The 72,089-nt window shown below is 32.0% G+C and overlaps 5 protein-coding genes across 14 annotated transcripts; 1 reads left to right on the top strand and 4 right to left on the bottom strand.

The window, feature by feature from the left end:
- Positions 1-27,603: 27,603 nt before the first annotated feature.
- LOC130797595 (protein NLP2-like) lies at positions 27,604-34,543 on the top strand. Of its 6 annotated transcripts, none has more exons than XR_009038895.1 (7): positions 27,604-27,907; positions 28,971-30,136; positions 30,699-30,746; positions 30,826-31,741; positions 32,236-33,194; positions 33,475-33,768; positions 33,875-34,542. XR_009038895.1 is itself a non-coding variant. In XM_057660240.1 (4 exons), exons 1-4 carry the CDS (start codon positions 29,219-29,221, stop codon positions 33,138-33,140), a joined length of 2,787 nt encoding a protein of 928 aa, XP_057516223.1. In that variant the 5' UTR covers positions 27,971-29,218; the 3' UTR covers positions 33,141-33,433. The 6 variants fall into 6 exon arrangements, 1 of the variants encoding a protein (XP_057516223.1); XR_009038896.1 differs by having other exon boundaries at positions 27,606-27,907; positions 33,475-33,663; positions 33,875-34,541; XR_009038897.1 differs by having other exon boundaries at positions 27,612-27,907; positions 33,880-34,543.
- An 822-nt stretch (positions 34,544-35,365) lies between these two features.
- Positions 35,366-39,912, bottom strand: LOC130797584 (pentatricopeptide repeat-containing protein At2g17140). 2 transcript variants are annotated; one of them, XR_009038894.1, is made up of 3 exons: positions 37,215-39,911; positions 36,342-36,531; positions 35,366-35,549 (listed from the first exon to the last, which is right to left on the bottom strand). XR_009038894.1 is itself a non-coding variant. In XM_057660228.1 (2 exons), exons 1-2 carry the CDS (start codon positions 39,680-39,682, stop codon positions 36,405-36,407), a joined length of 2,595 nt encoding a protein of 864 aa, XP_057516211.1. In that variant the 5' UTR covers positions 39,683-39,912; the 3' UTR covers positions 35,621-36,404. The 2 variants fall into 2 exon arrangements, 1 of the variants encoding a protein (XP_057516211.1); XM_057660228.1 differs by lacking the exon at positions 35,366-35,549 and having other exon boundaries at positions 35,621-36,531; positions 37,215-39,912.
- A 1,191-nt stretch (positions 39,913-41,103) lies between these two features.
- On the bottom strand, positions 41,104-58,748 carry LOC130797570 (uncharacterized). Of its 3 annotated transcripts, none has more exons than XM_057660194.1 (39): positions 58,430-58,748; positions 58,213-58,289; positions 56,456-56,555; positions 56,266-56,373; positions 55,991-56,107; positions 55,090-55,240; positions 53,841-54,088; positions 53,556-53,705; positions 53,070-53,131; positions 52,858-52,975; positions 52,319-52,402; positions 52,010-52,105; positions 51,810-51,911; positions 51,525-51,593; positions 50,790-50,885; positions 50,609-50,716; positions 50,248-50,361; positions 50,025-50,108; positions 49,208-49,336; positions 48,566-48,764; positions 48,344-48,487; positions 48,160-48,203; positions 47,728-47,811; positions 47,535-47,603; positions 47,375-47,451; positions 46,080-46,149; positions 45,342-45,491; positions 44,882-44,947; positions 44,629-44,773; positions 44,463-44,527; positions 44,281-44,346; positions 44,074-44,167; positions 43,208-43,244; positions 43,048-43,105; positions 42,424-42,534; positions 42,146-42,213; positions 41,891-41,957; positions 41,736-41,804; positions 41,104-41,631 (listed from the first exon to the last, which is right to left on the bottom strand). In XM_057660194.1, exons 1-39 carry the CDS (start codon positions 58,472-58,474, stop codon positions 41,566-41,568), a joined length of 3,807 nt encoding a protein of 1,268 aa, XP_057516177.1. In that variant the 5' UTR covers positions 58,475-58,748; the 3' UTR covers positions 41,104-41,565. The 3 variants fall into 3 exon arrangements, with proteins under 3 accessions (XP_057516177.1, XP_057516186.1, XP_057516195.1); XM_057660203.1 differs by having other exon boundaries at positions 56,456-56,549; positions 58,430-58,708; XM_057660212.1 differs by lacking the exons at positions 55,991-56,107; positions 56,266-56,373; positions 56,456-56,555; positions 58,213-58,289; positions 58,430-58,748 and adding an exon at positions 55,384-55,404.
- A 1,259-nt stretch (positions 58,749-60,007) lies between these two features.
- LOC130826962 (uncharacterized) lies at positions 60,008-60,628 on the bottom strand. Its single transcript, XM_057692606.1, has 2 exons — positions 60,268-60,628; positions 60,008-60,102 (listed from the first exon to the last, which is right to left on the bottom strand). Exons 1-2 carry the CDS (start codon positions 60,626-60,628, stop codon positions 60,008-60,010), a joined length of 456 nt encoding a protein of 151 aa, XP_057548589.1.
- Positions 60,629-64,024: 3,396 nt separating this feature from the next.
- LOC130797557 (probable galacturonosyltransferase 3) lies at positions 64,025-69,879 on the bottom strand. 2 transcript variants are annotated; one of them, XM_057660183.1, is made up of 10 exons: positions 69,583-69,878; positions 69,343-69,396; positions 67,923-67,960; positions 67,764-67,824; positions 66,965-67,021; positions 66,737-66,874; positions 66,382-66,516; positions 65,975-66,309; positions 64,947-65,895; positions 64,025-64,528 (listed from the first exon to the last, which is right to left on the bottom strand). In XM_057660183.1, exons 6-10 carry the CDS (start codon positions 66,860-66,862, stop codon positions 64,253-64,255), a joined length of 1,821 nt encoding a protein of 606 aa, XP_057516166.1. In that variant the 5' UTR covers positions 66,863-66,874; positions 66,965-67,021; positions 67,764-67,824; positions 67,923-67,960; positions 69,343-69,396; positions 69,583-69,878; the 3' UTR covers positions 64,025-64,252. The 2 variants fall into 2 exon arrangements, with proteins under 2 accessions (XP_057516166.1, XP_057516157.1); XM_057660174.1 differs by lacking the exon at positions 69,343-69,396 and having other exon boundaries at positions 69,583-69,879.
- Positions 69,880-72,089: the final 2,210 nt, after the last annotated feature.

Raw genomic sequence — 72,089 nt, 5'->3', positions numbered from 1 at the left:
TGGATGTTAAATGTGCATTCTTAAATGGATACTTGCAAGAAGAAGTATATGTTAAACAACCACCCGGCTTTGAAAATTCTGATCTACCTAATCATGTGTTCAAACTAAATAAAGCATTATATGGCTTGAAACAAGCTCCAAGAGCTTGGTATGACAGATTTAGCTCACATCTACTTGAAAATGAATTTCAACGAGGTAAAATTGATAAAACTCTTTTCATTAAAACTAAAGGAAAAGATATTCTAGTTGTTCAAGTATATGTTGATGATATATTGTTTGGAGCTACTAATGATTCTTTGTGCAAGGAATTTTCTGAGATTATGTGCAAAGAGTTTGAAATGAGCATGATGGGAGACTTAACATTCTTTCTTGGACTACAAATAAAGCAAAAGAAAGATGGCATATTTATTTGTCAAAGTAAATATGTTAGAGATTTATTGAAAAAGTACAATATGGATCAATGTAAAGAAGTTAATACGCCTATGAGTACAACACTAAGTTTGGACCAAGATATAAATGGTAAGAGTGTTGATCAAAAGACTTATAGAGGTATGATTGGTTCTTTATTGTATTTAACTGCTAGTCGTCCTGATATCATGTTTAGTGTTTGCTTATGTGCTCGTTTTCAAGCTAACCCAAAAGAATCTCACTTAACAGCAGTTAAGAGAATCTTTAGATATTTATATGGGACTAAAGACTTTGGTCTATGGTACCCTAGCTGTGGAAATTTTAGTTTGATTGGTTTTTCAGATGCTGATTATGCTGGATATAAAGTTGATAGAAAAAGCACCTCAGGATCGTGTCAGTTCTTGGGAAATTCATTGATCTCTTGGTATTCTAAAAAGCAAAATTCAGTTGCTTTATCTACAGCTGAAGCTGAATACATAGCTGCCGGTGCATGTTGCTCTCAAATTTTATGGATTGCTCAACAACTTAGAGACCTTGGAATTGATTTCAAAGGCATACCAATAAGATGTGATAATACAAGTGCAATTTGTATTACAAAGAATCCTGTGCAACATTCTCGTACAAAACACATTGAGGTACGTCACCATTTTATAAGGGATCATGTTGAAAAAGGTAATATTTCTTTATCTTTTATATCTACTGAAAATCAATTAGCGGATATATTTACAAAACCTTTAAGTGCTGATCGTTTTGCTTATATACGTATGGAACTTGGCATGCTAAATGACGTTGCATGAATTAAGGGGGAGTATTATCAAAGAATAATGGCATATGAGTAAAAGGATTGAAACGATAATTACTTAAATACCAAGTATGCATTAAGGGGGAGCATTACGTATTGTTGTGATCATATATGTGTTTATGCATATTTTTGAGAATTGAAAATTTGATTTCAATTTCTTAAAAAATTATTATTATTTGTTTTATAAATATGGGATTTATAATTGAATACCTTTAATTAATAAAGGATATTTAATTATTTTAAAACAAAATTGTCTGTTTCGATTAGTTGTGAACATCATCAATGCGTTAAAATTGTGTTCATTATTTTGGTTAATAAATTCAATTAATCTCATAATTGTATTTCCACTGATTCACGGTTGAAAACCAAAATTAAATGCTTGTTCACCATGATGCACAAACCGGTCAAGCTTCACACACACACACACCCTTTGCATTCTCTTGTGTTGTCAAATCAATCAATTTAATGAAAGTACAAATGCATGTACTATACTCCTTAAAAGAGAGTAAAACGCTTTACTCATTCATTTACTCACAAAATCTTTTTCTGATTTTCTCTCAAAACCGTCTCTTTCACTTTCCCTTTCAAGCTTTTCATACTCTACTTCAATGGCACCTAAAAGAAGGATGAGTAGATCCTCTTCAAAATCCGAAAAAGGAGAATCATCTAAATCACAAATGGCTGAACCTATAACCCCTGTTGTTTCACCATTACACACTTTTGATGTTCCTAAACAATGGTTCGAAAATCATACTGCTTATGGGAGATGGGTTGATATTTTTCGACAAAGATTACTTTCCTTTGTTGATATACTTGATTATAATTTCTTTCTGTTTGAAGACTTTGAAATAATCTCTGTTTTTATTCAATCTACTCCTGGTATGTTATTAAGTCCTGGTTCTACTACCTATCCAACTCTTGTGAAAGTTTTCTATTCAAACTTATCTTTTGTTATGATTGAAGGAGAACATGCTTTAAGAAGTTTTGTTAAGGGTCAAGAGATTGTGATTTCAAAAACCCTAATGAATGACATTTTCAAATTTTCTCATAAATCTGATGATCAAACTCCTAATATTTTGGCGTTACAAAATGCTAGGGATATGTTCATACTTGAATCTTATTCTGATTTCTCTTCTACTAAACAGTTAACACATAATGCTTTGAATTTAAATGGTAAATTGTTACACTACATTCTTGTAAGAACCGTTTTCTCTCGCAACACTTCTTGTGAATTGGTTACTGATGCTCATCTTATACTGATGTGGAAGATTGCTTCTCTGAAAAATGTTGATTTTTCTTCTATTATTTTCTCCACAATGCGATTTTGTTGCTCACATTCTCGCAATTGCTCTCTTCCTTATGCCAATCTTTTAACATTGATCTTTGATCATTTTAATCTACTCTCTGATTTAGAGGAAGTGGATTGTTCTGGTCCAATTTCATTATCTACTGAAATTCTTCCGCCTCTTGGTATTTTCAAAGTGGATGGCAAATATGAGTTGTACTCAAATTTGTCTTCAACTGATAAAGAGGATCTTCAAAAAATTCATGGTAAGCGGCTTACACGTCTTGAACCTCATATCAAGGAACACACCACTCTTTCCCGACTTCAGTCTCTAGATTTGGAGGTTGGTGAAATGAAATCTTCCCTACTGGCATTACATGATAAAGTGTCTACTCTTACTTTTATGTTAGACTCTTTTATGAAAGAAATGAAGGGAATGATAGTAGAAGATGTGGTAGTGGAAGAAGAGGTCAATGATGGTGATGCTGCTGAACCTCAAGAGGCTAAGGCTAAGGAGAAGGATAAAGAAGGTGAAAAGAATGGAGATGATGAAGTTACTGGTGAGGGTCAAACTATTGATGTGAATATTGCTGAGACCACTCCAATCCAAACAATTAATCCAACTGTTGATGAAACAATTACCCCTGGACAATCCAAACCTTCCAAGAAAAGGAAGAGAAGGTCTAGGAAGTAATTTTTGTTGATTATGCATGTTATGGCTTTGATGAACAATATTTTCTTTTCGGCAAACAATACTTTCTTTTGATAATCCCAACATTTTATAACTCCTTGTTTACTTTTTGATGAAAGTCAAAAAGGGGGAGAAATATATATGTATATTATGTATGTATGCATGCTATACTCACTTGTGTATGTATGCATGCTATACTCACTTGCTCTACTTGCTTTATATTTTGATAATGTTTTGCATGATTGCTTGCTTATACATGTTCTGAAATATTATGTTCTGAAAAATTGTTAAATGTTTTGTTTAAATGTTTTGCTCTGATAAATTGTTCTGTATGCTTAACATTCATGCTTAAGGGAGACATAATGTATATGTTTAAGGGAGATATGAAAATTTAGTTGCATAACTTGATATTTGATTGATGATTATAGATTATTATTCATAATCATAACTTGATAATCATGTCTTTAATAATAAAGTTTTTGAAATGATATTGATGACTATCATATTTGCATATATTATGATTGGATATTTGTTTACATAAACAATGATTGTAATGATGTGATATAACATAGTTCTGTTTTGAAACTGATCTTAAAATCTTGAAGAATGTTTCTGAAAAATGATAAAGTCTCGAAAATGTTTTTATATATTATTATTATTCGTGCTTTCATTTCATTATAACTTAGAAATATGATTTAGGTAAATATGGTTTTGACTTTCATCAAGGGGGAGATTGAAGACTCAACTCTCTTAAATAATAAGGAAAGATTAAAGACTTAATTCTCTTGGATGATGATAATTCAAAACACATATTGTTTAAACAAATAAATTAAGTAATTACATTTAATTGTTTAAGTAAGTTTAAAATCATATTTGATACACATTTGATTTATATTTTTAAGAAAGAAGTCGATGGAATGTGCTTAAAGAACTTAAGTTTATTTTAAAGTGATTTTATAAGTTCTGAAATGTGTTTCAAAGTCTTGAAGATAATTACGTTCTTAATCAGGTTAGTTTCGTAATTATATTTGAAATATTTTAATAGGTCAATGTTCCTTGAAATTATATTTGAAATATTTTAATAGGTCAAGGTTCATTAAAATTAACATTGGATATTATTTGAATAAAGTTTAAATATTTTGTTATACATTGTTGCTTAACGTTTAAATATTTCATATTTAAACTTAGATTTAAAATATGTGATTAAAATTATTTGGTGATTAAATATAGTACAAGGTACACATGTTTTATTATTAATTGTACACGGCTATATTTAAGCAAGATCTAGATTTACTATTATTTGGATGAAATTTGAATTTATGCTAAAAATAGTAAATAGCGATCCTAAAAAATAGGAATTAATTTAAATGGTTATTTAAATGTTGATAAATCTGGTTTATGCTTATTATTCAATATCTTGTTTAAGTACTAACATGGCAGCATAGCATTGGACAAATACAAACACAATGACGAAATTATTATTAAGCTGTCAGTACACGTCAGTTTGAAGATAACCTCAAGATCTTGAAGTCAGGCGCTGAAAGACCAGGTCAACAGAAAATAACGGATAGGAGCCTTCTTGTTTTTGAAGATGTGTTGAGGCGTACACTATATATATGAGGCTTCCGTCCAGAACTAAGACAACATCTTGATACACCTTTTCTTACAACTTTCTATCTTGATTTAAGATTTCTCTAAGTGTTTAAAGAGTTGTAATTCTTAGTTCATCTAGCTCTTACATTTGTAATAGGCTTAAGAGTTCAAAAAGAGTTAGATTAAGTTTAATACGCCTAATCAAGAATACTTTTTAAAGTGTTCAACTTGTGAATCTCTATTGTGAGATTTGGGATTTTGCTTTTATTAAAGGGACTTGTAATACGGTTCTTCAAGGGGAAGAACGTGGTGAGAGGAGATAGTGAGATCTTCTTGATTGTATTAAAGTCGGATTAATAAAAGGCGTTGAAATCCTACGGGTTGAAAGAGAACCCATAGGCGGGGAGTAGGTTGGTTAGAACCGAACCTCGTTAACATATCGTGTGTTATACTTTAAAGTTTATTTTTCCGCACATACGTTATAGTTTACGAATTGGCTCAAAACTGTTCCAGCAGACAAGTTTTGACAGACTCCTCAAACTCTTGAGACAAACTGCCAGAAAATTTTAAAAGTCCAAACTCTCTATTCACCCCCCCCTCTAGAGAGTATTCTACCTCCTATTAACTTTCAATATATATATGTATATATATATATATATATGTATATATATATATGTATATATGTATATATATATATATATATATATATATATATATATATATATATATATATATATATATATGTATATATATATATATATATGTATATATATATATATATATGTATATATATATATATATATGTATATATATATATATATATATATATATATATATATATATATATATATATATATATATATATATATATATATACATATATATATATATATATATACATATATATATATATATATATATATATATATATATATATAATCAATTAATAAATATTACTTAATAGTAAGTATTAATATCAAAATTTTAAACGAAAACCGTGTATAATACGGGCATAATCTAGTACTCCCTCCGTTACTTTTTGTTTTTCCACATTACTAAAACGGGTAGTTCCATAAGTTTTTCCACTTTAGAATACTTTTCATTTTTGGAAAGTTTTTTTTTTCATTTATACCCCTCAAATACCCTCTTTTACCCTAAATAATTTTATTTTAATTATTGTATTCTATTACTCCCCTTGGGAGCTGCGTGATTCATTTAACCTCATCAATCTATTCTGCTTCCTCTCCCCAAAAGAATTCGTTGCTTTCTCTCTCTTCCTTGAGTTTCTTCCATGGCTTTCTTAGCTTTTATCCCCTGTTCATTCCTCATTTTTACCCCATTTTTACTGCATTAAAATGTAGATCGGAATTTGGTCTTCATTTTGATGTTCGTTTTGTGAATTTTGGTTGAGTTTGATTTTTTCAAGCCCTCTGTTTTGCTTTCTTCTTCGACTTCCATTGTTACTGTTTGAAGCTTTTGTTTGTCCATGACAACTGTCGAATCTAAGAGTGATTCCACCATACCATCATACCTTTATGACGGTTTGTGTGACCGTGGAGAATTTTGTTCTTGTTCCATTAATGGGAGGTCACACTCTTATTCAAATGAAATTCTTAAATGGACTAAAAAAGATCTTGAGGCATATCAAAAGGCGATGGAGGATGATGTTACATCTATGTTTCGTGATTCTACCCCTTCTCCTAATGTTGAAGAAGAATTACCACAAAGTGTTCTTGAGTATTATTTGCAGTCTCCATCTCATGTTCTTTGGCATTTTCTTATGCATAAGTGATTGTATGCTCCTAAAAAAACCCAAATCTAGAAAATTACAATCGGGACTATTTGGTGGTTGTTGAGTTAGAATGAATGTAAAGCCCCCTTGCCTGTTGTTTTGTTGCCAAATTGGATCATCATTTGTTATGTGAACCCTTGCATTATCTTGTTGGATGAAAATTATGGATGGACCATCACTTGGCCATTTTCTAAGAATTGCTGGAATTAATTGTTCTATGAGCATGCTCCTATAAACTTCCTGAGTAACCGAATCAGTTGGTTTAATTTCTATAGACCCCCTTGGACGGTTAATTGAATTTCTTTGTGCTGCAACCCTACTTACGAAAGGGAAAATTCTGATTTTCCCATCAAATGTGCTTTGGCCATATTGATTCCATCTAGGCCTTGCAACCGCCCCTAAAAACATGGCTTTTGGAATGAATTTTGATGACTTTCCCGCCCTATATGGAATTTTTTCTTTGTGTGCTAGATAAACTCTTTGTGTCTTCTTAGTTAAGTAAAATCATTTTTCATCAATATGTATAAAGTCATACGTACCTTTATACATTGGATGATGATGAATTGTATCTTCTTGAATGAGACTTAAAATCCACTCAACCCTTCTTGCCTTGTTTGCATCCGTTAAATAAGGGTTTAATGGATTTGAATGTGCCTTAATCTGCCCCCTTCGTATCAATCGCCAAACCGTTGTTGGTGCCAAGTCTAAGCATGTTGCAACATCTCTTATGCATGTACGTTCACCCATTGGTTTTGATTCAAGTACGTTTGGTGGCACTTGAACTCTTTTTCTTCCACAATTCTTGTATTTTGAATTGACAACATAAGGCTTGTTTTCTTCTTTGTTTTCAATTGCACGTTTCCATAAGTTTCGAAGTGCTCTTGGTGTGTAACCGTATTTGTTTGCTATTCGTACGAATGTACCATGTGGGAGTGAGTCACTTACTTTAAGTGACAACATTTCATGTAAAATAAGATGCCTCAACTCGTTCGTAAGCCTTGTTTTACGTTGACCTTGCTGTTCTATTTGTTGTGCATCCATTTCTTGTGGTTCCTCGTCAGAACTGGAGCTTGACTGTGAATCGTATGCATTTGATCCAAAATACCAAGCCCCCTGTAGCTCATCGTCATTATCTGAAGCCATTACAAGGCTAATGATGCAAATGAGGTTGCTGGACAGTTGTTTTTGGTAATGTGAGGCTGCTGTTTGGGTTAGTTGCTGGACAGTTGCTGGACAATTGAGGCTGCTGTTTTGATTTTTATGCTTCATGCCTTAAATCAGCAGCTTAAATAAGCTGATTAGGAATTTGTAAGGTCATTTTTTTGGATATTGTACTTGTAATTATTCATTTTACTAATCCATGTATTTCTAATTTGGCCAATGCAAGGTCATGTATTTCTAATACTTCTGTTACTGCTGAACATGTAATTCTAATTCCCTCCTTTTTTTTTAGAAACAAAATTGTAAACTTTCCCAATTTGAAAAGTGGTTAGTTTCCCTCCATGTACTTTCTCTCTCTACAATAAAATCAGATTTTTTTTTTATTATTTAATTATATCTACAATTAATTTCTCTCTCATTATTCCAATACAATCATTACTTCCCACTATTACATATTAAAATAATACTCACTACCACCAAAGATTCTAATTTTCTTAATTCCCGTGAAGTACCCAAAGTGGAAAAACATTTAGGAACGGAGGGAGTATATATATATGGGAAATATCAAAATGTTAAACATTTTTTCCTAAAAAAGTTGGTTAAAACACTTATATCATATATTCACAGTGATTTATATTTCATTTATTACAATATTCTCCGATCAACTAAAGCATTTATTTCCCATTAATTTCAAAATTACATTCAAACATACCTTAACTATATTAAATTGTTACTTTATAATTTATATATTTCTATTCTTAACTATTTTAAAAAGAAAGAAAATGTTTCAAGAAGATACTACTTTGTTAGATGCTTACATTCCGGCATGTTCTTCCATACAAATTTGACTATACCAAATTATAGGATTCCAAAAGATTCCTATAAAATTATTGAAGTCATAAAATGTGTTGTTCGTCTCCCTTAGTCATAAACCAAATCTAAGATTAAATAATTTCTCAAGTGAACAATTAAATTTTATCTCAATTAAAGAACAAGTATTATTTTTCAAGAAAAATAATAAATTTTATTCTCATATCATGGGCCTACACTACAACAATAATGATAAAAATTTTGCCTAAAGAGGAAACTTATTATTATCCAATGCTACTTGAAACAAGTGACATAATTTGGTTATTTAGTAAGAAAATTTACCATGAATAATACAATTTTTTGCTTATTTCTTTACAATAATATTAATTTTTTATTAATCATGAATAATACCAATATAGGAGATTGTTTCTTTAGAATATCTCTAATAAAAATAAAACTAGGAGATTATATGACAAAAAAATTAATAAATTAGTTAATAAAGTAAAATTGGTATTATTCTAAGAAAACCCCTTATATTTAGGGGTGTTCAAAACCGGATACCGGGTACCCGGTTCCGAAAAACCGGGTACCCGGTTTTCTGGATACTTAAAATTTTGTTCCGGATCCGACCTGATTTAAACCGGGTACCCAGTTTAAACCGGATACCTAATTTTTTTTCCTTATTTCTTTTAACATTTTTAATAGATGAAAATTGCTTGTTATTGTAATAAATACCATCGGTGCATTTATCAGTAAAAACTAAAGCCCCAACAAGCCAATAATACAATAAACAAGAACCCATTGATAAATCCTAAATGTATGAAACAAAATACTCAAATTAGAAGTATAAACTACTGAATCTAAACTCAATTGGAACTCAAAATATAACTATCATGTATATTAACCAATAATTCAACAATTACAATATAGAGATTAAAAATTTACAATCTCTTTTTGAAAAACAAATCTAACCACCGAATCCATAAAGAGTTCGACCTTGCCTCTTAAGAGCGTAAACAACATCCATAGCAGTAACAGTCTTTAATCTAGCATGTTCAGTGTAAGTAACAGCATCACAAATCACATTCTCTAAGAAAATCTTCAAAACACCTCGAGTTTCTTCAAATCACTGACATTTTCTAGATCTGGATTTCAAAAAATTGATTTTGAGTTGAATTTTTAGGGTTTTCAATTTTGGTTGGATTGTGATTTGGGGGAAATTGAGTTTATATAGGAAGAATAGTGATGAAGTAAGAATGGTGATGAATTGAAACAAACTTATCCAATTAAAGAACTGAAGAACTGAAGAAGAAGAAGAAGATGACGTCTCAACATGAATGGTGAAGAAGAAGCAAGATGACGGCGCAAAGAACTGAAGATTGAAGAAGCAAGATGACGTCTCACTGTCTCAGTGACTCACCGTGACTGGAATGAAGGAAGAAGGAGGAAGGAGGAAGAAGGCAAGAAGCAGCCAGCAGCCCAGCAAGTATGAAGTTTCAATGAAGACGGGATTAGGTTTAGTTATTTAGGGTTTTTGAAATAAAATTTTTTTTTTAAAAAATTACAAACCGCATACCGGGTACCCGGTTTTCCAAAAATCGCGATCCGTATCCGACCCGAATACCCGATTTTAAAACCAGGTACTCGACCCGAATTATCCAAATTTGGTAAACCGGGTAATTTACCCGGTTTTAAAAATCGGATAGCGGGTATTCCGGATCGGGTTTTTCAAACCAGATATTTTTGAACACCCCTACTTATATTGGTGTTATTTATAATTATTTAAAATTTTTATTAATGTAGAAAAACTAACAAAAATTATATTATTCATGATAATTTTTCCTATAGTCTAAGTCATTTGCATAGCAAAGGTGAAGTATAATTGCCGGTATATTTAGGGGCTGTGTTAGTTCCACGGTTTACATTGAAAAGTTAACAAGTATTTATTTTTAAGTTAATAAGTATTGAAAAGTTAATAGCTGGCAAAATAAAATGACAAATGATAATATTATTCATTACGTGATTAAACACTAAATAAACATAACATATCATTATATTTGTCGATACTGAATATCGAATGTGTTGCACAATATTTATCTTCTAAACCTTCTTTTTTTATGTCAATTTTATAATTTCACATGACAATTTAATAGAATAATATATTATTCTAGAATAATAATAGTATGAAATTGATTACCATTTATATAACCATACCAAAAAATATTCATTTCTTTAGAAAAGGATATAAATATTTTTTAATCTTTTAGGATTCTTATCTAAGTTTTAAAAATTGATATTAAAAACACTTCTAACCATTTAACCTTATAATTAAGCCCTTTTTTGTATTGAAATTCTTTAACTTTGCTTTTGTTCCAAAAATAATTACAAACTTCTTGCATTAATCTAACTTATTATTACTATATGGAGTATAAAATAATTACTAGTATATATATTGTACTTCTATAGACTGCACTCTTCTATATGGTATGAGTTGTCATCTTTTTTCCTTCAAAAACTCTGACCATAATTTTCTATGAGTGGGATACACTAAATATGATGATCATATATTGTACTTCTACAATATAAATTATTTAAGGTGAGGATAATACAACACCCAGCTAGTCTCTAATAAATAGTTATTTTAAGGTCATTGTCAACATAAGTGGTGCTCCAATATCCAAAAACCATGTGGCCACAACTCCCAAATTGCATTTGAAAATTATAAAAATCACCACCTGAAACTATGATCGATGTTCTTTGTATGACTGGAATGTGAATCTTCCCGGGATTCTATTTTCTCATTTCTAAATTAGCTTGTTCTGTTTCATCCAATGACATATTAACAACTTTATATCTCATTTATTTTTTATAGAATTATATCTTGATTTTTATTTAAAAAGGGTTTTAGGCCTTCAATGCGCTATATAAATTGGGGTGCTCGGCAAATCGTGGATAGCTGATAATTGATGGTTAATTGGAATAACTATTTTGACCGGCAAATTTTGAACACACTAATTAACGAAATACTAGCATTATATGGTTTGACAACTAAATCATCTATTTATATTTAAATAAATTAAAATGGTACAACACGTTATTTTGCCAAACTCCTCATTACATGAGTCGATGGAAAAATGTTAAATTAAAAGAAAATAAAGAGTGTAAGTTCTTATTAGTTTGATGAGATCTAAGCTTAGGGATAATCTATGACATGTGTATAAGTATTTTTAAAGATTTAATAAAAACATTAAGATAGTTGAATTTTTGAGGGATAATGTTGGTATTTGAATATTTATTGAAACAATAATTTGTGAGTTTTAATTATTTAATCATCCAGTAAATAGCTATGTATAGATTCAATCTCAAATACATCACTCATGATGTTAAGGTGAATGGTTGTGTTTCTCATTATATTGTTTATAAAGTTTCAAGCTTGCCAATTTTTAGGAAAAGTGCATGTATATATCATTAGTTGAAACAATCTATAAAATCCAAATATAATTAATGCTAGTAGTAGATTGTATTAGCATTAAATAGAAGTATAATCTTTATTACTTAAAGCCAAATTAAAGTACAAGTAGATCTATTGTCTCTATATTCCACCACCAACTAGTAATTGACTTAATCAAGGGATTCATTATTGATATGATAATAATGACATAATAGATTAAGGAATTGCCCATATATAATATAAAAAACTATGCATAAAATTGAATTCAACTACTACTTTTCAATTAGGACTTTAGAATTTAAAGAAACTTAAGTTTTTTTTTAGTAGTTTGAAAAAATAAACAACAATGCAAATATTACGATTTTGCATATAGCTTTTGAACAAGATGATATACTCGTAAAAAATAATATATCAAAATAAATTATGTTGACAGAATTTGAGACAAAATGGTGTATATATTGAAATACAATTTAAACTTCATAATTAATTAAAATTATTATAGTTACAGAACGTTGAGATCATAAATAATATCATAATACAAATTTCAAATCTGTACGTATACTAATCAGTTAAAACAGATAAAAGAAAAAAATGTCATAAATCATGTGATAATAATCAGTCAGCAAAATAAAATAATTACTAAAGTTGTTGTAGATACTGACTTAAACTTTTTTTACTATATCATGATCACTACCACCCCATTACCTTATTCTATAGTACTATATGTCTTTCTAATATTCACTTTGCACTGTATTTTTTTCCTTTGGAATTTGCTTTTTAAGAGTTATGTAGGAATACTAGCTAGATGGGAGATATCGAAGCAAATGGTATCTTTAACAGGATAAAAAATTAATGGAATCTTTTTTTTTTCTTTTATTTATTTTTGACATCATAAGGAATCTTTCAAGGTAAATAGAAAAGTCCAAATGGTATCTTCTTTCTTTTCTATGATTGGTTGATGTACTCATGATTTTTGAACTTTACATATGCTAAATAATTGAGCTTGACTTAATATTTAAATTATTTTAATGCAAACTTAGGTAAGTTACGGTTGGCTGGTTGCTTTGTTCAACGTTCATTATTATCGTAATATGGCATTCCATTTGAATACTGCCAAGTGTACTGACGCATGCGTACTTGTTGTGTATTTTAGATAGAAAACCATTATTTAAAAAACTAGTTTATTATGCTTATGTGTTCCTATTTTATTGAAGAGTTTTTGAGACTTTTATTTTATTTTTTCCTTATTTTTTTATTTTAATATTATGTATTTTGTTATTTAATGGTTATTTGCAAATAACCGTTATTGTTGAGGATTTTTTATTTGGAAAATACTTAAATCACACTACTTTGATATCTATTACTCTAGTAAAGAGTAGTTTACACAGTTGATAAATACAGATAATCTTGTATTTTAAGGGTTTAATTTGTTTGAAGGACATAAGAGTTTAGTAATTCTATTGATAGTAATTCTATTGATATTTATTTAGTTTTAGATCTCTTAAGTTAGTTGGTTGTTAGTATTAAGTAGTGTAATAATAATAATAATAATAATAATAATAATAATAATAATAATAATAATAATAATAATAATAATAATAATAATAATAATGACTTCTAGTATAATATTTAAGATTTTCATTCTATTTATACTTTTTATCTTCTACAAAAAATTAGTCTCATAATCCTTTTTAATCTGTCTTATTAATTTGTCTATTTTTTTGGTCATAAACTATATATTTTTTTAATTCTTATTCATTCATTTTACTTACATATCTATTTTATTCAAATGTTTTTTTTCCACTTTTCCATAAAATATAGAGTACATTTTATACCACTTTACTTTCTTTATTTTTGCCTCTTTTGTATTTGATGTTATTTCTTTGGGATAAAGGAAGTACTTACTAAAATTACACTATTTTTTCCATTATTATTCTCCATATTTAATAATAATAGCCAAATGGGCCATTAGGATGTCAATATTCAAATGTCAATAATGTTTTATTACAAGATTGACAAAAATAAAGCGAAAAAAAATAAAAAAAAATCGTGCATGCAGTCTAGATAATTAGAACTCATTGTGAGACTCTTAAAATGGAACAAGTATCTAAATTTTTCATGTGACTCCTCCAAATAAAGATGAATTTAAAATAAGCATACTTACAAAAGTGTTAAACAGAATAAAGAGTCTTGTATGTATCTAGACAAATATAAAATTGATAAATATTAGTGAATAACTAATGGACATAGTCTCAAAATTAAAGATTGAATTTATAGATATATATTCACTCCTTTATTTGTTTAGAAGGAGGTGAATATGTAATTAAAATAAGGAAAAATTATTGTAAATAATATAATTTTTTGTTAATTTTCCTACAATAATACTAATTATTTAAGTTATGAATAACACTAACTTAGGGGTTATTTTCCTAGAATAATACCAACTTTAGTTTATTAACTAATCTACCAATTTTTTTTCTTATAATCACCTATAGTTTGATTTTTAACATGTTAGGGATTTTCTAGGAAAACACCTCTTTAAGTTAGTATTATTCATGATTAATCAATAGTTGGTATTATTGTAGGAAAATTAACAAAATGTTGTATTATTCACGGTAATTTTTCCTTAAAATAATCAAATCTGAAACTCAAATAGTCTAAAATAAATCAAACCTGAAATAGGGTCGTTCCGTTTATTTATGCGCGCCTAGTGCGAAAAGTTAAAAAAATGACTCCTAAAACCTTAAAGCCTAATATATAATATAATACACATTGTTTTTGATTGTTGACATTTGAATTACTCGATCAAAAAACATTAAAATCCATTAAAAAAAAAAGTAACTCATATTACTTAGCATAAAATATAAATTATATCTAAATTTTATGAAATTATTAAAATTTTAGAGCCCTAAAAAATTTGAGGCCCTAAATAATAGCCCGGTTTGTCCTTACTAATTAACGGTCATGCTGAAACTTCAACAATAACCTAGCTCCCATTATAGTTAAATGAAGTTAAATGCATAAAACAACTAAACAAGGGAGCTTATCAGTTGATTTTAGACTAACAAGGGAGCTAAGTTGATTTTATTGAGTTAAATAAGCTATATTTATTTTTTTGTTTGAGTTTTAAATAATAATTTTTTAAGAAGATATGAATTTACAACCTTCTTTCAACAACTCATTTTATAAGTTAATCTAAAACAAACTTTACTTCGTTGTTTAAATGTCTCTTTAATTAGCCTAAAATAAATCAAATTTGAAACTTTTGGGACCACTTCTACAAGACTTCTATTAAAATTTGTAAGTACAAATAAATCAGATCAATCATCACGAAATTAGGACCACTTCTACTATTAACCAAGAGTTATTTTCAATGAATATTTTTGCTTCTATTGTCTTTTAAAGCAAATTATAGCTTTAATTATTATGTAAAGTAAAGTTATATTTTTAGTTAAATATATAAAAATTAATGCCTGGTCAATTTAAAGTTACTTTCGAAAATGAATTAAAGCCTAATTTGATTTGGTGAAAAGTCTTGCATGGGTTGGCCATTACCAATCGGCAAACTCTATATTCTCCACTTTAAAATAAACAGCAAATCTACTGTAACACGGCCGCATACGTGCAATTATGCATAGATCAAGTCCATAATTTTAAAGTTGTCATTTTAAAGTTTGAATTGAATATTTTAAACCTTAAAGTAAACATTTTAAATCTTGAATTTGACTAATTTTAAACTATTGAAATAGACATTTTAAGTCTTAAAATGTATATTTCCTTAAAATGTCTATTTCACAGTTGAAATACGTAAGTAAAATATAAAATTAAGGTTGGAGTAGGGATTTTAAGAGTTAGAAGTGGCATTTTAAGTGGTTAAATGGGTGTTTTAAGGGTTGACATCGATAGCTAAAAAATTAAATTAAGCCTCTAAAGAATGAAGAATGAGGCTTGGAGTAGGGGTTTTTAGTGTTAAATTTGGCGTTTTAAGTCTTAATGGATATTTTAAAGCTTGAATTCGGCAAATATAAAATTTTTTTGGTCGCACACGTAAGGCGGCCGCATACAAATTTTTGTGTAAAATAAATTACTGGTAAATTAATTTCAATTCTAGTAATATTGATTATTTTTTTAATTAAATTAAATTTTAATTATTATCGAATAATTAAATTTCTTTTAGCTGAAATGAACATGGATTGCTTTTTTCTAAGAAAACTTAATTATTTTTCTTCACCGAATACGTTACTTTGCGGTGTGTTTGGATGGAAGAAAAGAAAAGAAAGGTATTTGAAGGGAGGAAGAATTCCTTATTTGAATAGAAAAATAGGAGAGAATAAATTTGGAGGAGACGAAATTAAAAGGATTTAATGGATACTTTTTGTTAAGGTTCTAATATGTACAAAGTTGGAAAGATTTGAAGCGATAACTCCAATCTTCCTCCCTTTACCTTCCATTCTTTCCTACACAAACAAAAGCTATTTTCATTCCATTTCTCTTCCCCTTCCCTCCCCTTTCTTATTTCTTCAAAATTGTTATCGAAACATAGTGTTAAGGAGAAGAAAACATAGATTAAATTGAAGTTTGAAATTCATAAATATATAAATGGAAATTAATAGAGATTGTATGTGTCGAATTTGAATTAGGTCAAACTAGACATGTAAACGACCACTAAGAATGTAAAGCTAATTAACTACAATCATAATCTAAAAAAATTAAAAGTTCAGACCCCAAACCTAAACGTAAAGAACCTAAAAGGCTCCATGGTCTCAGAATCATCTATACTAAAACACATATCGACCAGAATCATTTACTCTTTTTGAATATGAGATTTATGTATCCCTCGCTAAAAATATTAATAATGTCCAATTTAAATTACCAACAGTTTATATTATTGATGATTATCGCGGGTCTTATATTTCTCTCACTTGAAAAAAATATTATATGTTAGAGTTAGAGTCATCAATTCAGTATTCCACACTTACAAGCTAAAGTCTGAGGGAAAAAAGGATAGCGGACATATTATATCCTTGTCTCCTCCAAAAAAGGCAAAGAAAAATTCGAACACACAATTTATCTCCAAATATCAAATGTATAACATCAATTTATTTTGAATAACTTATAATTTTTATGATCATGATTATGATAAAGTCAAAAATAATGTTTTAGTTGACAAGGTACTATAAGAACAAAAGTCAAATACAACTAGTTTATTTGCGAATTAAACAATTGTCATTCAATATGTTATCTAGATTTTGTAGGGTTTTCCTCCCCATTTTATTAAGTTTTGACTTTTGCATAAAAATATTAATTAAATAGTTGACTATATCACAAGATAATCGTATTCTAAAGATGTAGGGTTTGGGCGACCATATTGCTCATGTCCCAACAGTTAGTGAGCAGGTGCGTGTAACTGAATTACTCTTTACTTTGATCCCATGGTATAATTTTGTACTCCTGTATTACATATGTATTCTAATAATTTAATTTTGTTCATTTTTTCAGATAAAAAATTTACAAAAAAAGTCTTATTCAATTCTTATTTAGTTTTCTCTTTCCTTTAATTTATGCTTTAATAAAAAAAAAATACAAATATGTATTTTGCAATTTGGCAATAAAAGCTTTTTGAAAGAATTTTTAGGCCTTAACTCATTAAAAATATATATACATATAACCTGGCATTAAGTATAATTTAGAATATTTGTAAAATTGGGCTAAATTTATTGTTAATGTCAACATATAATCGAGGTCCTCCATGTGAAGGGAATACGAGTATGGATTGTCCGTTACCTTCCCTCATCTAGACCCTGCTTCTGTGCGTGACACTGGGTATGATGATGAATGATGATGATGCCAACATATAATCGAGGAAGTACAGGATGCACACATTTCATAACCCAAGGAAATATCATCCCTAAATCATATGACAATTGGAGGAAAGACTCTAATAACTTATAAATATGCATGCCCATTTTAACTCATTAATATGAGGCAAACCATTCGAACAATATTAACTTTAAATTTACGACAAAAATGTTTAGTAAAGTTTTACTTTTAACTTCTTACATTCACTTTTATACGAGGGCAACTAAGTAATAAACATAGAAATACTATTATACTTAGTTAATACGAGGAAACCAAGTAATACGAGGGCCTAAATATCTATATTTATAATTAATAATAATTTATTGTTTCAATTACTATAGGCACATTTATACTATTATATGAGGGTAACTAAGTAATAAATCGAAATCTGTGAACTAATAAATTGGCTAGTTGTAATGTTGTATTATAAACTATAAGTTTAGTAAAGGAAAAGATTTTATCAAATACTAGTATTTTGATTTATTTTTAAATTATAAGGATCTATAATATGGAATTGCCACAAAAACTTCAAAATTTACGCGCATTTTCTTGTCCTCTCCCTTAAAAGGTACGGGTATGATTTATTTTGCTATCTTTCCTCTGGACCCTAATTATGTGCTAGATCTTGGGATGATGACCATCTCAATCATTCCCATTTGTCATAAGAGTATGTCTCTGATTTTCACTTCAAGAATTTTAATACCGTCTTAATTAATACTCCGTACTGTGAAAAAGCCAACGAAATGAATTGATCATGATGAAGACCATTTCTAGTTTTAATTTAGAGAATTTGACTAAAAATGGAAACTGGATTCTGATTCGAAAATCTTTATAATAGTACAAAATACAAGATTTGGGGATAAATTTTACATTGTGTGCACGTATATAGATATCTTCCATTAATTGCTATGTTTGAATGCTGTTAATTATGTTTAAATATGCTTTTTTGGGTGGATTGCACGTAAGCAAATCCTTGATTAACCGATTTAGTGTTTTCAAATCCTAGATTAATGTTACAATCAGATTACTAATTACATTCATCATAGGTTAGGGACAGCCGGACAAGATTCAAACATTTTCATTGTCAATTACTATATGTAGTAATCCATCGGGAGTTACAATTATAGTTTAAACTTTTAGTTAAATTAATTCTTAAAAAAAAGTCAATGTGAAATGGTTAATATCAAATATGCGTACTAAGGACTTATGTTGTTTCTACACTTTTAGTCTAAACACCTCTCATCGTAATAGTCATGATTTCTACGACTTATTTTCAGCTTTATCTTTTTGTATTATTTCATCAAGGGAGATACAAAATATTTATTCAAGACATTATTAGATGCTTCGTGCTAAAGTTTTATAGCCCGTCAAAACGAAGTTGTATAAACGGTCTTTGTGAGAAGAATACGATTATTATTATCATCATCAATCTAATATTTCACTTGAAAATGAAATTTGAGTGAAAAAATATAACATATAATTCATATCCGTACTGAATAAAAACACAATTAATTTTTTCGAATAATAATAATAATAATAATAATAATGTGGATTTATTTTTTTTGGATAGCGATGAATTACTCTTGAGATACGAACTCCCCCATTGTATTATTATACTTCTATAATTGTAACCCTAGTAAAACCAATGAACTTATTAGAAAAGACTTTTGAAATAAACATTAAGAAAGACTTTCGAAATAAAAATTAAAAAGTGAAAATAAAACATTAGTTGTCAACTGCTAGAGTGCCAAATGGCACTTATTCAATGAGTGCACACAACTACAAGTCCAATAGGATTGTATTATACTTGTATAAATGTATATGTTGCAAAGATCCAACATAATACTGATTAGGATGATGTAGACTTGCTTAAGAGAGTGTTATAGAACCCTATATCACAATTAAATATTCTAACTATTAATTAGCAATAGTAATTTACTTTCCCCCCTCTTTATAATTTGCTAAATTTTCTATAAAAATTCTCACATTGAAAAGCTAAATATAGCAAATTCAACAGAGAAATAATGTTAAATTGTACTAATTTTTATGTAACAATGTAAACATTTTATATTAAATAGATTTTTATATGCATAGTAACAAATTTGTTTAACCTTAAAAATTCATTTAAATATTATACGAATAGTGTACATTACAAAATAAGTAAATTTTTTAAAATTTAATTTACAATATTTTTTAAAACTGACAAATGTAATAAATTTTTAGAGAATATCTTTCATCATATTTAAACAAAATTATTTATTTTTTAATTTGAATCTATATATTTAATGGATAGGTTAGAAATATGGATTTAGGAGTATGAAGTACATCATATTATAGGAGTATATATTTATTCATGTTAACTAATTAAAATCCAAATTCTTTCTATTTTTCACTTGCTTATATTAATATGAGGAAACTAATTAGTTTAGTGTTTCCCTATAAGTAACAACAGCTGGGACCCACATAAAACCATCATAAAATCATTGGTTAAATTCCCACTCTTTTGTATGCAAGTGGAGTCATATGTCATCATCTAGGGATTCATTATTTGTGTTAATTAGGATTAATTTTTGAATTTCCCTAGTCAATGGAAATTTAATTTTATCATATAAAAAGCAATTGAAAAATAATCTATAAAATAGAAAAATAGAAATAATAATTATTATTATAATAACACAACTGAGAATGTTTACAAAAAACAATGAATTAATTTGTTGAAAAGTCAGTTGGCATACGTCAAGAATGAGATGCGGCGACTTGTAAGGTAACCCTATGGAAATTCTAAGGGCAAAATTCTAAAGTGGGGTAAAAAAGACTACCAAAATGCATTATGGCCCTTGATTTATAAGGGCAGTGATTAAGAAAGCCATTTAGGAATACTAAACACAACGTGTTTGGTTTCGATTGGAGATTATTTTTAATGATTTCCTTTAAATAAATAAGAGTAAAGATGTGGTGATTAAGTAAGTTGTCAATGTACGGCGAACATGTTTAGATCATAATCTAAGTTTAAAAAATTGATGTTTTAAAATTTTAAACTTTGTCGGATACTGTGATAATGATATTAAAGTAAATCATATTGTAAGGGACTCTTTTTTCTTTTCTTTTCATCTTATGCATATTTATTTATTTTGACGAGACTTTTTTAGCATATTTGAATTGACGAGACATATTATGCATATCAATATGATCTATGGAGTAGGAAAGGGAGAGCTAACATAAACTTATCCACCCTTAAATGTTATAGTTTTTTATGTTGCATATTTTCTTTCAATATTTTGTTTTATCTTTTGAAAATAATTGTCATCATCATCATACTCAATATCCCGCCCGAAAGTAGGGTCTGGGTGAGGTAAGATGATGGATAATCCATACCCGTACTAACTTCACAGGGAAGACTAGAGGAAAGCGGTTGGTTTTATCCCTAAACAGTAAGAGCCCTGCAAAAGGAGGATATGAGTGGCAACATTATCTCAAGAGTGCAACTATTAGCAGAAAAAGACAGCACAAGCAAAAGCTAGATCTAACAAAAAAAATAAAAAGAGAAAAAAGAAAATAAAAATAAAATAAAGTAAACCACGATAATTATACAAAGAAACAAAACAAAACGTGTAAGAAGTAACTAGACCCTAGGGCAGGGAGGTAACTAAAGAAACTATTAGTAGTCTAAAATATGGATCTGACGTCTCTAACTACTCCTATCCCTAGTCAGGTTCGCGGAAAGGTGCAACTCATTTAAGTCATTCTTGATCTGCTCCACCCACGTATTTTTAGGTCTTCCTCAACTTCTCTTACCCTCTACTATGATGCTTTCTACTCTTCTAACAGGGGAGTCGAAATCCTTTCTTTACACGATAATTTGTAATATGTTTGATTCAATTATTCAAAAAAATTAAGCTTTATTATAAGAAAATAAATTTATATTAATTTATCAAACACTTTAAAGTAAATTTATTCATAAAAATATACTTATGAAAAAAATAAATATAACATTTCACTTGACTGTGTTTTAGCTAAAAGACGTCGAAGAGTGACATGTTATCCGTTGAACAACCAATCGGCAGGGATAATGTGAAATTATTTGGAAACTGAGATAAAGTGACATGAATTTGCTTCTCACTTTATAATTTCGCTGACACACAATTGCAAACTACTTGCATACTTTCTATTTGCTTAAATAAAGTAGTTTTATTTACTAAATGATAATTTCACCTAAAAAAATTTATATTAAATAACAATTATACAAACAGTCTTTTTTTTTTCAAAATCTTCAAAATGAGACCAACTTTGTAAATATTTTGACTCTTTTTATAAAAAATTGAAAAATCTTTCGATCATTCAAATAAAAACAATTAAGCTTTTTTAACATAAATCATTTGAATTTATTTTAAAATTTTGCATTAGTTGTAATCATTTAATTGTTGAAACAAACTTAAGTTATTTATAATACATTTTGTTTGACCATTTATTATTTTCATAATTTTATTGAAAAGGAATTTTGAATATTCAAATATATATATATGTGTGTGTATAATACTCAAATAACCTTCTTTGTAATCTTTAAAGTAAATAATCTTTAAAACAAATATTACACAAGTATAAAATTGACTCAAAATTTTTTTTCAATCGTTGTACATGGCACGAGAATCTATCTAGTACGTAAGATTGCAAATATCAAAATTTTCTTGGGAAAAAAATGAAAATGTAAATTGTAAACTTTGGTACTTCTTAGATAGGAGTACATTACTAGCACATATACAAAATAGATAAAATAAATGTATAGTAATTTAATCAGAAGTAGGAGTAGTATAATATAAAAGTGTTAGCTGAATTTTTTTTTATGTAAAATTATAAATTTAGAACTAAATTATTTTTTGCTAATATCGTTTAAGTACTTTTGATACCTTAATTTTTTATTATTTAAGCTCGTAAGAATGTACTCTTTATCGTTTAATTTGTACATATTCATCCTAAAAAATAAGCATTAATTTTTACAAATTCTCAAATAAGATGGTCTCACAGTAATATCATCTTTAAATAAATATTCAGATCAATATTTAGTCAAGTTTTATTAGTGATTTTTGGATTTGTAACCCAATGAATCACATTCGCCCTCACCTTGTTTGTTTATAAATATCAGATCATCACTTTAAAACTTGGCTAAATATGTAAATACAAGTTATTCATACAAATTAATCTTAATGTTATTGAGTGGCTCTCATCTAAGATGAAGTTGGAAAAGTCGGATGTACGTAATTTAATTTTATATTTTAATGATAAAGCTAAAGAAGTAGTTTCCGATTGACTTTTTGTAGCAATAAGCAAACATCATATATAACTTCACATAAATAAGAAATGCACATAATTTAAGGTCATTTTATTTTAGATCATTATAATCCGAAACCAACAACTATCCTGAGTAAAATAATAGACGTAAAAAAACTTTTTTATCAAATAAACACACTTTAATTTGATAATTTTTTCTCAAAATCTTGGGTAAAATTATATCAAAAGGTTGATTTTTGTTTCTTGTATTAAGAAATTTGCTATTCTATTTTTTTTCTCTTCATTTATACGGTGCTAAATAAAGTTTAAGCATCTGTTATCTAACTTTTACAATAGCTATTTTAAGTCTATAAATCAATTTATCTTATATAATTTATTTTCAATTTGTTTTAATTCTATTAAGAACATAAAAGTTTCTAACCATATAATTCAATTCAATTTAATTCTTTTACTTTAGTTTAGTCATACCTATAATTTTTACTTTCACATTTTCTTATTTCTAATTAATATATTCAATTTAATGTAACATACTTTTAATCCTATACAGCCCTTAAGAAACATAATATTAATAAATAATATTAAATTACATAAATCAAATACAAGAAAGAATCTTGTATTTAATTTATGTAATTTAATATTATTTTTGGTTTGAAAACATAAACATTTAATTATATTTAATTATTTTAACATTTATTTTTTCTTGGGAAGTTAAAGTGATTATATAAAATATTTATTGTTTTTCAAATTCTAGATTAGATTCTTTTGAAAGTTTAAAATTATTAACGATAAAAGAGAATTTGTTGATTTTTATGTACAGCCCTAAGAGGTATAAATATCATTACCCTAAGTTTTTCCTTAAATTTTAATTTTAATTCTATTATATTCTAATTAATCAAGAATAAATATCTTTAATTTATAAAATTAATTTATTAGAAAAAATTGAACATTTGTGAAGTACGAGACAACGGGCAAAATCTTGCTTGTACTTTAGGACTTGTCCTACTTTAGTGCCCTAATTCTCCCTCACTTCTTTTCCATGTTCACCAAATTTTAGTTGTCCAAACTTTGAGTTATAAAGTTATTTAATTTAAGACAAAATATGCACGCTTATTTATTTTATCAAAAAAAAAAATTAAAATTTTTTAAATTTAATTGGTTTCCCACCAAACAAACAACTGACCACAAACTAGTTAATTAATTGTCCTTAAAAATTGAGATTAACATGGAATCTTTTCTGTAACAATGACCTAATCACATGTGTGTATTAGGATAACCACAACTTTATCTACATTCCATTTCTTTGTTCTCCATCTACTCCATAATGTTTTTTTTACGAAAATAATATTTAGGTTATAAAATAAAAATATTTAGCAATAAACATTATTTACATCAATATACACATAATTTTGTCAACTTAATACAATTTTATAAGCACAATAATTAAATGCTTTTATATGCAGCCTTTGAGACTGTATATATTATTATTTATGTACATTTAAACATAAATAATATATATAAACATAATAGATATTATAGAAAATTAGAAATAAAATAAATATTACTATATAAATAATCTCATTCACCATCAATAAATATGAATAATGACATATAAAACTCTTCGACATATAAAAAGTTGAAAGTAAAAATATTTAGTGAAAAATAAGTATTAATTACATGGTTATTTGTGTTATTGAAATTGTAATGTGTGATGAAAAATAAATATTAGTTACATTGTTATTTGTGTAACTTGCATTGAGATATAAGATAATTCTATTTAAGAATATGGCTTAAATACTTATTTATAACCCTAAAGGCTATATATATTATTTTCAAAAATAGTTGAATTATATATTTTTTTTCTAATTAAAATTCAAATACCAATGATCTCTCATATTTAATTATGTACTCTTAAACAATAAAATTTTGACATCATTGGAATTATTGGTTCATCACTTTCTCAAAATGGAGCATGTAGGAGTATGTTTTATTTATTTTGTTAGAGAATAAAGTGGCCAATTCTAAGAAAGTGGTGAGTATATTTGTAAGTGGGTTCTTATTACTTATTACTTATTACTTATTAGTGGGTGCTGAAATTCATATGGGTCTTCACTTCTATGGTAAATCAAGAGCCCATGTTTATTTATATTAATCACAACTCAGAAAAAGAAAAATCAAGTAACATGTTTCGATCCCACTCATTTTACTATTTTTTTTATTTTTTATTTTTATGACTTATACTCTTTCTTTAATTCTCATTAACATTTGTCTTTTCATCTCATTAATTCATATATTTAATTTTTTCGTATTCTCATAACATATACTTGTAATAAATATTGTGGAATAATGTAAAATATTAGTCAATAACAATTATTTGTAAATAATCATAAAATGACAAAAATAAAAATAATAAAATAATCAAAATACAAAAAGAAAAATAAATTTATAAAAATAAATGAATCTATAACATAGTGTCACATACTAATAATTTACAATTAATGGATGTAAATCACGATTATTTACTTAAATCTCTTGAATAAATAGATTACAAAATAGAATTTCTCAACAGAAGTTGAAGGTCCCAAATGTAATCATTATGCTAATGTCTCACTTAACATTCCAAAAGAAAAAAAATATAGTTTCACAAAATTTCACGTTATTTTAATGTTTATTTTTTGAGCTATATAAAAGTATAATTAAAATTATAAAATATAAAATATATGATTTTATGGCTTAAGAAGAACTATCTCACGTAACTTTATTTTTTCTTACAAATTAGCGTAGTTTATAAATAAAAGATTAAATAATAATAATAAATAGTATAAAAATTTTTAATGTTACAATCATTTAAAACAAAGGTAATACATTTATACAATTATCAAGTATAACACCTAAAATGGTATTAAGTCGAATTACTACTATTATCATTAAATTATGGAGGTTTACTAGATAAATAATCGTGCTTTATCATTTTAATAAATCACATGTAGGTGGCAACTATTTATAGGTTTATGACTTTAATAATCTTGTTTTTCTTTTTTAATTTTGATTATTTTATTAGTTTTTTTTTTGTCTCTTTATGATAATTTACAAATCAACGTGATTAATATAGTTTTTTTATAAATTATGCACAATTAAAAGTTTTGAATTTTCTAAAAATTTTTTGCCCCTTCTTAATGATTACACATAAAAAATTATGTGTCAAATCTCCTTTTCCTAAAGAATATAATTGTCAAATCACATTTTGGAAAGTGAATTTGACACATCTAACACTAGTACAATTCTTGCTCAATCAAGAGTTATTAGAGTATTGGATCGCACTATTTACTACTCCACTAAGTACTCCAAAAAACACGGACATAATACAATCCATAAAGCAATGCTTTTTTTGGTGGTTCTAAGTTCTACATAAATAGTGATTCTTATTAGTAATTTTGCTCCATTTGCCACGACATATACCCACACATTAAATAGTTGAGTTTATGAGTTAAAATAATAAAATATTTAGAAATAAGAAAAAGTTAAAAAGTGGAATTAAATTTTAAAATGAGAAAAGAGCAAATTTATTAAAATGAATAAAATAAAAAATATAACAAATTAAATGGTATAGAAAAATATATTTTTTTGGATCAATAATTTTTTTTTTCTATTCGATAGTGAATGAAAATCACACTTTTATACAAAAATTTTAAAGGCAAAGACACATTTTAAGTTATGAAAATACATAAAAATCAGCTAAAAATTCTATAATCTATATATCAACCATAAGATAACTCTTACGTTAGCTAAACAGGGATAGACAACCAAGGTACACATGATGAAGCTTCCATCTTTTGTCTTTTTTTTTTTTTTTTTTTTTTTGCTTTGGTTTACAACATCGTTAATTATATGTATTTTAATATGGTTGTTGTTTACTTTTTAAGAGTCTTGAGTAAAATATTTGATAAATGACTTTTAAGCTAGTTGAAAAGCTGACTTTTAAGCCAAAATAAAAAAGCTACACCAATTAACTTTGTTGTTGACTTATTTTTTCTTAAATAAACAGCCAACGGTCAATATTTAAATTTACCAAACATATCCATAAACAGCTGACTTTTTCAGCATGTTTGAAAGCCAACAAACACAACGAACATTTTTAACTGGTAAAACAAGCAAATCAAAAAACCAGCAACCAACACTTAATCGTCAAACATCCCATTTAAATTTATGCTAATCTTAAATAAAATAAATTATTTAAGATATTTTTTTTACTCATGATGATCAGCCCAAGTAGGCTAGTCCAAGGATGATTGGAAGTACATCTAAATTAAAGTTTTAATTGAGGGGAATAAAAGTACTACAAAATAAAATATAAAAAAGAAAAAAATGAGTTTAATATTAATAAAAAAAGATGATGTAAGCAAGGGTCCCACCATGAGTAGATTCTCAATAAAACCATAATAGACCCAAGAAACAGAGATTAAAAGTTGCCAAGTAAAGAGCAACAACTAATATTAGAATATGATAGTAATAGAAATAGAAACATAAAAAATCAAATATACATTATTCTCACATTTATGAATAAGCTTTGCTGATGTATGCTATGGACAAAGGGGGAAGGTAGCAGCAGTAAACCTCCTTCAGTTTTTATCATCATCATCACCATCATGATTCATGATGATCATCTGACTGTTTAAAACCATACCTTAAACAAGTAGTAGTATCTCTCTTCCTCCTTCTCTCATTTTTAGGAGATGCACACATCTTCGAATTTTCCTAGGATTCTCCACAAAGTTAGTGCCTTTCGCTTTCTTTCTCTCTCTACTTATTTGTCTAATTTTTCTGTCTTCTTAATAATAAAAATTTGAGAACTGTTATATGATTTCAAATGGGTTTGTTTTAGTTTCTTATTTTTATGCATGATTATTAATAAAGAGAAAAAATTTTGATCTATTTAGTTAATAGTGCCTTTCTTCTTTCTCTCTTCTTTTTGCTTTGTTCTTCTTCCAATGTTTAATTTTTAGTCTTGTAATTGATATATGATTTCAAATGGGTTTTTTGTTTCCTTAAGTGGGTTTGTTTTAGTTTCTCATTTTTATGCATGATTATTTATAAAGAAATTTTTGAGCCATTTAGTTAATAGTGCCTTTCCTCTTTCTCTCTTCTTTTTTGTTTTGTTCCTCTTCCAATGTCTAATTTTCACTCTTGTATATGAATTTTTAAAGAATTGATATATGATTTCATATGGGTTTTTTTTTTGTTTCCTTAAATGGATTTGATTTAGTTTCTCATTTTTATGCATGATTATTAATAGAGAAAAAATTTGAGCTATTTAGTTAATAGGGCCTTTCCTTCTTTCTCTCTTCTTTTTGCTTTGTTCTTCCAATTTCTAATTTTCACTCTTGTATATAAAGTTTTGAGGAGTTTTGATATGATTTCAAATGGGTTTTTTTGTTTTCTGAAATGGGTTTGTTTGGTTTCTAATTATTATGAATATTAGTAATAAATTAAAAAAAATAGAGATATGTGCGATTTGGCATCTTATACATATTCAGAATCGAACCTATTTATAGTTATTATAGTTTCATGAATTAGAAGGATGTTTTATGTTGATGTTGATTATTCATTGCATTAGAATTTATGAAATGTAAAGTCAAACAAATTCTCATTCATCCCCCACAAAAAATACTTAGCTTTTTATACAGATTTTTGTGTATTTTTACTCTTTTTACTTTGTTTCTACTTTTATACATAAAATCATTATATAAGATTCCTCCCAAAAAAGGTAAATCAAATATAATGTTATGAATTTTGTGTGATGATTTTCTTCCTCTAAAATGATTTACTGAATTGCAGTTGAGAGAGGTCTTTTGAATTGAAGATGATTCTACACCTTAAGCAACTTGAGTTCTTCAAAACAGAAGATAAAGATTCTTCCTGGGAGTTTTTCAACTTGTTCTATATATTTAGGCTACTTAGGTGTTTTGGTTCATAATAAAACATCAAATTTAGAGGTCCTTTCTATTTTTGGAAGCTGTAAAACTATTACTTTTCTATTTTAGTATCATAAAAACCACCCTTTAAACCAGCAGAAATCCCTGAATATGGATGATGGTTCCTTCACTCCTTCAAACAATCCTCCTGTTTTTGGAAACATTTATAATGATTTAATGGATCAACTCTTAGATGAAGGATGCTGGTTACAAACAACTGATGGATCAAACCTTTTGCAGTCGGGTCAGGGTTTGGGTCAAGGTCCGGGTCAGGGTCAGGGTTCTGTACCATCAACCTCTAGAGGTTTAAGTTTAAGCTATCCATATTACCCTTTATTCCCTAGTTTAGAACCAAATTCTAGCAGTTTGACTGCAGCCCCTCATCTTAGTAGCTATCAAAAATGGATCCCTAAGGCAGAACAACAGACACCAGATTCAGAAAAACAGGATCCAGAAAACCCACAAACTACAACAACCCAAGTACAAAATCTATGTTGGGATGGTAATGAACTCAATAGAATCTTGTGGATTGCACCTAAGGCTAATTCAGATTCTTCATTTCCTGTGAAAGATAGATTGGTAAAAGCAATATATAACTTAAAAGAAATGAATAAACATAGAGATGTGCTTATTCAGTTATGGGTACCTATAAGAAAAGGGGTACATAGTTTCCTTACAACTGTTGAGCAACCTTACTTCTATAAAGATTCAAGTCAAAGATTACAGAATTATAGAGATGTATCAGAGAAGTATGAGTTCTTAGCAGATGAAGATACTAAACAGGCACTCGGATTGCCTGGGCGAGTCTTCCTTGGCAAAGCACCTGAATGGACACCTGATGTAAGGTTATTCAGGCATGATGAGTATCCTCGAATCGATTATGCTCGTAAGTATGATGTTCGTGGCTCCATTGCTCTTCCGGTTTTTGAAAAAGGCAGTGGTGATTCCTTGGGTGTTGTTGAAATTATCATGACTACTGATGATTTTGATTATCGTCCTGAAGTTGAAAGTGTTTGTAAAGCTCTCGAGGTCTACTTTCTTTCCCTTGTTTTACTACTAACTTTATCAAGAAGCTTATTGTCTCTCTTAGAGTGTATAACAGCTTCAACCATTAGCTTTAAACTTTTGGTTGAGTTGATTCCTTGACATGGTATTAGAAACCACATGATATAAGGGTTACGGGTTCAAATCCCATTCACACTTCAGTTGCATCATATGTGAGGAAGGTATATGTGTAGCACCCACATGTCTATCACAAAGGGCTCTCCTATAAAGGAGTGTGATAGAGTATATAGCATATCTTGACGCTCTACCATCAACCAAAGCTTTTAGTTGAATTGGTTTCTTGACAATCTCCTTACTTCCTATCTATTCATAAGCAAATTCAAGTCTTGTCAACTAGTATTTGTTGCATAGTGCCGAATAATGTATAATCTTCGTTATCATCTATCTCTCACCCTTGTGGATGTCCGATGGGACTGATCTATTGGTTCATGTAGCCGACACCAATATTATAGAATTGATGCCTTGGCATAGTTGTTGTGTATCATCTATCTCTCGCATTGATTTGTTTTGATTCACTTATTTGCAGACTTTTCACCTTAGGAGTTCAGGAACCCTTAACATGGCTCAAGAACAGGTAAGTTGTTATTACCTATTCTGCGTTTCATAAATCAAAAGCTTGCTTAAAGAGAAGTTATTATTTCTATTCTTTCCAGGTAGGAAAAGGATCTAATGAAGCTGTACATCCTGAAATCCTAAACGTAGTAAGAACTGTATGTGAAACGTTCAATTTACCTTTGGCTCAAACATGGGCTCCATGTACACAACAAAGAAAAGCCGGGTGTTGGCATTCTGAAAACAATTCCAATTGTATTTCAGTCATTGAATCTGCTTGTTACGTACGTGATCAAGGAGTTCAGGATTTTCACAAAGCCTGCTCTCATCATCACCTATTGAGAAAGCAAGGAGGTATAGTTGGAAAAGCATTCGAGACTAATCAACCGTGCTATGCTACTGATGTAACAGAGTTCAGTAAGGTTGAGTATCCTCTTTCTCATCACGCGAAGAAATTTGGGTTGCGTGGTGCAGTAGCATTAAGGCTTCGTGGTCTTTATAGTGAGGTGTATGATTATGTTTTAGAATTGTATTTGCCGTCAAATATCCAAGAAAAAGGGCTAGCTTTCCATGCTAGGATATGCCAGGCAGTAACGACAATAATGCAACAGAACTGTCAGTATTTGCAGCTTGTCACAGACTACGGTTTTGAAGAGAAGGTGAAAGAAGCATTCTGGCTTTCGCAGATGACGGAACCCCAAAGAAAGGGTAAAGGGGTAGTCGTTTCATTGGAATTTGGTGAGGAGGAGCCTAGCAAAGGATTCAAAGTGATGAACTGGAGTGAAAACGAGCCAAGTTTACAGCTCGGGCAGGCTCTTTCTGATGAAAATACCAACCAAGATAATTCAGGGTCAAAAGGTATAAGTGGTTCTGGTTCATCATCTGGCGGCCGATTTCCCCTTGGTTGTAGAAAAGCTGGCGAAAAGAGAAGGACAAAAACTCAAAAATCTATCAGTTTGGATGTGCTCAGGCAATATTTTGCCGGTAGCCTAAAAGACGCTGCCAAAAATATTGGAGGTAATGTTCTAATACAACGCGATCTTCAAGGGAAAAACGGGTCATTTAGTATAAATACTGCTTCGATCATAAAACGATTGCCTCACTTGATGATACTAGTAAAAAGTTTGAGATGGGGTATTCAGAAAGTGAACTGTCAATTCTCAATTGTGAACATTGTTGTAATGATGAATGTTTTCAAATTGTTAAGTAATCTGTTTTTGGCTAAAAACTTGCAAAAAAGTAGCAAACTATCTTCCCTTTAGAATTCTTGTTCATGAAAACGACTCAACCAAAAGCTTAAGTTAATCGTTAAGGCCTCAATATATGTTGTATACTTTATCACGCCCCCATTGCAGCCTTTTGGGTTAAAAGTGTGGATATAGCTTAAGTTCATCGTATGGGTATTCAAACCATGACATGGACTATTGGTACCATGTTGGAATTATCACGCTCCAATATATGTTATATACTCTATCACTATCACTAAGTTGTTTTTCCTCTCCATTTTGCAGTTTGCCCTACAACCCTGAAAAGGATATGTAGGCAGCATGGGATTGCTAGATGGCCTTCTAGAAAGATCAAGAAGGTGGATCATTCCTTGAGGAAACTTCAACTAGTGATTGACTCGGTGCAAGGTGCTGAAGGTTCCATCCAACTATCTTCTTTCTATACAAATTTCCCTGAACTTAATAGTCCAAATGCACAACTAAAACCCAATCAAACTTCCTCTATAAACTTAAACAAACAACCAAAGCAACAACTAACTACTCAACCCGAGGGAAGTGTTTTCCCTTCAGGAGCTACAACTTCCAACTCCCCCGCCTCGACTTCATCTAGCCAAACCTCGACTTCTAGCTATTGCTTCTCAAGTGGAGCAAAACTTACATCATCTGCCGTGACAACCATTGCCTCGGAGAGTAAGGAAGCATTAGCCGTAGAGGATGATCCTGGCGGGTCCTTAAAGAGGGCCCGAAGTGAGGCAGAATTACAAGCCCTGAATAAGAAAGAAACCAATCAAAATCTAGAAAGATCACAGAGCAATAAAACTCTAGCTGAACATCCTTCTTTTGAATCTTTACCCCCTTTACCAGTAACTAAAAGTTTGCTTTCAAGAGAGGCAGGTGTGTTTCGAGCTAAAGCTAGTTACGGGGAGGAAAAAGTCCGATTCTCTATCTTACCGAACACGGGATTCCTAGACTTGCAACAAGAGATAGTGAAAAGATTTAGTTTGGAAGATTTAAGTAAGATGGGTATAAAGTATTTAGATGACGACAAAGAATGGGTACTATTAACATGTGATGCTGATTTAGAGGAATGTATAGATATACATAAATCGTCTGGAAGCCACACAATCAAGCTATCTATTTCGCCTCTTTCAAGCTTAGCCGGTTCTTTTGGTAGCAGCGGATTATCCTAACTTCAGAATTTGCCTTCCTTGTTTTGATGCTATGGAACTTTGATGTTTAACAATGTATGTAGTCTCTGTTCTTATTCTTTACCAATAGCTTACACAGATAGCAGTTATTTTTTCCAATAAATGGGAACATTGGAAACTTGTTTTTCTACCAGTAACTATCTGATTTAATCTTGTATTTCATGTTTGGAATATTATTTGTTGAATATCTTTGTAATCGACGACACTGTAAACTACAGACAGAAAGATTATAACTTTGGAAAATTGAATTGATTTTGCTGATAATGCATAAAATTGTCTCCTATGTTGATTATGTCTTGTAAACAAAATGCATCAGATCAGCAGGTTCAGTACATGATTAGCTCAGACATGCTGGGTCTCTTAGGAGGACTTACCCAGCATAGCAGGCTGTTTAATGGAGTCGTTCGCTCAGTTCGATTGTTACAATGAAGGAGGCAAAAAGATCTTGGTTATGATACATCGCATCATATTCAAAACTTCTGATGGATTTTCATAGGATAATGAGGTAATCATTTGGTTTTCCAATCTTGCCTATGGCATGTTCAGGGTCTTTCGTATTCATTTGCAGAGGATTCCACTAGCCGCAACCTCCTCATCTCTTTTAATATGGGTATGGTCTACCGTTTTTCAGTCCTTCCCAAACCCTAATAATAGCTTCTATGAGCACTGAACGTAATATACTGGGTATGATGATGATGATGATTTATAATTTACAGGACAGGTACATCCAGCTTGAACTTTGCAGTATTGAACAAATCATATTTCAAGTTTTTCGTAAGAGATTATCGATAACAATTCCATGGATCGATATCAGAACAACGCAAAGAAAACAACAAGGTTGATCAAAAATGGTTGAATGGTACTAAAGGCTGAAAGCATTGTGATTTGTGGCTGATACTGATTAATTCCTACTGTATATTTCAACTTGGAGTAGGCTAAAAGTGTTGTATTATACAGACTACATGCTTGCATATTGACTAGAAGCATTGATAGTTTGAAGTTTGGTAATTGTGGTGTCTAGAAGACCCTAAAATCTGAAATTTTTGTTGTACTATGGTTTTTAAGTACAATGGTTTTTTGAGTATTTGTTCATTTGATGCCTTTATATTCCAACTACTGTCTTTTGGTTCAACCTCTCTGAGTTTTGTTATCTATTTGTATAATAGCAAAGTGACTCTTGATATGTATTAAGATTAGAGGGAATTTAGGTTCGAGTTTGCCTAGGTCATAACTTCATCATTTGATTTAAAACTTCATTAATGTACTCCGAATAGTGTTACATGTAGTACAAAACTTCCTATAACACATGTAGAGGTTATGAGTATTTGGCTTACTCTATACTAGTATTTTGAATTTGTCCTGATGTTTCATATCCGATAGATGGCACCTATAACTTCCAACCAGACCATGAAATAAATAAATTTATGGTGAGGCTTAGATTGGTAATTACTAACTAGTACAGTAGTGGTCGCTAAGATTCTATGGAGACCTACTAATCAAGCTATACTACAAGATAACCTAAAGCATAAAACCAAGTTGTTTCTGATATTCATAACTGTTGTAAACACATCTATTACTGAAACCCATGTAGTTAAGCAACACTCTATTCCGTCAGAAGTTGCATACTCTTCTCATGAGATTGTCCCATCGATAAGGGGGAATCTAGGCTTTAGTCCGAATCATTTGATTAAGAATCCTACTAAAATTGATTCGGATAAGCTATAACAAAGAAAAATGACAACCAAGTCGGTTCATCACAAATGCATAAATATTCGATGTGCTCTATGTTCGCATTCTGAATTCGTCTTTTGTATTCACACAACCTATTCATCCCTATTACTTTTCAATGAAGTTAGAGGTCTTCTTAGAAGTTACATAGCAGCAAGTGCAATAGCACGACCGAACAATGATGAAAAAAAACTCATCATAATGCTTCATGATAGGTCAAAGGTTATGACAGTCCATACAGCTAAGAGTACGCATTTTTGGTTTAAATTATCAAATAGAAAAGATGACAGAAGCCATTTTTTCCAGCTCAAATTTGCAGGTGCGATAACAAATACGCTGCTACTTTATGGACTCTTATGATTGGCTTGACTATGTATTGAATAACTTGTAGTGATATCATTTTCAAAAATAAAAATAAGGTAAATGTATTAGGACGAATTAGAATGAATAATGGAACAAATTGAGTATAAGCCAAGAACTTCATAACTCAAATAATTTTATTAAATTCCTATTTAATATTATGAGTATCATGGAGTATAACACTGAGGAATAATAATAGTCGAATTGGTTCAGTATACATATATAAATGAGTTTTCCCACACATACTAATATCTTGAATGCGCCCTAGAACCTAGCCCATGCAGGAAGATCAGAAAGGAGAATCTGAACAACAAAAAAAAAAGGCAGTTAGAAGGTAGAAGCTAATATCAGGAATTCAGGATTACAGGAACTAAAGTAGGCATTTTACAGTAAATCAAGGTCGGGCCAGATTAGCCCACCCTAAAATCACCAAGTTTCATTATGAGCTAGTATATAGGTGTGTTTAGCAAAATGACTTATTGAGAAATTTTAGCTTATTTTAATATAAATGGAGGGTTAAGTGGTCAAACCAGTCAATTCTAATGTTTGGAAGACTAGCTGGTTGAAATAACTCATTAATATAAATAAACTGTTATTGAACAAGTTGCTCATAGCAGCGGGTTCAAAATCAGTTAGACAAACCATTTAATAAAATCAGTTGGTCAAATCAGTCATTGTAATCAGCTATCGGTTGTTTTCCAAACTTGTTTTTTTTTAATCTAAAATAAAAAATTAAAACCATAGCAAAATGCTCCATGTTAATAGGTCTATCCATGTCCCACATTAGCCTGCCTCTGCTTAGGAAGAATAAATTAATCAAAAATCAATTATGCAGCACAATAGAATATTATCCGTTTTTTTAATAGCTACACTTTCCCCAAATGTATATGCGTAGCAAGTGGGCACTGAAAACCCTTACAAAGAAATATTGGGAGTTCGATGAAATAATGCAAGCTATCATGTTGCCAAAAAATTGTATATTGAGACGGTAGAAAATTGTGTTGAATAGGGAAGAAGAATCTATGTGGACGACCAATAGAACTGATATATTAATTCATGTAGATGATTCTAATATTTTGGAAATGAAAGTCATACATATTGTGTCAGCCTTTGTGAGAACATGAACTCCATTTTATACTATAATTGTTCAAACAAGAGTCAAGCTAGATCCTCCCAATAATCACTTGCTCTAATTTTTGAAGATGGCAGATTGTATAGGTTTCCTTGACCCCATCCTTTCTCTACCCTTTTAAGAGCTTGTAGTGCGATTCCACTACCGTCCTCTCTGCGACAAATAGAAAGTAGAACCAAGTCATGTTAAAGAATACCCCTTTACAGATTATAAGATGTGTTTCATTGAATTATCATAGTCAATTTCGAGAATTCCCCATAATTAAAATTATGGGTCTGCCACTTATTATAAGATGTGTGTTTCTCAAGTGCAACCTAGAGGACCTCCTCCCAAGACTACACTAAAGTAGTATATGATCATGATGGCTAAACTACTTGAAGAGCCTTAAGGCAAAAACTATTACTATTGTTCAAAGTAAAGTGAATCTTGATATCCATTATATTATATGTATCACAGCATGTTTAACAGAAAAATGGAGATTAAACTAATTAGCCAATCAATGTAATCAATCAAAGTCTCAATGTCTATTTTTTTCAAGGAGCCAAAGAGTCATACTTCTTTAGTATTGGATTATAATGAACTATATTAAAATGACTCATTAAATCATGTGCACTTATTTGTGTGACGTTGTGGATGATATTTACAACCAAACGTCAATATAATCACCTCTTTGTTATCACTAACAGGGGTAAGGTTGCGTACAATTGACCTACTGAACCCCATAGGTAGTAGCCATTTGATGGCATTGGGGTAATGGAATGCTGAATGTAATCAGTGTCTCAAATCAAATAAGAGAAGTACATGAGAACCAACAAAGAGAGACATAGTATCGATACCTGTGTACTATATTCCTCCAAGTTCCTTCGCTTTTCTTCTTGAATTTTACATTATTATTCAGACGAACTTTATTTGTAATCCCTCCGCCCTCCGACAAGATCAACATCCTCTCCGAAAGTTCATCTGCTTCATGTTTTTTCCCTAGTTTACGTAACAAATCAATCACTGGCATGAAAGCTGCAGGATCAAAGTTGTAATCTTTATTAATCAATTTGTGAAGAATATGAGTAGCCTCATCCAACTTTTCATGGTTGCACAATTGGTTCATCAATTCATTGTAATTGAAGTTTCCTATATAAAAGCACAGGTCTGTTGCAACTTCAAACAATTCACAACCTTCAATAATTTCTCCTGCATCAAGCAACTCATTAAAAGTAGAACTGTAGAGTGCTTCCCTATGTCCACAAGCACCAAGGGCAATTTCAAAAACCTCTTGTGCAGCTCTAAATTCACCTTCTCTGCAGAAGGCCTTAATTAGCACTCGGAAAGACTGAATGTTGGGCGCTACACCCTTACGTAACATTTCATTTAAGAGAGACAAAGCATCATTCGTTTGGCCAGTGTCACAAAGTGATTTAAGTACAGTATTATAAGTGTATACGTTTGGAGCGATCCCTCGTTCTTCCATTTCATTTATAAGGCCAGACATTTCAAATATTTGATTCTTAAAACCAAACTCAGTAATCAAGGAATTATAAGTTTGTAGATTCTTGTCAAGGCCCCTTTTCTCCATGTCCTTCAAAACCCGAAATGCAGATGATATCTTCCCAATTTTACAGTAACAGCGTACAAAAGTATTGTAAATCATAGAATCGGGATAAAGATTTTTACCTACCATCTCAATTAGCTTCTTTTTAGCATCTTCCAGCCTTCCAGCTTCAGATAGCTCTTTAACTATGATTGAATAAGTGATCACATCTGGAACGCATTTCTTCCTATCATCACCATCATCCGACACACCTTCATACAGGTTCCCTAGATTAGCAAGAGCAGCCTTTCCTTGACTCCACATCGCATCAACAATTTCAATGGCTTTATCCAACTTTCCGCTTCTGCAGAGACCACGAATCACTATATTACATGTTACAGTGTCCAATTCATAGCCTTTCTCATTCATCTTTTGAAGCAAGCACTCTGCTTCCGATACTTTTCCTTGTCTCCACAAACTATGGAGCAAAATATTGCAGGAATATAAGTTCGGGAAACATCCCGCGGTCATCATTTCATTTAAAACATTATTTGCTTCTGAAACGATCCCTCTTCTACAATATCCATGCAGCAAGGAGCTATAGGTTACTGTGTCAGGTTGTGTGTCACCATTTTTCATTATGTCAATCATCATTTTTGCATCAGACAGCATATTATTCTTGCATAATCCATCTATCACAATGTTATATGAGTAAATATTAGGATCAATTCCCTTGTCTACCATCTCTTTGAGAACTAGTTGCGCTTCTAACAGCCTCCCTTTCCTCACTAAACCCATTAACCATATATTATAGCTCTCCAGCGTCATCAAAAGGTTGTTTTTCTTCATCGTATCAACCAAAGCTTCAGCTTCCTCAAGCATCCCGTTCCTGCAGTACCCTTTGAGCATTACATTGAATGTGACAATATTTGATTTTGGCAAACCAAGTGCATTATCTATCTGCATATCCCTGAATATTTGAGAAGCTTCTAGCATCTTCCCTGCAGCACATAAAGCCGTAATCCTGGAATTAAATGTGACAACATCCGGAGCTAAACCATCCTTCCTCATCATTTCCACTAACCTCTCAGCTTCAACATCATTACCCTCCTTACAAAAGCTCGAAATCAATGTATTATACACAACCTTAGGAACCAAACCAAAATTTCTCATTTCATCTAAAATCAACAACCCTTCATTCGCACGCCCTGTCCTACAATACCCACGAATCAAAATCCCATAACTAAACACATTCGGATTAACACCTCTTTCAGGCATTTTATCAAACACCTTCCGTGCATCCTCTAAATGACCCAAATCACACAAACCCTTAATCAATAAATTAAAAGTATAAACTTCAGGAGAAACCCCAGATAAGAACATGTCTTTATACAACAAAGGAACCCAATCAAACTTATTTTCTCGAATTGACAATTCAAGAAGTACATTGTATATATAAACAGATGGAGGGTTTTGAGGAAACTCTTTACGCGTAGATTGAAACTGCGAAATAGCCATCTCCGTGAGGCCATTTTTCGCCAGAATATGAATGAATGAAAAGATTGATGGAGAAAATGGCTGTTTAAGAAGATGCTGATGAAGAGTGTCGAGTTCAGGGTACATTTTGGCCCGAATTAAGATGCGAGTAATAATGGGTAAAGAATTTTGGTGAGAAAATGAAAGTGAAGGGTTGGAGATTATGCGTTTGAAAATCTGCCATGCTAATGTAGGATTCTGTGAATTCAAGAAAAGTGTTTTGCTGAATGTTTTTTGGTTCATATATTGCTAATTTAGTTGTTTGTCTTTTGAGACTTTGAGTGATTGTTAGCGCCTTAGTGGTGGTGTTCGTTTTTATGGTTAAGAGGCTCCGTCAGAACGGCGGCAAATAAATTAGTTGAAAAATTTTGAAGCACTCATATTTTTCATTTTTATATTATATATAGTTATATTAGGGAGTAACTGAAAGAAATTTAACAAAAAAAAAATATATATTGAAGAAAGAATTCCATAACACGAGCTTGTATCATTGAATTTCAGGCTAAGATGAGAAGATTTACTTAGACATACTTCAATATAAACTCGTATCAATATATGAAAAAAATAACATCATTGAAATTTAGTCTTTGACAATTATTACAAATACGAGGTCGTAATAGTTCATATGAGGGTTCAAGTGCATCCGAACTCGACAAAAATAAATTTACTTGGGGTAAAGCTTTCAATTCTTTATAGCAAATGAATTGCGGATATGACACCGTCTCATCATGAGAGGGGTCTATACAAGCAGCTTAATATTATTTAAATTTGTGTAACAAAACTATAACTCGTCTCGTATGAAACCGTCTCACAGTGAAACGACCTCAATATAAGAAGCCTATAAACTAAATGTTTACATTATTGGGCTATTAAACTTATGAGACATGTATCATGGCGAGATCGTCTCATACAAAAATTTGTGAAAAAAAATAATCATCTAAAATGTTTTTTTTAAAACTTTTTTTAATAAATTAGATTGGGTCAATCCATATTAAGCCGTCTCACAGTGAGACAATCTTAATAAAGAATTTTGTCAAAAAAAACTAGCCTTATCAAGTGAAAATTTGAAATGATTAAGACAAATTATCAACAAAATGAACCAAATAAGATAAGTTTCAACTTATATCCGAAAGTAAGTGTGAAATTCCCAAACCTGTGATTTGGGGCTGTTTGCAGTTAGTAACTGCGAACAGGTCAAAAAAAAACACAATAGCTGTTCGCAGTTACTAACTGCGAACAACTTTGACTTTTTTTGACCTGTTCGCAGTTTGACTTGTTCGCAGTGGAAGCTGCCGTGCGTATTTGTGGAGCTAGCTGTTCGCAGTAACTGCGAACAAATTAAAAAAAGTCAAAGCTGTTCGCAGCTAGTTACTGCAAACAGCTATTGTGTTTTTTTTACCTGTTCGCAAAACTAACTGCGAACAGACCCAAACCACATGTTTGAGAATTTTACGCTTATTTTTGAAAGTAAGTTAAAACTTATTTTATTTGGTTCATTTTGTTGATAATTTATCTTAAATCATTTCAAATTTTCTTAACAAGTTGGGTGAATTTCACATAAATTAAAAGGAACAGGCATAGCAACTTTCAAGTGAACTCAAAAGAACAATAAATGAAATTCTTATAATTATAAAACGAAAAACATATATTTCTAGACTATATTCGTTAGTCATGGATATTCTTTCTTTATTATAAACAAAATTAATTTATTTTTTTCACAAAAGTGAGTAACCCTGAGCAATATTATCTTAAAATTCAACATTTTGCAACTAATATAATTTGTACTAAAACTAAAAAAAATTCGTCATATTTCTGAGTCCAAGTTATAAGCTCTCTGAATAGCCCATGTTATAAATGGAACAGAAATCAAAGTAAGTCCTCTATCTACTTTACCCATTCCTACTGGAACATTGAACCATTGAAGAATCGAGCTGAAGATTTACAACTACATCAATAGCAAATTACATGTATCAGGGTTAGGCGAGTCGTTTAGTGGTGAGGCCGAACAATCTGAGCAATGTAGACTAGCCATTGTGGAGACTGGAGCGACTCGTTAAAGTACGAGCAACTCCCAATTAATGTGCTCCGACTCTATAATAGACACATTCTACATAGAACAGATTCAGTTAGTTTAGTGTTCTGTCCACAGCAGGCCTGTTCCTTGGTGGTGGCCCGATCAAACTTAGCAATACCTGCAAATTATATCGTAAAATTTATATGATTACTAAAGGGGAAATTAATCGATCAGCTATCATTATTTACACCTTGAAGAGGGGATGTGAAAACAGTGACTTACAGGCAAAAAGACGAGCCCATGCAGAAAACCGATGATAACCAGCGCCAAGTACATTTGGAAGTAATAAACCTGCGAATAAGCAGTTGTTCCATCATATGTTGCATTCACACAAATCATAGGCAATTGAAGGGATGGATTATAAATAGATGGTATACCACAAAAATCTCGGATCTTGCAAAGCATAGGACAATAACTCCGACCAGCTTTGTTAGTGTGATTCCACTGCAAAAGCAAAAACGGTTATTGAAAGAATCATTTTTGATTAATAGTCGGGAATTCTTAAATTTTTTTGAAATAAGTGGAGCAAAGTGACCCCACCCGTAGGTTGCAATTTTTTTTAGAAATTGACCCGTCATTTATGTTGCAGGTTAGCGGGTCGGGTTTTTTTGAACAGGCCTAAATTGACTTACCTGAAAACAGATGCCCCCATAGTACCAAGAGCCTCCCTAGCACGCTGATTTCTGTCACCGTGACTGACCTGCAAATACGCAAGCATCGAAAGAACATCAGCAACTTGAGCCCTCGTCGTTTAGGATTAAGGCTTTGGTATCGTTGTGTTTGAAACAATCACCACCAGAAAGATGAAGAAACTATAAGGAAAATCTGAATGCACGAGCCTTTCCTAACCTATTCATGATTCTGAAATGGCAAATCAATATAATAGTATATATGATTCTGAAATATTTACCGAAAATGCATGTGTTATGTGAACACAGAACTCAACAGCGATTCCAATGGACATGATAAGGTTGACCACAGAAACAGCATTTAATTGGATGCCCAAAATTGCCATAACACCCTGCATTTTCCATGATTGAAACATTTTAAGTCAGGAGTCTGTTTTAGAAATCATAAAACAGCTCAGAAGAAACATACAGTACACCAGAAAAGTTTCCATAAGGCTTCAAGGTTCCAAGTGAACATAATGAGTCCATCAACTATTCGGAGCAAGTGTAAAAAAATCAAAGCAATTCAAATGGCTAATGCCAATGTCATTTAGTTGGGTTTATTTGGTAGAGAAATGAGGTCAATAATTGTTGTACTCGATAAACGACCTTTAAAGATTACTTCTACAAAGTTCCAATATGCGGCAGCATTCAAGGGATTCCAGCATTTAAGTTATAAATAGCATTAAGACAAACAGGATAATCTACCTAAGCAATTATGTAAAGAAAGTCCCATGCCAATGTTTTAAGTAATAATCCCATTCCTTAACATGGATTTATCTTCATTAATTCAGTTGCACAAAATCCCAACTATAAAGTGGTACGCATAAAAAAAAATCACGCATATTTCAAGACAGATAATTTACCATTAAATCAACTACAATCATGACTAAAACAAGCAAAATGATAGCTGAGCTCCACAAACTGCATTTGACAAGAAGACATGAGCAATTAGTTTTAAGAGAAAATCTAGAACTTCCTAAAATATGCAAAAATGCCAAAGCAATGGAATTCTAAGTTTCTAACCTGGATGTTATTACTAGACACACAACAAAAACAGCACCTGTGACAAGAATTGAAGTGTTGATTAGTGCATTTAGGTTATTCCAGAAAAAAAAAAGGCATATTATTATACCAGGGCCCAAACGACCAACTCAATAAGTTGGTCTTTAAAAGAAGCTAATATGCAACAGAAACGTGTAGAAATAATAGCATTATATAGTAGTACTTGCTCATATCCACTTCAAGTGTCCCATTAGCTTCTGCGCACTAGCCAATGCACTAATTAAAAGTTATAAAAATTTTACAACATTTTATTACCTCAATATTATTAAGTGGGGCCCACCCTTAAAATGCTCACCTAAGGTGCGATTTGGGTTACGCAACCTTACCTTTGTTATACTTTATTTATTGGGTTTGGCTACTTATATTTGATCGAGATGAGTATAGTAATATTAATTGAATTATTTTAAAACCCAAGTGGGGTCAATTGACCCCAACCCCTTATATCTGCCTCCGCCCCAAACAAATTGGATAGATTGTTAAATAAGAATAAACTACTCAACTATGTGTAAAAGTAGTTTAGCATGATAAAATCTGGTAGAGAAAGAACAAGCTTATAGAAGTTGACTAGAAAACTAGAGAAAGACAAGATTTTTGACGAAATATAAGCAACATGAAATGGCTACCATAAATAAAGATTTTTCAGGCTAAATAAATTTTACTAGTCAATGGTATTGCTCAAATCTCAATTCCTAAAAATCAGTATGAGAAGAAACAAAAGTGGTCACATTCAAAATGCATTTTGAAATTATAAAGAAACAAATAGGACCCAAAATATTCCAAGTTACGCAATCACCCAAAGATAACCCAATAACATATAAGCCACTAACCAAGTGCAATTGCTAGGTTGATCAGAGCAGTACTCCAAATGTCCAAATATTGCTCAAAAAATATATAGAAGACTGAATACGGAAAGATATCCATCTGCAAAGTCATCCACATATAATAATGCCATGAGCAACAGAGAAATGGAATTTTTCCCACGATAATAACAGGTAAATAAACACAAATACACTAAATGCCAGAACCTATAGTACCTTTAGTGAATCAGAAACTTTTGAGCTGAACTCACGGGCAGCACGCAATGCATTGACATAGTCACTCTGTCATTCACATTGAACCGAATAATTAAATGAGATCTGGACTGTTATATACAATAAATATTGCATTAACGAAAGAAATGAAAGATTATTCCACTTCCAGTCGACGATGGACTTACCTGTTGGTTCACTGGTGTGTGATAGGTACGGAACTCAGATGCTCTTATTATACCACTCTCATAACCTAATTAGGTTATAAAGAGCACAAAATTTCAGTTCTGGAACTAAAATCATGCACAGAAGATAAAACATATAAGACAGAAAAGAGTTGAGAAAGTAATAGACCAGTTAAATCTAAACTAGTAGTATAGGCTCCATGTCCCCCCTTAGCACAATCAGCAGAAGGCAATGCATTAAGGAACCACGGAAGCTTTTCTCTAAATTGCGCTGTTGAAGGGCGATCATTGTCCAGGTCTGAATGGCGAAAGCACTACAAAAATTTTGGCTTTTTAATTAGATAATAGTATACTTCAATTATTTTTCAGCTAAAAAAATCAGCTATGACACTATATGAAGTATAAAGATTGAGCATCATTACTGTAGTACAGTCTTTGCAAACTCCACCATAACCACAAGGCTCGTCCTCAGGTAAACAGCATGGAGGCTGTTATGAAAAGGCAACAAACATTAGCAGCATGTCAGAAGTACCAGAATACAAGGCGGTTAGAACAAGAATTGATGCTGGTGACAAGTAAAATCTAAGTAAAAATGGCTAGCTGGTAAAGCTAGAACTCCACAGGTGGACAATGATTAACATTGTTGATGGTTGATTGATGATGAAGAAGGGCATGCATCACAGAATAGTTATTAAGATTGCCTGCCAATAGTTTCCGTTCACAAACAAATACTATATCAAATAATCCCAAAAGAGCTTATATTTTGCATCTCTACTATATAAATCCATATTTAGCCATGACTATGCCAAGATATTCTCCAATTCGCTGGTAGACACATTCACTAAACTTCATATTTCAATTCAACTATAAAAAAACACCAACCTGATCATCTGGGGGGCAGTAACTATCATTTACAAACTTTCGGCAACAACCAAAAGCTTCAGGTGATAACCACACAAGAAAATCATCAAGCCAAGAGGCTGCTGGCTTAGCAATGTAGGTAGACTCCGGTGTCAAAGATGCTCTTGATATCTGCATTCGTTTCAATCGCAAGTCAATATGAAAAGAAAATTGCTTCAAAGATTGATAGCTATAAAAGCACATCTAAAGTCAAAAGACAAAGTTGGTATTACAATTTATGGTCGATATAAACTAATAGTGCAGGAGTAAACATTTTTCCAAGCATATATGAAGCTACAAGGACAAAATATCACCGGCAACCATAGATACTTCAATTAGGAAACAATAATATGTTAGCAAACTCACTATACAACCAAGGCCGAAACAAATAATATCAACATAGGAAACATGGTGTTCTCCACTCCAATCTATTATTAATTCTAATGCGAATGGAGGAACAATTCCAAATTTTACTTCAAAAATTAGAAAATAGAACATACAAAAAAAAAAATTAAAAAACTAACACAATATTCATAAACAATCAATCCTCTTGATGCATCAATTTCAATATCGTAAATGCAGTCTAACATGCCTCTCACAAATAAAAATGTTTAATAGGACATAAACCCAAAACAATTGTAGGTACAAGTAAAAATATCCCCAGGGCCCCAGCCTTTAAACAAGATAATCCATTAGCAGTGCACTAAGCTGACATGTTACCTCGTTTAAAAGCGAGTTTGAATCACACTTGCTAATTGAACACAGCTGATTTGTATGCCTTGACTTGGAGCTGTAAGACATTCAGAAGAATATCTATCCTTGTCAATTAATGCAAAACATATAAAATACAGAGAAAAGGAGATATAGTCTCTTTCTCATCCAAGAAGCCATTTGCAGGATCATAAATATCTGTTGACAGTTTTCTTGCATACATTTTCCAAAATATCTTCCCATCCTAAAATTGAGATGAAGATGATTCTTACCAACAAACTAAATATTACTGCAACCATAAAGACATCATCATAGACAAGCAAAACAGATTCTACATTTTTCTGAGCCTAAGAGATTTCATAGATATATCAGGAGCTCATATCCACATTTAGGTGAGTAACAAGCATCCAAGTCCTCAGTTGGTATGAGACATGGTGTGATTTGAGGGCGGTGCAAGAATCAATCTGAATTCAAATTTTACTCCCAATTTCATAATCTTAAAAGGTTTCTAGAGTGATACTATGTAGATTAAGTTTAAGGAGATTGACTGGATGTTTTGGCGTGATAAAGATGTTCCTCTTTTGTAAAAAGTTTTGATGATTTTTCAGCAAACAAAAAAGTCTCTTTTAATCTCCCTGCTTATTATGTTTGCAAAATGAATGCTCCTACTGATGTTAATCAGGAAAGGATGTTGTCAAAGAGATCTCCATAGAATTCATTTATTCAAGCAACTGTAAAATATGTTATGAAGAAAATCCCACCGAATTCGCTTATCATCATCCCTATGCCTGTAAATGGCTCCCACCAAGGCTTCACCTAAGTGGGGTTTGTAAGGGCTGGATGTACACAACCTAGTCTTTGTAAAAACAAAGAGGTTGTTTCCACTTTTGTCCCAGCCATTTAGCCCCATTTGGTTTTGGCACAATTGATTAATGACGTAGTAGGGTATTTAGAAATAAAAGTGAATTAGAGAGAGTAAAAGTGGTGGGGTCAAGATAAATTTATTGGGACGGACTAAAATGGAAAATGGGAAAAATTGAGTGAAACTGAGTATATGCTATCTCATAGGGGATACAATTCTTGTCCTAAGCGTACCGTCCTTTAGTATATGAGTGACTGTGACAGTAGTACAGGCTTACATCACATTGATAGTTTGGCGTGTTCTTTTGACGTCTTTGTCACTTATCCAAAAAAAAAAATTGCCAGGGAAAAAAATACTGAGATCTTGTTCAGAAAATATTTTCAAGTGGAATGGTATGCCCTTGATGAGAGAAAAATTAAACTATAGAGTAACAAGCAAATACCTGTAGTTATAATCTTTTACAACAAAATATAAGGGAGGTCCAACTCTTAGATAATCTGAAAGATCACTAAAATAACCCTGCAACCCCAAGACAACTGTCAGACCAGGAACACTAATAAAGTAGCATGAAATATAAAGAAAATTCATGAGCAATGGATGACCTGAAGATATGAATCTTGTGGAAGAGCAATCTGTTGCTCTAAGCCTGGCTCAATCCTAGGGCACAAAGCCTACACAAAAAAGCATTAAAAAGGCATAAAAAATTCTGAAGTTACAAACTAGCGAACGGATATAAGCCTCAAATCAAAATTTAATCTAAGTCAGAAAATAGTAATGCTGATTACGACAACTTACAATGCCTGCTAATACCAAACCAGAAAATATAGCAAGAACAACTATTTTGACTCCTCGGTGTAATAGAATAGGTGCGTGAAAATCCTGCAGAATGTGAATAGAGTAGAAAATTAACCCAGATATACAAGGAAATTTTTCCAAATGACACAATCTGTACATTCTTGACATAACTATCAATATCAACTTTTTTCAATTGACATGTAAATTATCATAATTCCTTCTAGAAAAGTATAAATATAATTGAAAATGCGACCAAAATTGAGGGCGAACTATGAAACAAATATGATTGCATTAGGCATCATCTTATATTTATTAAGGATCAACAGAGAACACGGTTATCAAGATAAATACAAGTACCTCCCATACATATCACACATTTTCAAGGCATAAATCTTCTAAGGTAGCCTAAAAAGACCTTAATACCAAGCATACCTTCATATATTGAGTAAGAAATCCTGGGGTTCTCTGATCAGTACCTATTTTTTTGCCATTATAATAATAGTATACCCGATCAGAGCAAAAAACATACTTATCGAAAGAACTGAGAAACACCACTGTTTCAGAATAATTTTGTCAAGTATTCAAAGTAAATACAAATGAATTAAGTTTGATAGACCTCTGTTTGATTCCTCAGAAGCAGAAGAAATTTTAATGCATGGGAAACAATCAATTCTAAAGTCTTCGGCTCTCTTGAAGTCTAGAACTATCAGTGCAACAAAGGCACTAAGTTGAAGAAGAAAGTCCAAAAGTACAGCCAACGCTGCAAAGATTAACACAATTGTCTCAATCAAATGATCAATTTAGCTAACTGATCAAAAGTTCAAAAAATCAACAGAACCTGCAAACATGGAAAAAACACGGCATGCTGGCATAGTAATGAAGGCTCCTACTGCAAATGCCAAGACCTCAGATAAACTAGCAAGAGTTATGGATGGACCAACTTCAGCAAGAGCATTGCTTATTCGTTCTTCTAGTGGAATTTCAACCGGCTGTCGTTTTGCAGCATGTACCAATATACACATGTTATCAACTCCAACCTGTTAAACAAAACATTGAAGCAAACTATGCATCAACTATATAGGAGATATTGGACACAGCAAACAACAAAGGTAAAGGGAAAGAAGGGTTAGAAGACATTAAGCTTACTACACACATGGTAGATTAATTGTTCTCAAAAAGGTGTTCAAGCCTATGTTTCTAGGACTCTTCACTTTACCTAGAGTACGTGATCCTTGACACTCGGACATGCTAACACTCGAACACTAATTAGGTTCAAAATCATGAGAAGATCAACAGATACTGTCAGGTTGGATCAAAGGGTTCGCAAAGGCAGTAACATCACAGAGAACCTAAAATTGAGGTCGGGTGTTAAAGTCGGGTCAAGTTATGACCACGTCGGTCAACATTCAGCACCTCCAGACTCAGCCATGTTACATTGTCTAATATAGCTATGTGGCACTGAAATGAACAGTCAACTTACAGCCAAAACAAGAAAAGGAATGACTTCCATTATGATCAACGTTGACTTCACTCCAATGGCGCTGAAGAAACCAACTGAGCCAAGAACCGACAATATAACAACCACAACTCCAGAAAGTCCAAGCAAAACCTGTAATAAGAACAGATAACCACAATAGTTCAAAATCATTCAGTTCATTGGACTTCATGCACGATCAATATTTCTCAGACTCTATCTAATCTCAAAGCTTCAATACCCATGCTTGACACTACAAATTGCCACTTGCCATCCATCTCCAGCAAGGTTATGAATGCTTAAAAGTCTAAACACTTTTTTTAGAAAACAACATGAAACTTTTCATAAAAATATCTGAGTGTGACACTTTGACTTGGCTCCCAAAAATTGATTCAAGCTCAAGTAAAAATATTTACAATAGATCCAATAACTCAAGATTTGTCAATTGACATTTGACAAATGATATAACGCCAGGCAAGTTATTGCTAACACTGCATATGCGTTGTGGAAAAATCAAATGTCTACAAATGGTAATTACTGAAGTCCAAACCATTCTACATTTGACAAAGACTCGGGAAAAGCCTCCAAATGAAGAGGTCCAAACCCGTCTAAATTTGATAAAGAATCAGGAAAAGGATCAAATGAAGAGTCCAAACCCTTCTACATTTGACAAACGGAAATTACACAAAATCAAACCTTTTAATCTTTAGTTGTGATGTAATTCATGAAGAAAATTAGCAAAATACGAATGGTAACTAAGATCATAACATATACACTATCTTTTAGTAAAAGTGAAGCTGGTAAGAGTTTATTCAGTTCATACCTTAGATGAAATGTAGAACAAGGACGAATGTGGTCTGTCACCCAGTGTAAGAGATATATAAGCAAACATCACAAGATAGCTTATCTGATGCAAATTAAACAAATAAGTAGTCAAGACCTCAATTTTCTAGAGTACATTATTAATACAAAAATGGCAGGCAGATAATCACAACATCACCTACAATAAGCACAAAAAGAAGGAAATTTCCTCTTATATAACTTACTAAAATTGTTATGACATCAGCATTGCTTTCCCGTTTAAGTTCATCCTCAATTGAGCTTTCTGAAGAAAAAGATAAAGTGAGATTGCTGGGCTGCACCATGGGTAACAGCTCTTCCTGTTGATGAAAATGAACAAACAGTCAAATCACGCAACCAAAGAAAAGTTCGCCAGAAATTCAACAAATATGATGTACATCTAAATTAAAAACGGCGAAGGTAAAGGAACATACAGTTTCAGCATCGACTTAAAACTAGTAATCTTCTTTTTCCCTTCCATCACATCCTCCCCTCATTTTACAAAACGTAGATAAAAAAATGAAGACATGAGTATATTCTAACAAGGAATATTGTTAAAAGTTCAACCTTAGCTAACTTAATAAAAGCTCTTTCCCATTCCATAGCCTTCCCATTTGCATCATTGGACTCATCAATCATGTTAGTAACTGGGTAAGTTACCACAAATGCAGAAGCCTGACATTTGAATGTAAAAAAATTAGTCTATTATCCATGCAGCTTTGTAACATAGAGTTGAAAAAGGTATTACCTCGGAAAAATTATTGCCAGAAAATCCTCCCAAAGCAGTGCTTGGATCAAGTGGGGCTTTAAAGGCGCTCAAACACGAGTCTGTGGATGTGTAATGCTACAATGGAATACATGCTCCAAAAAAGAGTTATTATGCTTTCAATCTTTCGAAGACAGAAGCAGTAACATAATTCATTATCTCCAAAAAGTCTTTAGGCAACTTTAACAAGAACTTGTTCAATTATTTTGCTGATAAATGGCAAAGAAAGTAAACGATAACAAACCTCCATTGACAGAGGTAACACATTTTTGTAACCTAAGATATATTAATAGATCCCTGACACAATTTGACACTGAGAGTCTGGGACTTCTTTCACCAGCTACAGTCTACAGGAATCTATCTACATACATTACTTTCATAATTTCAGCAATTGTCGAATACAGCGTATTCTACATTCCCCATATCCTCCACCCAGCAGAGGCAAAATGGAGCAAGCAGAATACCTAGCATCACTTTGGTGTGTCATGATACTTGAACAGATTCCGATCATTAGCTTGTTACAGAAGTTTACTCATACTTGAACAGATTCAGAGGCAAAATTCTCTTTTTTTAGCTGCAAATTTTCGATTTAGAGCAGTGACATGGCTTTTTCGGTAGATTAACATTTACATTTCAAGCATAGCAGATGACTCCACATGAGTTTCACTGTATAACCAGCACCAAAAGAATAATTAGATTAGTTCATGAAGATAATACCTGAAAGCAATACAAAGCATGTTGAATGCCTCCATATTCATCATAATTGTAAGGATCCATCTGGAAATACTGTCAAAAAAAACAAAAGATACTAGTTAAAAATATTATGGCATATCATGTAAAGTTAAGAAAATTAGGTCACAAAAACGCCGCATCAGCTCAAATATACGCCTCCTTTTGATGTTGAAACATTCATCGGGCCAAATTATGGATAAGCATATATGGTAACAGAATCCAATCCATATTCAGATCACAATTATATGACTTAGACTTCAGCGCTTATACCTGAAGAATGCTTTGGATGGCACAATCCTCCCCTAGAGGCTTTAAACAAATATCAGACAAGGATACCGTATGGCCTGAATAGTTAACCCGAATTTCGTCAACCTGCAACAAATAAAAAAATTTCAGTTAGTTATCGAGTTAGATGAATGGTGCCCCAATAGATACATTTCATGGAAACTGCAAACAAGCCTCATTATTACCTTCTGTTGTATGTCAAAAAGCAACTGTATGTTATCTTCTGTTACTATACTGGGAGATTTCCCACTCCCTGGATCTTTTCTCGTTGCCAATATAATCTGAAAAAAATGAACCACTTAACTTAAGCTTTAAAACATGAAGCTAGTAGTAAGCTACATAATCATGTATTTCTACACCCTCGTTTGTATTACATGGTGTAATTTCAGTTATAAACCTTTTTTAGGCCTATATTTTCTGAAGATAAACATTCACTTATCGGTGACAACGACACAACTGTAAGACTGGCATTGAAGATTATAGGAATTACATACCTGTTCAATCCTATAAAAAGGTGCCAAATGAGTATCAAAGAAATGCTTCTCTTCTGCTGCCTTACTTCCAGGACCTACCCACAACTAGAACAAAAGAACCTTATGATCGTGATGGTTCTGCCAACATAACCAATAACAACAAACAAAACTGATCGAGATTTTTCCTAGTGATACATATAAATGAATTGTCCATTTTTAGTGGAGCCACAGATTTATAGTTCTTTGATTTCAGATTATAATGAACTGTAGTAAAATGACTTATTAGATCATGTGCAATTTATGTGATGTTGTGGATGATATTTGCTATTACGGGTCAATGGGAAACAACCTCTTTCTTATTAGAAAGGTAAGATTGCGTATATAAGGCCTCCCAAACCTTGCTTAGGTGGAAACCTATGTAGGATATATTTAATGGCATTGGGGTAATGAAAAATATCCACGGAAACATGAACAAGATCCAAGCAGAACGAAAAAGAAATTGAGAATGCATCTATTGTTCAAGAATCAAGAAAAAGGCATAGCTTTCTACAAGACGATACCTTTTCAGGCCGAGTCTCAACCTGGAAACCTAATAATCCCAAGCAAAGTAAAAGAACTACAAAAACTGATGAACACAGCACAAGAGTAGGATTCCTTGCAACCCACAGACCGTACTTCCTACAAAATATTCATCCAGGAAATTCAATGAATCAAACAATAAAACCATTAAGAGGAAAAAAGGAACAGAATAATAATATATCACATTGTTCACCTAAAGATATCAGTCATGATTCCTTGAATAGTAGACTGAGATTCTGGAGCAGTCCCAGTATCCTAATCGGGGAGAATGAACACACCATGAGACACATTTTTAGAAAAGATGCAGGAAATGTAACACACAAAAAGAAATCAACTATCAGGATTATCTAAAGGAAAAGCCACCAATAGATAACACATATATAACCGAGCAGATAGCACGCTGAGACTAGCTAATGATATTAATACTGCCTCAACAATAATAAGATAGATAATTATTTGGAAAAGATCGAGGAAATAAAAACGCACATCAAATCCTTTTATAAGAGATAAATTTCTGCAGAAAAATACTAATTATCAGCTACTAAAGAGGCTATAAAGAACTGCAACTTGATGATAATGCTAAAAATAGTTGCCCATGAAAACCCACTCCCTAATGTACATAGGAAGCAGATTCTTAGTATTAGGCATAAACCTTCATGTCAAGGGCATAATCATTCACCTCATCAATAGAATCAACTTCACTCAACAACGGCTTCACAATGGATGTAGGACTGCTCCTTTCTGTATTCCGGTAGAAGAAACCCCATCCAAGAAAACTAGAAAGCAACAGAATATAGAGAATGGCCATTGATAAGTCTATGCATTTCATCTGTAAGAATCAATAACAAATACATAAGTACCAGAAGATAGAATAAGATAAAGCAATGATTTAACAGGAGTCCCATCACCCATAATACTGAATGTAAGCGTAACATTAGAATGACTATTTCATAATATTTTGGACCTTAAGAATACCCAGTCTAACTGAGCAGGAATCCTCTGTCTGGGAATGAGGAGGTTCTGCGCTTGAGCATTCAGAAGATGATGGACAATCACCGCATGAGCATCCAAGTGAAGTGTCATTGCAAGAGTAGGTAGACACATCCATAAGCTTCAATCCAGATGATACAGGAAAACTGGTCCGAAAATCAATGGCATAGGGAGATCCGGGCATCCATAATCCAGCCTTCTGACCAATGAATGCAAACCATTCTGAAGATTTTAAGGGCTCAGTAAGGATTCAAATGCAAATAAAAATAGAAACCTTTAAGCAAGCTTCACATTATACAATCACTATATTACACAATGAGATTGTTTATTAACTTAAATGTTCACCACTTCATTTAATAAGGTATGTTACCTTTGCTGCTTCGCACCAAAAAAAGGTTAAATTTCTTTCACCTTAAGGCTCATCCCCTAATATTATGAGGTTCATATACAAAGGCTCGTTTATTTGCGGTTTATCCATAACTTTTGGTCATACAGAGCTACACAATATTGTCCTCTGCTGCATTGCTGAAGTGAGTATCAGGAAACTTAATAAAGTATCTATTACAAGTCTAATTGATACCACCTCTATGATCACGGTAGTATGATTACGGTTCCTCGTTAGGGTAGATAGTAAATACTGTGGGGTTCAGGCGATTGACAATTCCTTATCATGAAGAAGACATCAATAGCATTTATACGGGAGAGGATGAAGGAACATTCTCATTAAATCATCACATCCACTATATAAGAACCAAGTGCGCACTAATTTTCCACTCAGACAATGCTGGAGCAAGAAGAGTACTAATTGCTGATATGTTGATGGACAACTGACATTCCAAGGAAAATATTGCAATATATTCAGCAATTGATACCTTCAATGATCTTTATAAATAGATTTTTTTCAATCTTGATTAAAAAGTAAGCCGCTGTTGTGTCTACAAGAATTTAGGCATATTCCCTTCACCCCACATTGTTTGCAGCTTTGGAATTTATCGTTGCTGCATACTGAGCAACAAATACTAAAGCTTCAAAGAATAGCTTTTTCAAAAGAAACTATTCGACTTAAAATCTAAAACGGGAATAGTTTATCGAATTCTCTATACTCAAAACATCAAAAACTGTGAAATTTTGTAAAGTTTGCAACAAAGAACAGAGAGTATGGGCAGTATACAGAAAACAAATGGACAGAAGTGTGAATGGGCCAATGGCTTGGACCAACCCACCTTTATAGCTCTTTGCACCAGCCCCAATAAAATCTATAGCTCTTGTGTTCATAGAACCAAATTTTACATCCTTGCAAGCGTTATATAATCCGTCACCAAACTCTTCAGACACATAATATTCAATGCCATCCACAGTCAAGTTGCCATCAACCTGAAATAAATCAAACAGGATTAATAAAGACGGTGATTCTCTTCTTCGTCTTAAAGCAACTTCCAACACAGAAAAAATTCTCTTTAAAAGTAAACAAAGCATTAAACAGATAAAATAAGCCCAAGCAAAAAACCAAGACTAACCAGCTTTCTTTAGTTGAAACTACCAAAATGGCCACTGTGCTGCATACATTAATATTAATAGCTTAAAAAAAATACCATCATCCCACTCTCAGAAAGGACGGGGAAAGAGAAGGAATTCTTTCCTAGTAAGCACAAATGCATAATATACCTAGCCAAGAAATGTGTTTGCAAGCAAGAGAGAGGATCATATGAGCAATGTGCTAGAAACCATGAATTTTCAACTTGCAGAAAACAATTATATCAGAGAACTTTCCTTATTTCTTTTTTTTTCAGAAAATGTAGTCTAGGAATTGTCTTTCAGAGTGATACGGGAAACAAGTGAAGAACTGTTTCCATAAGCATTTGCATAAGCAAAGTTATAAACTGAAAAAACTGAATAACCTTCTTTTGAACAGTATGGGTAAGAGTTATGGACTAATCCCACCTTGAGATTAATGGTGGTGTATGCATAGAAAAGTATCATTATTATTATTATGATATAAAAGTACCAATTTCCCCGAAACTAGGCAAATGATTTTTCATCGGTCATCAGTGAGGCTGGGAAAGAAAACACAAATCTTTAAAGTATGATTCAAACTAAGCACCAATAAATGCTGTGATTACTGACCTCAGCAGTGGAGGTAACATTAATAAATTGACTCTGATTTGGTGAGCATGAAAGCTCACAGAAAAGATTCAGGAAGTTCCTCAAACATGCTGGACAACCCACCAGTAAGGGAATTGCCTGCGATAAATATCTTGAAATGAATCTCTTTGATATATACTAGAAAAAAGATTAAGTGTAACAAAAGTAACAAGGAACATATCAGCAACAAAATCGAAATTTTTCAATTTCTCATCACATGTAACTGCTATAACGCAGTCTGAGACACCAATTCTTACTTGTTGAACTTGTGAACGCAATGTATCAAATTGCCGTTCTGTACAACATATATTCCCGCTTATAGTAGGACACAAACTCTGAATTTTTGCAGACAAAAGATCGTCAGGCTGCACATGAAACATAAAAGCTTCAGATAAAGTCTAACAAGGTTAATTCAAATAAATTCTGAAAATAAAACATGAGACATGCCTTAATTGAAGGAGAACCGTAAGGACAATTTAAAACTTTGCCATCGCTACGCTCTCCACAAATATCATACATAGCACAATATTCAGCTGAATGTCTTCTCCTATGAAAAAACGTGAAGCAAATCAATGAAAAGTGAAATGAGCGCTAGATTAAGGCCTAAAGTATGAAACTTTATCCCAGATATCACCAAGAATAAAGGTATAAAGTTGGTTGATGAGACAAAATACTCTATCAATGAAAATAGCAATGCATATAGGAAATAAAATGCAATAAAGAACTAAAACAAAGATTTACAACGTTCATTCAACTTGGGCTAACTAGGTTTCTACAATCCCTATAAGGGCATGCTTGGATTTGGTGTAAATATTTAGGGGGTAAAAAAAAGTCAAAGTAAGAAAACGAACTTGATAAATGAGAAATTAGTGAAATTTGATTGTTGTAAAGGTGGAAGAATGGTTGCAAAGTAATGAAAAATAAAGGGAGTTCTCAATTTTGTGGGGTAAATATTTATCCTAGGAGAGGATAGAGGAATGTATTGCCTCCATAATAGGGGAAATCATCTTCTTTTTCCTTCATTATTTTTATTTCATGCTCATTTTACCTTCTTCAAAACTATCTCAACTACTTCAAATGCATCTCTATTTGAAGTCACTTCATTAGTTTGACTTTATACCCCTTAAATATTTACACCCAATTCAAGCATTCCCTAATTGATAATGTTGATGCTTTAGCTTCTTAAATCTGTAATTCTATTGATAATAGCTAGTAAATACCAATTCTACCAACCCCAAACATTTGTTGTGAACTTTTTTCATGGGCACTAGTCTAACTTAAATCACCAATTAAATCAAAAAAAAAAAAGTAGAATTATAACTCTTATTTATTCTTTTTACAATATCAGGTGGCTAACAATTAGCTATCAAACCACAATTATGTTAGTAGGGGTTAATAGAAACTACTATAAAATGTACATTACTAAATACAAGAGCCTACAACTGTGGTGGGGAATAGATCATTTCCCTATCTCCTGTAATTGTTTCTGGTTCGAGTAATAGAATCCACAAAGCCTGTCCAACAAGCGATTTTCAACTTCCAGTCCCTAATTGACTTCTAATTTTCAATATGAAGTGTGAACTCTATTGCCTTCCAATCATTTCAAGCGAGCTCTAAGAATGAAGTTCACTCCAGTGCAGTGCACAATGACTTAAATTTCCCTTACAACTGATACGGAACCAGGTGATCATACTTCTCAAAACTTTTACATCATAGTGCAAAATCAAGGCTTCATCTTCTTCCCGATAAAGGTGCAAAAAAAGGGTATTTGGGGCCGTTTCAAAGGATATCTAATGCTTTCGGTCAATATTTGGTCATTAGATGATATCGTACTTTTGCACATGCTTTCATTGACAATCATGCATTTAAATTTCCTAGACTGTATAATCCTAAAAAAGACCTATTTTTGTCAAGACAAAATTGATGATGTTGAAGTGTTAGTGGTCTACAATAATACATAGTTAGATTAATATAAAATGAAAAGGTCTAATTGGCAAATTTATTGAACAAATAACTGAATAAAAATAGAATCGTTAGTTTCTTGAAATTTTAACTTTTACCAAACAATCAGACATTTCATACTTGAAGTTTTCATTCTTCCCAAACATGATCAGCATTAGGAATTTAGAATTATAATTTATAATTATAAATAAACAATCCATCAAATAACCCATCAACAATAAAAGAATATTGAAGAAAATTACCCATTTATGGAATTAGAAAATAGAGAAGACCCATAATCAGCATTAACTAAACAAAGCAAAGAAGCTAGAAAAAATCCCTGCAAAACACAGAAAATCATCATAAAACCAATTAAAATTGCAAAAATGAAACCCAGAATTAATTAATTTTACTGAAGCTTTTTCGAATCCCAAAACCAAAAATTGATGCTTTGTTTCAAATGGGTTGAGATTAACTTGCCTGAATCATGATAAGAGAAACCAAAAAACTCAAAGAACCCGCCATTGATGATCTTTCACATAACCAACAAGTTAATAATGGACGTTGAGAGACGAAAAATGGAAATTGGAGATTAAAAAACGTAAAGAAAGCAGTTTTCAGTTGAAAATGGCGAAGAATTGTTCGGAAGTAGGAGAGTCAAATGGGAGTGAAAAATCTTGCGGTAAACGAAACGTATCAAATTTGATATGGACTTTTTGGATTGATATTTTATGGAAAGTAATTTAAGGATACTTTCTAGTCTCTAAATCTCTATGTGGAGTATTTTATAGAACTCGTGTAACTCGCGTACGAATTAGAAATGAAAAATATTTATGAAATGTTTTTTATTTGTGTTTTGTGTAATTAACTTTTATTTGATTTACTAAAAATAATAATACATATTATTTATATTGAACAGATTCACTTAGTGTCAGCTAATATGTTTCTTCAAATATTCTTTGAAATTTAAGTAAATACTTCCAATTATGTTTATTTTCAGTAATTATAAGAGTTTACTTAAAAATATATAATATGTGAATTTGTTTATTAATTATTCTTAATCTATGTTATGCTGGTATTGGAGCACGGTATTTTCAATAATATGACTTTTTGTTTCGAAGATATATAAGCAATAACTTAATTAATATGGTGATGGCGAATCAAAAAGCCTTTTTATTTACATATAAAGAAAATGCAATTGATTTTTATATTGTTTATCCCAAATATTAGATAAAAATATGACAATTATAATATTTTCAAATATCTTACATTTGAGTATATTTTATGTATGTTTCAGTATAATCTGAGTATATTTGAGTATAATCTGAGTTGAAATTAATATTGAGGTCTTACAAATTGAAAAAAAAATATAGAATCCTAATTTATGATTGAGAGATATAAAACGAATATTATGATATAAAAATACTTTAAAAGTATACAATCCTATTATTGTAATTTAAAAAAAATTATTTGATTTAAATTTCTATTACAAATAATATCTGCATTATTTTACAGCTTTGTATAATAACTATGCTATAAAAATTACTATGCTATAAAAATGTAAAATTTCTAAAAAAATATTCATTTTTATTATATAGTGATCCTAATACTTAATAAATTTTATGTTTTCTCGCTCCATAAATATAAGTGTTAACTACATTGATATTTTTGGGGGTAACCACATGATATTTTGGTAATAAGCTGACATGAAACAAAAAAAACTTTGGAAAGCATCATATTATTGGTAATAAAGGCAATGGAAAATGATTGCTAGAATCCATTTTTTAGAGTTAATTTGACTAGGAAAAAGTAAGGGAAATTTCACATTGTAGCATCGAACTTTCATGAAACGTTAGTGATAGCATTTTTGTAAGATTTTTTCACATGTTAGAATCCAATTTATGCCCTATCTAACTGCCGTAGTATTTTTCGTTAAATTATTGTCAATTTCCGTTTAATTCACTATTTTGACGTTTTTACCCTTATTAAATGTTGATTGTTCATCATCATCATCATCAAACCTGGTGTATTCCACTCATTGAAAACTATTATCACAGTCTAGGGAGGGAAGAACGACGACAGCTCATACCCATAGAGGAGAGTGTGGTCAAAGAGTCCTTCGGCTCGAGAAAAGTCTTCAAAGAGAGAGAAACCTGCAACTTACAAATAGAATAAATAGAATACGTACAAATAATTAAAAATAAAGATAAAAGTAAAGAAGGAGGTAAAGAGCGATAATTAAAGGCAATGAACAATAACAAACGATGGGTAAAAGCGACGGGTTTAGTAATCTAAGACGTGGATAAGGCGCCGCAAACTGGCCCTATCACTGGTCAGGTCCTTGGAGAGGTGAAGTTCATGCATATCACTTTTAATTTGTTCCTCCCACATTCTCCTAGGTCTTCCTCTACTTCTCTTGCCCTCCACTATGGTACATTTGATCCTTCTTACTGGGGTGTCATGTGTCGGTCTCTGCACATGCCCAAACCGTCTCAACCTGTTCTCTCGCATCTTTGCGGAGAGAGGTGCAACCCCTAGCTTCTCCCTGAACTCCTGGTTTCGTATCCTATCCATCATAGTATTACCACACATCCACCTCGGCATACGCATCTCTGTTACTTCCATCCTCTGTTCGAAAACCTTCTTTATGGGCCAACATTCTGTCCCATATAACAGCATTGGCCTAATTGCAACGCGGTAAAATTACCTTTTAATCTCCTCAGGAACCTTTTATCACAAAGCACCCCGGTTGTTGCTCGCCACATAAGTCAACCCGCTTGTATACAATTAGTAACGTCTCCATCAATCTCCCCACTTCTCCCCCTATGGTCACCTCTGGCTCCCTTATCGATTATGTCCCACTGAAATTGCATCGCAAGTATTCTGTCTTAGTATGGCTTATGCGCAACCCCTTACCCTCCAAGGCTTCCCTTCACTCTTCCAATTTACTATTAGCCTCCTCTTTGGTTTCTGCGGCCAAAACTATATCGTCGGCGGAAAGCATGCACTATGGTACGGTTTCCCAGATGGATTTAGAGATTTCTTCCATAATGACCGTAAAAATGAAAGGACTTAGTGATGATCCCTGATGTAGTCCCACTTTAATTGAGAAAGACTCTGTCATATCCACTGGTGTATGTATATTAGTCGCCACTCTGTCATACATGTCCTGTATTACCTCAATGTACCTTCGTGAAATACCTCTATTCTTGAGGCTATTCCAAACGATGCTTCGTGGTATGTCATCGTACGCTTTCTCCAGGTCAATGAACACCAAATGCAAATCCTTTTTTCGCTCCCTATACTTTTCCATCAGTCTCCTCAAAAGATGGATTGCCTCGGTGGTTGATCTTTCCGGCATGAATCTGAATTGGTATTCTCTAATTACCGTCTCTCGTCTAATTCTTTTCTCGATCACTCTTTCCCACAATTTCATAGTGTGGCTTAGAAGTTTGATCCCTCTATAGTTCCCGCATACTTGTGCATCACCTTTGTTTTTAAACGGTGTGATAAGTGTGCTAACCCTCCATTCTTCTGGCATCTTGCTAGACCTCAAGATGACATTAAAGAGGTTAGTAAGCCAATGAATTTCCTCCTCTCTTAAACCCCTCCACACCTCAATCGGAATGTTATCAGATCCAACTGCCTTTGATCCCCCCCATTTTTTTGAGAGTTTCTCCTACTTCCGTCGTGGTAATATCAATAATCGACCCATAATCCAGTGTTCTTTAGAAGTCTGAAGTTTATTGAATTTCCTCCTTTAGACCCCCTAGTCTCATTGAGCAGTTGAGAAAAATATTGATGCCATCTCATCTTGATGTCCTCTTGTCTAAGGAGTACTCGTCCACCTTCATCCTTAATGAACTTCACCGTCCTAAGTCCTTCTTCTGCCTAGATCATGCTTTTGTCAACTTAAAAATATACTTCTCCCCTGTTTGGTATCAAGCTTTTGATAAAGGGCTTCAAACGCGCGAACTTTTTCCTCCGCTACTACTTTCTTTGCCGCCCGTTTTGCTTCTTTATACCTCTCCTTCTTATGTGTCCTATCCTCCTCCTCCGTGTAAGCCATGAGCTCCTTGGATCTCCTGTTTTTGTCCTTTATCTTCTTTTGCACTTCTTCGTTCCACTACCACGACTCTTTAAACACCTTTGGTGTCCCCCTCAACACCCCTAATGTCTCTTTTGCCACCTTTCGAATGGTTTTCGCCATGGTCGCCCACATTTGATTTGAATCATCTGATATACTAGGGTAGCCCGACGTCTTGATCTTGTTTGACACGGTTGCGACCATATCCACTTTAAGTCTACCCCACATAATCGTTTGCCTGAACTTTATCTTCTTCTCGTCAATCTTTCTCCTCATACGAAATACTAGTACTAATGACCTATGTTGGGTGGGCATCTCTGTACCCAACACGACCTTACAGTCCAGACACGAGCTCCGATCAATCTTCCGTACTAAACAGTAGTCAATTTAGGTTGCATGCCCACCACTCTTGTACATAATCAAGTGCTCATCCTTCTTTCTAAAGATCGACTTTGCTATACCCAACTCCTTTGCTAACGCAAACTCAAGCAAGATATCTCCACTCTCGTTCCTTACACCATAACCAAACCTGCCATGAACTGAGTTATAGTTAACTGCCTCCTTACCTATTTGTCCATTGAAGTCTCCACCTATAAAAACTTTTTCATCGGCAGGGATGGTATTTATAAGGTCACCCAAATTATCTCAAAACTCATGCTTGACTTCCTCATCTAGCCCAACTTGCGGCCCATACGCACTAATGATCGATATGACCTCTTCTAACTGTTGATTGTTCTCTTTATAATTTTTCCTAAACTATTTTTATGCTCTCAAATGTTGAATTTAGTATTTTAACGTTTAATTCACCGTGTAATTCATCAACACTCTCAAATGTTTAGGGCAAATTATAAAGATAAAAACCAACACTTAATAAGTGTAAAAACGTCTAAATGATGAATTAAACGAAAATTGACAAGAATTTAATAGAAAATGCTACGACAATTAGATCAGGCATAAACTGGATGCTACCATGTTAAAAAATCTTACAAAAATGCTACCACTAGCATTCATGAAAGTTTGATACTATCATGTAGAATTTCCAAAAAAGTAATCCAATAGTAATACATAAGTGATAAATCGCAAGCTATATAAAGGCAGCCATTACTATAGTAGCCATTCTCCCCACGGAAACTTCCTTATTTCAACAAAAATCACATCATCATAGACAAAAAATTTATTTGTACTTGAAAATATACTCCATAAGAATTATTCTACCTATGATTCTATGAAGATCTAACTTCGAGATAATTCTTTTTTGTAATTGCTGAGTTATTCGTGTGAATTTTTCATTTGCAATCCCAATTTCCGATTCAAATGGGTAGTTAGAAAGGCGTACATCTATAACTCCTCAAGTTTAACTACGCAACACTCGATAACCTTTTGGTGTACACTGTTAACTCTGGGCTACATATCGTAAAGAGTCATTGTTAACACAAACCAAGCTATAACCAGCTCGTCTAATCTTTGCGGTATCAGTCTGTGACCAAAATTAGCATCAACACTCAAAGCTACCATGCATCAACACTCAAAGCTACCATGTAACCAAACGAGCCGAAGGGTTCTAAGAGATTTGCACCTCAAACAAGCACCTCAAACACTCGCTTGCCCTTCAAGTTTTGAGGCATTACATCTATCAGTTCCATAGCCTCATCTAACTTACTTGATATACACAACATGCCTATCATACAATTGTCTTCAAACTTGATTGAACCCCCAATTTTCTCCCACCATTAAATCTAGACGAACATGATAAGCTTGAGCTACAAGAACTAAATTGGATACCCACAACTCTACGCTGCTCAAAAACCATAAACCATCTTCTACAAGGCATTCATAATATTTCATGTCAATACAATCACGTCATGTTTAAACATATGCATGGGTGAAGAAATTCATATACGATGCTGTTCATACATATATTGTGTTCTTTATATTTTGTATTAGCACAAAAAAAAGGAGGGAAAAACAGAGCATGAGAGAAAAGAGGATATGAAACTTTCCATTAGCATTTTATTTTTCTTCGTTGCAAATGAATCTATACAAACAGGGGAACTATAAATCTATAGGTGAATTGCTTTTACAAGAAATTGTTACACTTATGTGGTTAATTGCGGTATATAGGTATACTCGAAAGAATGTTCAAGAGGGTGAAAATGAGAGCCGAAAAAGAAGTTAATTTGTATTCTCCTATAGGTTAAGCTACTACCTGTTGGGGCTTATTCTGAGATCTTGCAGTGTTGATGGTAAGGGCTATCGTACATCACATATCTGGACCAATATGGCTTGTATTTTGCGATGGCGAGATCCAACCATGGCTTATAGTTTCCATTATAATGAACAACCGCGGCATTCTCTATTGCAGTCAGATTAAGTGCAGGGTCATAGCCTAGCCCCAGTACATGCCAGCTTCGGTCAAGCGGATAGGAAAGATTGTAGAAAGTTATTAGTCCAGGTGGCAAGGTGCCTAGTTTCCATAGAGTTCTATCGACATTCTGTAAAATTAATAACTCAGAAGGTTAGAACACCAGTTGAGAAACCCATATACTCTAACATAAACAAATCTCAGAAAGGCCTTTTCAAAGCTATACACAAAATGAATGTTGTGTGAAAAAATGAAAGCAGCTGCTGTCACTAAACCAAGAACTTATCGAGAGCTGATCTCGATACAGCAATCAGTTCCCTAAGGTTTTGACACTTCACTTTTTCTTTTTGGCAGTCGAGGTTGACACAAAATAGTCATGGAGAGCATGATGTAAAAGAAGTAACCAGGATGCCAAAAAACAGAAACATAAACCAGAACTGGCTGAATCAAAAAGTTTCTTGTTGTAATCATTATAATTTGAAGGAAAAGGATAGAGCTAAGGAGACAAAAAAAAAGGGGGGGGGGCTACAACAGGTAGGATGTCTTACCAATTCTTGCCAATGATGATATATTCCTGTGATATTTCGTTTCTTCCACTCCTTCAGGTCAAACATATTCATGCCAAATGCCCAGCCACAAGCATTGGGATCAAAGTTTTCAGATATCAACGGATTAGAGAAATTAAGATATTTATCAAACCTATGGAAGCTCTCCTTACATGTCTCTACAGCACCAATCACCATACCTTTCATATCAATGGACCAAAGTGGAGTCAAATCCTTTTGAACAACAATGTCATCATCCAAAAACAATATTTTATTCAGCTTAGGATAAACTTCAGGAAGATAAAAGCGCAAATGGTTCAACATTGACAAATATTTTGGATTCCTGTACTTGAGCTGGTCTGAACCAGTTGAGGTAGATATTGATGGGTTATTGACCTTAAAGTAAAACTCCTTCATTCGAGCAGATTCAAGTTGCCGAAGAACAACACAATAAGATGAATTAAGCCACTTGAAATCATCGATATTCATGACTTCTACAGCAGCACTAGGGAGAGGATTGTCAAGAAACCACATTTTCATGGCTGCAACATTCAGCTTGTCCGTCACAATGTGGAAAACATGCTTTTCCGGATCACTTGCATGCACTATAGTGGAATTCACTACCACTGCTGTTGCAAGTACATTATCCGAAAAGATGGCATAATGGTAAAGGGAAGGGTCTTCAAGCTTCTCTTTCATGTTCACACCTTTATTTGGTTGGCCCGGAAGGAAAAAATTAGCTGTCAACAGTTGAGAAAGACAATGTAAAGGCTTTGGGATTGTCTTAGCAGCAAGCTGAATCAAAAATGCACTCTCCTTCTTCAGAGAATTAAAATTATCTTCAGTTAACTGAATCATGGCTCTTAGCTTCCTAGCCAATTCAGCACAGTCGTGCAATTTTTCTTTTGCTAATGAAAGAACCCCTCCCATTGTCTTTGCTTGATCCAGAGCACTGCACAAGAAACTGCTAAATGAGAGAAACAACAAGTGAATTTAACATGTGAAAAGTACACTACAAACAAAAGCATTACCTTGGCTGCAGTTCAGCATCAGAATTTGCTTCTCTGATTACAGCCAAACTATCTCTAGTGCACTTCATGAGGGAATCATACAGACTACTCTCATTCTTAGCCTTAGCAATGGTAGCATATGCTTTTGCCATAATGACCTGATCACGCATAAGCTTTAAGGTAGAATCAGAGTTTGAGTTGTCATAATCTCTTCTCCAAATGCTATACTTTCCTATAACAGTAGTGTCCAGCCCTTGAGCACGTTCGATGGCTGCTTTCTCCATCTCTGCATCCATTGCTTTGTCTTGCCTCATTAGTTCTGCCGCACGAAGCTTCCTTCTTTTAAGCCGTAACATCTGAGTACATCAAGATAATTTGTCAAGTATTTGAGCTAAAATAGAAACTAAAGAAGAAGCAAGTAAAAGTACCTGACGGTAGCGCTTTATTGGATCTTCTAGAAATGATTTTGTGAGGAAGACAGTACTAGCGGCAGTTTGATTAGCTATATGTTTCTCGGTACTGTTTTCATGCCTTGTGACAGGCTGAGATGAATCATTTGATTTCTGGGAATGTTACATTAGCAAACATTACATTCAAACCAAAAACTTCAATCTCCATAACAAGGTAAAGACATTTTTCACAGCACAGAAAGAAAGTAAAAGTTATTAAACAAGTCATAGGAACTTTGCATCTCTTTACATAACATTTTATTGACATCTGGGAAAAATCAAAAGTCATTACATTGCTCTCTTCACTTTATATTTCTATTTTTAGCACAAGTACCTCAGTTATTTTCACATGGTCCTCAAAGTGACTATCAGATGTACGCCAAACCCAAGAAGATGACAAATCTTTTGCTTGAACAGAACCAACCCGAATAGCCCCAGAAGCATCACTATATGTCACCATTATGTCAATATCCTGCGAAATGAAAAATATTTTTGTAAGCATTTCTCAGACAACGAAAATCCCTACACATGCTTGTTTGTCAAGACCTACTCCAGATAATACCTTGACACCTAGGTTTCCAGATTTATCAGAGGACGCATATAATGACGTAACCCTGTCCTGCACAGACACCATTCACAGTCAGTTCAGGCTCTCAAATCTCAACTTTCATATAGTTTAATTGAGAAATATCAAATGCCTAAAGAATGTCAAACCAATGGGGTTATAGTGACCAAGTTTTAAAAAGTACACCGGTTCAATTGTTCATTACAACATACTTCCTTCACTTTTTTCAAAGTGCACAATATTCCCTAAATGGAAATTTCTAAATAAGTCTACCATTTCCTTTGGTCAACTTTTAAGGGTCATTTGACTTTTTTTCCATGTTGATAATACTACGTTACCTGGGGACCAATTATTTCTCCCTTAATGTCCAGGGTATTCGTTTGAACCACCTCTTTTCTTTTTTGAATTGCGTGCCATCAAGAAGTGGTGCACTTCAAAAAAAATGATACCGGAAGAAACATAGTACATACTCTAACTTTAGACACTTAAATCGACTAAACATCAACAATCAACATCCTTGTGTAGTGTAAACCCAAAAGTATAAACAGCATATCTTTCTTCACTTCTAACTCACAGATCTTCCTCTTTCATATTTGGCTAAACGATTTGATACGTAGAAAGGCAAGGAGAAGGATCAAACTGTACAACTGTGCTCATGCAACATGCTCAGTATGATGTAAAATATTAGGGAAAAGGTAAAAGAAAAATTGAAAAGTCAGGAGTTGCCAGAGACATGGATAAGATAACGTACAAACTGAGTACGAACTTAAATGAAGAAAATCGATGAAAAAAAAACCTTTTTTTCATTGCACTGCTCACAATCATAAACACGTGGGTATCCTCTGCTATCTCTTTGACTGAGAAATGATAAAAGTAAACTAATATTAAAAAATGTTCAAACAGGGCCTGCAGCAAGTCAAGACTAAGAAACTAAGGGACAAGTTAAATGACTTACAGTAGCTGCGCTTTGATGAGAATACTGTTTACCACAACCTGGATAAATGAGAGAGATAAAAATAAACACCGTCAAATCAGAGAAAAAGTGTCTTCATGAGGTTTCACGAAAATTTGATTTTGGAAGACATTAATCATTAGACATTAAAAATAGATATTCTAGAGTCAATTTGCAATGACACAGAGCATAATGCCATTATCTATGTCACATTGAATCTTCACTTTGTCCTTGAACATTTAAAACTCTAACTAAGGTACAGGACATATCCTTACGCGACCCTTCAGTGTTCACCTTACATCCCAATTATCAAAACGAGAAAGAAATATAGAGCTCGCATAGCAGATAAGCTTGAGGACTAAGTTCAAGATTTTAACATTTGTGACTTGACAAACCCATATACAAAACTCTTAACATATTTTGTTCATTCCTAATGACATAACCATACAAGGGTTCTACAACACTATTCTGATCTACGGTTATTAAAATCTCAATTCTGATCTACGGTTCTACAACTCTACGATCCAAAAACAGTTGAGCGATCCAGATATGAAATAGGATCTTAATATTGATAGAATTGTACGATCCTAACAAGCTCAAGAATATTAGTGATAAGATCCTAACACGATCCTATGATCCAACGATCATACAAGGGTAGTCTCAATCATAAAAATTTCTTATATTCTATCTTTTAATTACAAATAAATATTAGTTAAACATATATTGCGGTTACAATTATGAAAGTTCATGTACATACTAATTCACAGATCATAAATAATTATTAAAATTACTCTTTTTAATGAATTAAAAGATGAAGTCATATAAATCTTGGTTTACAGCTCAAAACTTCAAAAAAAAAATAAAGTGAACAAAAATAAGTAATATCAATTATGGTATAGCATATCAGAACATATTTGTAGGATCTTATGATTCTATGATCCAATTCTACCCCTTTGTCAATCCTAGGTAGAATTCCGATTCTAACAACCTTAGCCATACCAGCATTTTCACAGTATCCTTCACTTCCAAAATTTTAAGCCTCGATGTATAACACTCTTGTTGGAAATCTACTCTTACTCAACGCTCCTAAATTCTACCAAACTCGCATAAAATAGATCTCGAACCCAATTTATCAAAGAAATCAGAAACAGATAACGGTTGTTCACATTTGTTCTACGACATGGTTATATTGTCAGCAAACTCGAGCAATTTAACTAGATTCGACCCAAATAATCTAATATCCATTAAAAGTTTGGGCATTATCACTACTTACAATCAGCAAGATCAAATAACCAAACCGCAAATTTATACATGAAACAAAATATTTCAATCATAACAATTCAATGTTTTTACACTACAATTTCCGAACAAATCAAAAAAAAATAAGTATATTATTTGCAAAAACACATACACGAAATCCTACCTGTCTGCATTTCGATTTCGATCAACCAACAAAGTCTGCAACCTAATTTAACAACTGAAAATAGATTTCTACATACTCAATTCACAAGATCAATCGAAAAACAATATTAAACTAAACTAACAACAAATCAACAGTAAAAATGCCAAGAATTATATCATAATTATCTACAAAATAATAAAGACTACCAAATCGAATTAAAAAATGAATAAATCATACGAAACAAGCGAGAAATCTAGTTACCAATGAGATGCAAAATACAATAAGAAGAATCGACGAAGAGATTCTTCGCCGGCGAGGACCCATTAATACGGCAAAAATGAGAGCAAACGACGTCGAGATCCGGGAAAGAACAAGAAAATTGGGGGAAAATTAATGGTGTTTATAATATTCAGTTGAGTTGCTGCGATACAATTAACTGCAGTGGTGAGTTTGAGTTAGGAGTTGGGAGTGTACTGCTATTTTCACTCTCACTTTCGTAGTTGCATCATTCAGTTGTGTGCCTTTTTTCTTCACCGCCTTAATTCACTTGCAATGACTTTTCCATTGACCGGAATGCGGAATTTGAAGAATTTTTTTTTTTTTCAAGTTTTCTACATGACAAATTTCATATCTTGAGAGACTCTTTCTAATTAGATCTGTTATATATAAATAGGCGTTAAAAATAATATAAGTAGATAATTAAGATATTGAAGGTCGATATTAAGAATACGGTAAGTAAGCATTAAGAATAATGTAAGTAGGCATTAGGAATACTGTAAGTAGGCATTAGGAATACTGTAAGTAGGCATTACTCTTTGATGAGTTGGACTTGAAATGCGTCTCTCAAAAGAGATTACTAGTTCTATACGGGATACAAGAGACTTTTTTTGGGCATTCTTTTAATGGTATGGGTTGTCCGTCTTCGATCCCTCTGTATATCCTGATTATAGTTCATATATGAGATGCTCTAAATCATATGTTGCAAATTTAAGAACATAAAAGATATGGAAAAAAAAGATATGAAAAAAAAATTGAGGATCGAGTAATGAGATTGTTATATGGATCTTGCTAAAGTTAGGAGCATTTGCTATTGGCGTATAAATAAATTTAAAATAACTATTTAAAAATTAATTTTTATTACTTGATATTGATAGAATATTATATTGTGGCGCTAATCATTATTAGTTTAAACTTTGATTGAATTGGATTCTTAATATAATATCAGAAGCCTAGATTATTAATTTGAAGGTCATCCATTTGTCATATTTCAAGTAGAGTATAAGAACTAAGAATCATTAATTAAAAATAACCTTGAAGTTTAGGTCATTTATAAATTATAATCGCAAAGTTTAATATTTACGAAGCCATTATAAATAAAAAAAATTCAAGCATTGCACTACAAAAAATAGTGCTAATTGTAACAATTTTTTATCAAATAAGTCAATGTATTTCGACTTCCTCTTCTTATTTTTGACCTATCAATTATCAAGAAATGAATAAAAAAGCATTCCTTCAATTTTTCATTAAGAAGAATAAGTTAATAAAATAAAGTAACTAACAAACTTATATTAGAAAAGTCTTAAATAATTACTTGAATTTTTTTTTGGGCAAAACTAGTTGCGCCAGTAGTATGAGCATGAATATTCTTATTATGAGTAGTCTTTCCATTACATAAAAATTGCTATCATAAGTAAATATTTATTAAAACAAAAAAAAACAATTATACAAATATTTCATTTCTTATATTTAGTTAATTTAATACCTTAAAAAGTGATGACTTGATATGATTTAAAAATTGAATTCATTGATGATCAGCAAAATCACGTATAGGAGGTTGAATGGTAGATTGTCAAACTCTTTCTCCAACTGATGAACCCCAAATTGTTTCTGAATTTGACATCAAACATAAATAACAAAACACGGTCTACACTATCATGATTAGGAAAAGCACAATGCACATATATCACAAGTTCACCCTTTAGTATAAGAATTGAATAAAAACATATCAAGTGTGAAATCATGAGTATTAGAAACCAAAAAAAGTTATCACGATATTTGACTTCCTAAATTTTGTTATGACTTTTAATGGTATTACAAAAGTCAAAATTAAAAGATTAATTTCAAGAATGCTAAAATATAATTTATCTGTTTGAAAAATGATTGTTGATTGTAGTTATAGATTGGTATATCTAAGTAGAATTATCAAACAAAGCCACTTGTTTAAGTCAACTACTTTGAAGATGTTTGATAAAATTATTTATTAACTATTTATTATGAAAAAAAATTATAAAGTTAAAAATCTGTAATGAATTATCTTTAACTATTCGATCAATAATAAAAAAATCCAAATTCAAGACCTAATAAAAAACTTATTAAAATTCAATTTTTCAGACACAGCTAAAGTCCATTTGCGAGGCTAATGGGTGGTCTATACTCTATAGACTACAACAAACAAACGCCATTGATTTGCCATCTCTAACTATGCCATCAATTGACCACTTAAGTCATCTTGTATTTATACTTTGTCAAGCCTAACTAGATACTTTCTCCCTTCCAAATAGTTAGAACATTGTTAAAAATAGTATTATTTATTCATTACTCTTAATTTGTGATTAATTTTTAATCTATAGGTTATAAGATAATCAAGTACGATCTTATTTGATTTATCTCATTGCAAAAATTATTAATATTAAATTTTTATAATTTTTTATTATACATAATTAGAGATATTAAGAATTAAATTAATGCATTGTAGTGCTCGAAAAAAA

The sequence above is a fragment of the Amaranthus tricolor genome, chromosome 1 (genome assembly GCF_026212465.1).
Source record: "Amaranthus tricolor cultivar Red isolate AtriRed21 chromosome 1, ASM2621246v1, whole genome shotgun sequence".
NCBI classification, from domain to species: Eukaryota; Viridiplantae; Streptophyta; class Magnoliopsida; order Caryophyllales; family Amaranthaceae; genus Amaranthus; species Amaranthus tricolor.
Note: the sequence above shows the minus strand (reverse complement) of the source record. Positions and strands in the feature narration are given on the sequence as shown.

Coding starts and splice junctions, on each gene's coding strand:
- LOC130797557 (XM_057660174.1), bottom strand. CDS start 69,645: ATGGGTCCTCGCCGGCGAAGAATCTCTTCGTCGATTCTTCTTATTGTA. Junction 66,875..66,964: donor CTGGAAACCTAGGTGTCAAG/GTATTATCTGGA, acceptor TTCATTTCGCAG/GATATTGACATAATGGTGAC. Junction 66,310..66,381: donor CAATAAAGCGCTACCGTCAG/GTACTTTTACTT, acceptor TGATGTACTCAG/ATGTTACGGCTTAAAAGAAG.
- LOC130797595 (XM_057660240.1), top strand. CDS start 29,219: ATGGATGATGGTTCCTTCACTCCTTCAAACAATCCTCCTGTTTTTGGA. Junction 30,137..30,698: donor GTGTTTGTAAAGCTCTCGAG/GTCTACTTTCTT, acceptor ACTTATTTGCAG/ACTTTTCACCTTAGGAGTTC. Junction 30,747..30,825: donor TTAACATGGCTCAAGAACAG/GTAAGTTGTTAT, acceptor TATTCTTTCCAG/GTAGGAAAAGGATCTAATGA.
- LOC130797584 (XM_057660228.1), bottom strand. CDS start 39,682: ATGAACCAAAAAACATTCAGCAAAACACTTTTCTTGAATTCACAGAAT. Junction 36,532..37,214: donor TGGAGGAATATAGTACACAG/GTATCGATACTA, acceptor TATTTGTCGCAG/AGAGGACGGTAGTGGAATCG.
- LOC130826962 (XM_057692606.1), bottom strand. CDS start 60,628: ATGCTGTTATATGGGACAGAATGTTGGCCCATAAAGAAGGTTTTCGAA. Junction 60,103..60,267: donor CCTGACCAGTGATAGGGCCA/GTTTGCGGCGCC, acceptor TGTAAGTTGCAG/GTTTCTCTCTCTTTGAAGAC.
- LOC130797570 (XM_057660194.1), bottom strand. CDS start 58,474: ATGGCGGGTTCTTTGAGTTTTTTGGTTTCTCTTATCATGATTCAG. Junction 44,774..44,881: donor TTTGCAAAGACTGTACTACA/GTAATGATGCTC, acceptor AAATTTTTGTAG/TGCTTTCGCCATTCAGACCT. Junction 42,535..43,047: donor TGATTGTAGTTGATTTAATG/GTAAATTATCTG, acceptor TGGAAAATGCAG/GGTGTTATGGCAATTTTGGG.